General features: G+C 48.4%; 4 protein-coding genes across 4 annotated transcripts; 2 read left to right on the forward strand and 2 right to left on the reverse strand.

Moving 5' to 3' along the window:
- Window positions 1–17,575: 17,575 nt before the first annotated feature.
- Window positions 17,576–19,186, reverse strand: LOC123148884 (protein IRX15-LIKE). The gene is made up of 2 exons (XM_044568402.1): window positions 18,173–19,186; window positions 17,576–18,064 (listed from the first exon to the last, which is right to left on the reverse strand). Exons 1-2 carry the CDS (start codon window positions 18,916–18,918, stop codon window positions 17,785–17,787), a joined length of 1,026 nt encoding a protein of 341 aa, XP_044424337.1. The 5' UTR covers window positions 18,919–19,186; the 3' UTR covers window positions 17,576–17,784.
- Window positions 19,187–28,928: 9,742 nt separating this feature from the next.
- Window positions 28,929–29,982, forward strand: LOC123154132 (uncharacterized). Its single transcript, XM_044572929.1, has 2 exons — window positions 28,929–29,445; window positions 29,578–29,982. The coding sequence occupies exons 1-2, from the start codon at window positions 29,159–29,161 to the stop codon at window positions 29,732–29,734; spliced, it is 444 nt and encodes a 147-aa protein (XP_044428864.1). The 5' UTR covers window positions 28,929–29,158; the 3' UTR covers window positions 29,735–29,982.
- Window positions 29,983–62,057: 32,075 nt separating this feature from the next.
- LOC123154134 (uncharacterized) lies at window positions 62,058–63,801 on the reverse strand. The gene has a single exon (XM_044572930.1). The coding sequence runs from the start codon at window positions 63,491–63,493 to the stop codon at window positions 62,300–62,302; it is 1,194 nt and encodes a 397-aa protein (XP_044428865.1). The 5' UTR covers window positions 63,494–63,801; the 3' UTR covers window positions 62,058–62,299.
- A 2,649-nt stretch (window positions 63,802–66,450) lies between these two features.
- Window positions 66,451–69,245, forward strand: LOC123148885 (F-box protein At5g06550). The gene is made up of 2 exons (XM_044568403.1): window positions 66,451–67,825; window positions 68,731–69,245. The coding sequence occupies exons 1-2, from the start codon at window positions 66,534–66,536 to the stop codon at window positions 68,972–68,974; spliced, it is 1,536 nt and encodes a 511-aa protein (XP_044424338.1). The 5' UTR covers window positions 66,451–66,533; the 3' UTR covers window positions 68,975–69,245.
- The last annotated feature ends 2,665 nt before the right edge of the window (window positions 69,246–71,910 follow it).

Below are 71,910 nucleotides of genomic sequence, written 5' to 3' on the forward strand. Positions count from 1 at the left end.
ACCAGATGCAGGGCCTGATGATTCCGCTCCAGGTGACGCGCTTGAGCTCAAGTGGGAGTTCGACGAGGACTCTCAACGATACTATGTGTCTTTCCCTGATGATTAGTAGTGGTGCCCAGTTGGGGGTGATCGGGACCGTGTCGCATGTTGGGTTATCTTTTATTTTGGCGCCATAGTCGGGCCATGAGTGTTTGAATGATGTAATGTTATTTATGTACTTGATTGACGTGGCGAGTGTAAGCCAACTATGTTATCTCCCCTTTTATTATCTATATATTACATGGGATGTTGTGATGATTGCCTAACTTGCGACATATGCCTTCAATGTGATTATGTCTCTAAGTCGTGCCTCGACACGTGGGAGCTATAGTCGCATCGAGGGTGTTACATGCCACTTGTGACTCCTTAGCGGTACTACCACTGGGTACCACGGTACTACCACTGGGACCCTGACAAAAACTGTTGGAAATATGCCCTAGAGGCAATAATAAAAGGATTATTATTATATTTCCTTGTTCATGATAATTGTCTTTATTCATGCTATAATTGTGTTATCCGGAAATCGTAATACATGTGTGAATAATAGACACCAACATGTCCCTAGTAAGCCTCTAGTTGACTAGCTCGTTGACCAACAGATAGTCATGGTTTCCTGACTATGGACATTGGATGTTATTGATAACGAGATCACATCATTAGGAGAATGATGTGATGGACAAGACCCAATCCTAAACATAGCATAAGATCGTATAGTTCGTTTGCTAGAGTTTTCCAATGTCAAGTATCCTTTCCTTAGACTATGAGATCGTGTAACTCCCGGATACCATAGGAGTGCTTTGGGTGTTCCAAACGTCACAACGTAACTGGGTGACTATAAAGGTATACTACGGGTATCTCCGAAAGTGTCTGTTGGGTTGACACGGATCAAGACTGGGATTTGTCACTCCGTATGACGGAGAGGTATCACTGGGCCCACTCGGTAATGCATCATCATAATGAGCTCAAAGTGACCAAGTGTCTGGTCACGGGATCATGCATTACGGTACGAGTAAAGTGACTTGCCAGTAACGAGATTGAACGAGGTATTGGGATACCGACGATCGAATCTCGGGCAAGTAACATACCGATTGACAAAGGGAATTGTGTACGCGGTTGCTTGAATCCTCGACATCGTGGTTCATCCGATGAGATCATCGAGGAGCATGTGGGAGCCAATATGGGTATCCAGATCCCGCTGTTGGTTATTGACCGGAGAGCGATCTCGGTCATGTCTACATGTCTCCCGAACCCGTAGGGTCTACACACTTAAGGTTTGGTGACGCTAGGGTTGTAGGGATATGTATATGCAGTAACCCAAATGTTGTTCGGAGTCCCGGATGAGATCTCGGATGTCACGAGGAGTTCCGTAATGGTCCAGAGGTAAAGAATTATATATAGGAAGTGCTATTTCGGCTATCGGGACAAGTTTCGGGGTCACCGGTATTGTACCGGGACCACCGGAAGGGTCCCGGGGGTCCACCGGGTGGGGCCACCTGCCCCGGGGGGGCACATGGGCTGTAGGGGGTGCGCCTTGGCCTGTATGGGCCAAGGGCACCAGCCCCAAGAGGCCCATGCGCCTAGGGTTCAAGAAGGAAAGAGTCCCAAAAGGGGAAGGCACCTTGTAGGTGCCTTGAGGAGGAGGGATTCCTCCCTTGGCCGCCGCCCCCCTAGGAGATTGGATCTCCTAGGGCCGGCTGCCCCCCCTAGGCTCCCTATATATAGTGGGGAAAGGAGGGCCTCTCGATCCACGCCTTTGGTGCCTCCCTCTCCCTCTCCAACACATCCTCCTCTTCCATAGTGCTTGGCGAAGCCCTGCCGGAGTACTGCAGCTCCATCACCACCATGCCGTCGTGCTACTGCTGGAGCCATCTTCCTCAACCTCTCCTTCCCCCTTGCTGGATCAAGAAGAAGGAGACGTTACGCTGACCGTACGTGTGTTGAACGCGGAGGTGCCGTCCGTTCGGCGCTAGGATCTCTGGTGATTTGGATCACGTCGAGTACGCCTTCCTCATCCCCGTTCTTTGAACGCTTCCGCGCGTGATCTACAAAGGTATGTAGATGCAATCCAATCACTCGTTGCTAGATGAACTCCTAGATGGATCTTGGTGAAACCGTAGGAAACTTTTTGTTTTCTGCAACGTTCCCCAACAGTGGCATCATGAGCTAGGTCTATGCGTAGTTCTCTTGCACGAGTAGAACACAAATTTGTTATGGGCGTAGATGTTGTCAACTTTCTTGTCGCTACTAGTCTTATCTTGCTTCAGCGGTATTGTGGGATGAAGCGGCCCGGACCAACCTTACACGTACGCTTATGTGAGACCGGTTCCACCGACTAACATGCACTAGTTGCATAAGGTGGCTGGCGGGTGTCTGTCTCTCCCACTTTAGTTGGAGCGGATTCGATGAAAAGGGTCCTTATGAAGGGTAAATAGAAGTTGACAAATCACGTTGTGGCTTTCACGTAGGTAAGAAAACGTTCTTGCTAGAACCCTATTTCAGCCACGTAAAACTTGCAACAACAATTAGAGGACGTCTAACTTGTTTTTGCAGCAAGTGCTTTGTGATATGATATGGCCAAAGTTGTGATGAATGATGAATGATATATATGTGATGTATGAGATGTTCATGCTATTGTAATAGGAATCACGACTTGCATGTCGATGAGTATGACAACCGGCAGGAGCCATAGGAGTTGTCTTTATTTTTTTTGTATGACCTGCGTGTCATTGAGAAACGCCATGTAAATTACTTTACTTTATTGCTAAACGCGTTAGCCGTAGTAGTAGAAGTAATAGTTGGCGAGCAACTTCATGGAGACACGATGATGGAGATCATGATGATGGAGATCATGGTGTCATGCCGGTGACAAGATGATCATGGAGCCCCAAGATGGAGATCAAAGGAGCTATGTGATATTGGCCATATCATGTCACTATTATTATTTGATTGCATGTGATGTTTATCATGTTTTGCATCTTGTTTACTTAGAACGACGGTAGTAAATAAGATGATCCCTCATAATAATTTCAAGAAAGTGTTCCCCCTAACTGTGCACCGTTGCGACAGTATGTTGTTTCGAAGCACCACGTGATGATCGGGTGTTAGATTCTAACGTTCACATACAACGGGTGTAAGACAGATTTACACATGCAAACACTTAGGTTGACTTGACGAGCCTAGCATGTACAGACATGGCCTCGGAACACAGAAGACTGAAAGGTCGAGCATGAGTCGTATAGAAGATACGATCAACATGAAGATGTTCACCGATGTTGACTAGTCCGTCTCACGTGATGATCGGACACGGCCTAGTTAACTCGGATCATGTTATACTTAGATGACTGAGGGATGTCTATCTAAGTGGGAGTTCATTGATTAATTTGATTAGATGAACTTAATTATCATGAACTTAGTCTAAAAATCTTTACAATATGTCTTGTAGATCAAATGGCCAACGTAGTCCTCAACTTCAACGCGTTCCTAGAGAAAACCAAGCTGAAAGACGATGGCAGCAACTACACGGACTGGGTCCGGAACCTGAGGATCATCCTCATAGCTGCCAAGAAAGATTATGTCCTACAAGCACCGCTAGGTGACCCTCCCGTCCCACAGAACCAAGACGTTATGAACGCTTGGCAGACACGTGCTGATGATTACTCCCTCGTTCAGTGCGGCATGCTTTACAGCTTAGAACCGGGGCTCCAAAAACGTTTTGAGAGACACGGAGCATACGAGATGTTCGAAGAGCTGAAAATGGTTTTTCAAGCTCATGCCCGGGTCGAGAGATATGAAGTCTCCGACAAGTTCTTCAGCTGTAAGATGGAGGAAAATAGTTCTGTCAGTGAGCACATACTCACAATGTCTGGGTTACATAACCGCTTGACTCAGCTGGGAGTTAATCTCCCGGATGACGCGGTCATTGACAGAATCCTCCAGTCGCTTCCACCAAGCTACAAGAGCTTTGTGATGAACTTCAATATGCAGGGGATGGAAAAGACCATTCCTGAGGTATTTGCAATGCTGAAATCAGCAGAGGTAGAAGTCAAAAAGGAACATCAAGTGTTGATGGTGAATAAAACCACTAAGTTCAAGAAGGGCAAGGGTAAGAAAGCCTTCAAGAAGGACGGCAAGGGAGTTGCCGCACCCGGCAAGCAAGCTGCCGGGAAGAAGCCAAAGAATGGACCCAAGCCCGAGACTGAGTGCTTTTATTGCAAGGGAAGTGGTCACTGGAAGCGGAACTGCCCCAAATACTTAGCGGACAAGAAGGCCGGCAAAACGAAAGGTATATGTGATATACATGTAATTGATGTGTACCTTACCAGTATTCGTAGTAGCTCCTGGGTATTTGATACCGGTGCGGTTGCTCACATTTGTAACTCAAAGCAGGAGCTGCGGAATAAGCGGAGACTGGCAAAGGACGAGGTGACGATGCGCGTCGGGAATGGTTCCAAGGTCAATGTGATCGCCGTCGGCACGCTACCTCTACATTTGCCTTCGGGATTAGTTTTAAACCTTAATAATTGTTATTTAGTGCCAGCTTTGAGCATGAACATTGTATCAGGATCTCGTTTAATTCGAGATGGCTACTCATTTAAATCCGAGAATAATGGTTGTTCTATTTATATGAGAGATATGTTTTATGGTCATGCTCCGATGGTGAATGGTTTATTCTTAATGAATCTCGAGCGTAATGCTACACATGTTCATAGTGTGAGTACCAAAAGATGTAAGATTGATAATGATAGCTCCACATACTTGTGGCACTGCCGCCTTGGTCACATAGGTGTCAAACGCATGAAGAAGCTCCATGCTGATGGACTTTTAGAGTCTCTTGATTACGAATCATTTGACACGTGCGAACCATGCCTCATGGGTAAAATGACCAAGACTCCGTTCTCAGGAACAATGGAGCGAGCAACCAACTTATTGGAAATCATACATACTGATGTGTGTGGTCCAATGAGTGTTGAGGCTCGCGGTGGCTATCGTTATGTTCTCACCCTCACTGATGACTTGAGTAGATATGGGTATGTCTACTTAATGAAACACAAGTCTGAGACCTTTGAAAAGTTCAAGGAATTTCAGAGTGAGGTTGAGAATCAACGTGACAGGAAAATCAAGTTCCTGCGATCAGATCGTGGAGGAGAATACTTGAGTCATGAGTTTGGCACACACTTAAGAAAATGTGGAATAGTTTCACAGCTCACGCCGCCTGGAACACCTCAGCGTAATGGTGTGTCCGAACGTCGTAATCGCACTCTATTAGATATGGTGCGATCTATGATGTCTCTTACCGATTTACCGCTATCTTTTTGGGGCTATGCTTTAGAGACTGCCGCATTCACTTTAAATAGGGCTCCATCTATATCCGTTGAGACAACACCGTATGAATTATGGTTTGGGAAGAAACCTAAGCTGCCGTTTCTGAAAGTTTGGGGATGCTATGCTTATGTCAAGAAACTTCAACCTGAAAAGCTCGAACCCAAGTCGGAAAAATGCGTCTTCATAGGATACCCTAAAGAAACTATTGGGTATACCTTCTACCTCAGATCCGAAGGCAAGATCTTTGTTGCCAAGAATGGATCCTTTCTAGAGAAGGAGTTTCTCTTGAAAGAAGTAAGTGGGAGGAAAGTAGAACTTGATGAAGTATTACCTCTTGAACCGGAAAATGGCGCAACTCAAGAAAATGTTCCTAAGGTGCCTGCACCGACTAGAGAGGAAGTTAATGATAATGATCAAGATACTTCTGATCAAGCTCCTACTGAAATTCGTAGGTCCACAAGGACACGTTCCGCACTAGAGTGGTACGGCAACCCTGTCTTGGAAATCATGTTGTTAGACAACAGTGAACCTTTGAACTATGAAGAAGTGATGGCGGGCCCGGATTCCGACAAATGGCTAGAAGCCACGAAATCCGAGATAGGATCCATGTATGAAAACGAAGTATGGACTTTGACTGACTTGCCCGTTGAGCGGCGAGCCATAGAAAATAAATGGATCTTTAAGAAGAAGACAGACGCGGATGGTAATGTGACCATCTATAAAGCCCGGCTTGTCGCTAAGGGTTATCGACAAGTTCAAGGGGTTGACTATGATGAGACTTTCTCACCGGTAGCGAAGCTGAAGTCCGTCCAAATCATGTTAGCGATAGCCGCATTCTATGATTATGAAATATGGCAAATGGACGTCAAAACGGCATTCCTTAATGGTTTCCTTAAAGGAAGAATTGTATATGATGCAGCCGGAAGGTTTTGTCGATCCTAAGAATGCTGACAAGGTGTGCAAGCTCCAACGCTCGATTTATGGGCTGGTGCAAGCATCTCGGAGTTGGAACATTCGCTTTGATGAGATGATCAAAGCGTTTGGGTTTACGCAGACTTATGGAGAAGCCTGCGTTTACAAGAAAGTGAGTGGGAGCTCTGTAGCATTTCTCATATTATATGTAGATGACATACTTTTGATGGGAAATGATATAGAACTCTTGGACAGCATTAAGGCCTACTTGAATAAGAGTTTTTCAATGAAGGACCTTGGAGAAGCTGCATATATATTAGGCATCAAGATCTATAGAGATAGATCAAGACGCCTCATAGGTCTTTCACAAAGCACATACCTTGATAAGATATTGAAGAAATTCAATATGGATCAGTCTAAGAAGGGGTTCTTGCCTGTGTTACAAGGTGTGAAATTGAGCTCAGCTCAATGTCCGACCACGGCAGAAGATATAGAAGAGATGAGTGTCATCCCCTATGCCTCAGCCATAGGTTCTATTATGTATGCCATGCTGTGTACCAGACCTGATGTAAACCTTGCCGTAAGTTTGGTAGGAAGGTACCAAAGTAATCCCGGCAAGGAACACTGGACAGCGGTCAAGAATATCCTGAAGTACCTGAAAAGGACTAAGGAAATGTTTAACGTTTATGGAGGTGACGAAGAGCTCGTTGTAAAGGGTTACGTCGATGCTAGCTTCACAGATCTGGATGACTCTAAGTCACAAACCGGATACGTCTATATTTTGAATGGTGGGCAGTAAGCTGGTGCAGTTGCAAGCAGAGCGTCGTGGCGGGATCTACATGTGAAGCGGAGTACATGGCAGCCTCGGAGGCAGCACATGAAGCAATTTGGGTGAAGGAGTTCATCACCGACCTAGGAGTCATACCCAATGCGTCGGGGCCGATCAAGCTCTTCTGTGACAACACTAGAGCTATTGCTCTTGCCAAGGAGCCCAGGTTTCACAAGAAGACAAGGCACATCAAGCATCGCTTCAACTCCATTCGTGAAAATGTTCAAGATGGAGACATAGATATTTGTAAAGTACATACGGACCTGAATGTAGCAGATCCGTTGACTAAACCTCTCCCTAGAGCAAAACATGATCAACACCAGAATTCCATGGGTGTTCGATTATCACAATGTAACTAGATTATTGACTCTAGTGCAAGTGGGAGACTGTTGGAAATATGCCCTAGAGGCAATAATAAAAGGATTATTATTATATTTCCTTGTTCATGATAATTGTCTTTATTCATGCTATAATTGTGTTATCCGGAAATCGTAATACATGTGTGAATAATAGACACCAACATGTCCCTAGTAAGCCTCTAGTTGACTAGCTCGTTGACCAACAAATAGTCATGGTTTCCTGACTATGGACATTGGATGTTATTGATAACGAGATCACATCATTAGGAGAATGATGTGATGGACAAGACCCAATCCTAAACATAGCATAAGATCGTATAGTTCGTTTGCTAGAGTTTTCCAATGTCAAGTATCCTTTCCTTAGACTATGAGATCGTGTAACTCCCGGATACCGTAGGAGTGCTTTGGGTGTGCCAAACGTCACAACGTAACTGGCTGACTATAAAGGTATACTACGGGTATCTCCGAAAGTGTCTGTTGGGTTGACACGGATCAAGACTGGGATTTGTCACTCCGTATGACGGAGAGGTATCACTGGGCCCACTCGGTAATGCATCATCATAATGAGCTCAAAGTGACTAAGTGTCTAGTCACGGGATCATGCATTACGGTACGAGTAAAGTGACTTGCCGGTAACGAGATTGAACGAGGTATTGGGATACCGATGATCGAATCTCGGGCAAGTAACATACCGATTGACAAAGGGAATTGTGTACGGGGTTGCTTGAATCCTCGACATCGTGGTTCATCCGATGAGATCATCGAGGAGCATGTGGGAGCCAACATGGGTATCCAGATCCCGCTATTGGTTATTGACCGGAGAGCGATCTCGGTCATATCTACATGTCTCCCGAACCCGTAGGGTCTACACACTTAAGGTTCGGTGACGCTAGGGTTGTAGGGATATGTATATGCAGTAACCCGAATGTTGTTCGGAGTCCCGGATGAGATCCCGGACGTCACGAGGAGTTCCGAAATGGTCCGGAGGTAAAGAATTATATATAGGAAGTGCTATTTCGGCTATCGGGACAAGTTTCGGGGTCACCGGTATTGTACCGGGACCACCGGAAGGGTCCCGGGGGTCCACCGGGTGGGGCCACCTGCCCCGGGGGGCACATGGGCTGTAGGGGGTGCGCCTTGGCCTGTATGGGCCAAGGGCACCAGCCCCAAGAGGCCCATGCGCCTAGGGTTCAAGAAGGGAAGAGTCCCAAAAGGGGAAGGCACCTCGTAGGTGCCTTGGGAGGAGGGATTCCTCCCTTGGCCGCCGCCCCCCTAGGAGATTGGATCTCCTAGGGCCAGACCCCCCCCTAGGCTCCCTATATATAGTGGGGAAAGGAGGGCCTCTCGATCCATGCCTTTGGTGTCTCCCTCTCCCTCTCCAACACATCCTCCTCCTCCATAGTGCTTGGCGAAGCCCTGCCGGAGTACTGCAGCTCCATCACCACCACGCCGTCGTGCTGCTGCTGGAGCCATCTTCCTCAACCTCTCCTTCCCCCTTGCTGGATCAAGAAGAAGGAGACATTGCGCTGACCGTACGTGTGTTGAACGCGGAGGTGCCGTCCGTTCGGCGCTAGGATCTCCGGTGATTTGGGTCACGCCGAGTACGCCTTCCTCATCCCCGTTCTTTGAACGCTTCCGCGCGTGATCTACAAAGGTATGTAGATGCAATCCAATCACTCGTTGCTAGATGAACTCCTAGATGGATCTTGGTGAAACCATAGGAAAATTTTTGTTTTCTGCAACGTTCCCCAACAAAAACCACACTCAAGAAAACCAGAACTGCCATAACTTCTGCATATGAGCTCCGAATTGAGCAAACTCAAGCTTGCTGGAAACAAGACGACGAGTAGCATCAAAACAGTTACTGGTTATAGTAAGAAGAGGCAGGGGAGGTATTCCTAACAAAAAGAGGAGTGAAACCTCCAACCGAGAAGAAACGGCAAAACCTCCAACATCGAAAACATCATAGAAGATGCATGCGAACTCCGTTTTCGATGAACTCAAGCTTGTCATCAAGATGACCATAAGCTCTAAGACTCACAAAGAGAACCAAACAATAACCAAGAAAGATGATGCAAGGATGCAATGGTTTGAGCTCTCAACGAACGATACAATCAAGATACTCATCGAGAGCCCCCCTTGATAGTACGGCAATCGATCCTATAACCCGGTCTCCCAACTACCATCATGAGACCGGTAAAATAGAAAACCTATCAAGGGCAAACCTTTGCCTTGCACATGGTCCACTTGAGCTAGATGATGATGATCTTGACTTCCTCAAGTTGGACCACCTTTCTTGATTGTGTTGGCTCGATGAAGACTAGTTGATTGCTCCCCCATACTTCACTATGGGTGAGCCACTCTTCCGCACATCTTCACATGTCCATTGTCACCACAATGGATGGCAAGCTTCAAGCATTTGATCTCTTCATGATGCTCCACTTGAACTTGCACACCTCAACCTTTCTTGATTGTGTTGACTCGATGAAGACTAGTTGGTTGCTCCCCCATACTCCACTATGGGTGAGCCACTCTTCCGCACATCTTCACAAGTCCATTGTCACCACAAAGGACGGCAAGCTTCAAGCATTTGATCTCTTCGTGATGCTCCACTTGAACTTGCACATCGCAACCTAACCCCACAAAGAACCCTCACAAAGACCATGGGTTAGTACACAAAGCGAAATTGACAATGCTTACCCTACCATGGGATCACTTGATCCCTCTCGGTACATCTTCTACGCTTTGTGGGTTGATCAACTTGATTCACTCTTTGACTTAGTCTTGATCAACCTCTCACAAGACCAATCTTTAGGTAATTCCTTGAATAGCACCTTGGTCGACACAAACTCTCCTTGAAACCAACACATGTACTCCAAGAAAAGCCTATGGACAAAACCTTCAAATATAACTCAAGGCAACCATTAGTCCATAGAGATTGTCATCAATTACCAAAACCAAACATGGGGGCACCGCATGTTATTGGACACGTGTAACTGCCAGAGATAACAAGAAACGGATGGTAGTGGGCTTGACAACTGGACTGAAAGTATCCTCATAGTCAAGACCATGGCGTTGTTTGAAACCTTTAGCAACCAGACGTGCCTTGTAGCGCTCAATGGATCCATCAGAATGCTTCTTCACTTTAAACACCCATTTGGAGCCAATGATATTAACACCAGGAGGAGAAGGAACCAAACGCCGTGTTTTATTTTGAAGTAGAGCATGGTACTCTTGTTCCGTGGCAGTCCGCGAGTGTGGAATACTCATAGCAACTTGATAATGTCGGGGTTCAGACGTGGGATCCGAGACTGCATGAGCCATGTAGGTTGCAAGCCAGGCAACTGTGCCATCAGTATGCTTCTTGGGACAAAAAACGCCACTGCGACTGCGAGTGTGTGGTCTTAAGATCACAGGAGCCGGAGCAGGTGGTGGCATTGGTGCTTGTACAGGAGATGGAGCAGGCATGGCAACTGGAGATGAAATACTGGACGAATCACCAGAAGAAACACCAGGCAATGACCCAGGCATCACATGCGGTGACCAGGTCCCATGTGTAGACTGCTCAACTGAAGTGGACAGTCGAGGCGGTGGCGACCCAACGAGTGACGAAGGCCCGGGCGTGGGCGGTCCAGCAGGCGAAGAGGCCCGAGGTGTGGGCGTCCCAGCTGGTGAGGAGGCCCCGTGTGGGGGCGGCCCAGCTGGCGATGAGGCCCCGTGCGGGGGCGGGCCAGTCGGTGTCCCAGGCGGGGAAGGCCCGCACGACAAGGAGTGCCCAGGCTCCTGTGACATGCCAGTGCCATCATCATGGATGGGACTACGTGCATGTGTATGCATGTTGCTCATAGGACTGTTTTGAGAGTCCAAATCATCCAGAAGTTCAAGTCGAGCGCCGCGACCAGTACCTGCACCATGATTAGACAACAAAAGAGGCGAGTATGCAAAATCTTCAAATTGGTCAGAAGAAAAATTGGTGGGACGCAAGGACTGTGGTATGTCAGATGATGTGGAATGATTGGAAAACGGAAAAGAGTTCTCATCAAAGATGACGTCACGCGAGATATAGACTCTATTAGTGGGTACATGCAGACACTTATAGCCTTTGTGAAGAGAACTATAGCCAAGAAAAACACACTTCTTTGAGCGGAACTCAAGCTTACGACTATTGTATGGGCGGAGATGTGGCCAACAAGCACACCCAAACACCTTGACAAAAGTGTAGTCAGGAACTTCGTTTAGGAGGACTTCAAGAGGAGTTTTCAAATTAAGCACACGCATAGGGAGACGGTTAATAAGAAAACAGGAAGCAGAGAAGGCATCACTCCAAAAACGAAAAGGAATCAAAGCATGAGCAAGCAAGGTTAGACCAGTTTCAACAATATGACGGTGTTTGCGTTCAGCAGGACAATTTTGCTGATGTGTATGAGGGCAAGACAGACGATGAGAAATCCCAAGCTTCTGAAAAAAAGTGTTGAGAATACGATATTCACCCCCCCCCCCCCCCAGTCCGATTGAACATGTATAATTTTATGCTTGAGAAGTCGTTCGACATGTGATTGAAACTGAATGAATATATGAACACATTAGACTTGCGCTTAAGAAGATAAAACCATGTAAAGCGACTATAGGCATCAATGAAACTGACATAATAGTTATGACCACTAACAAAGGTTTGGGCAGGGCCCCATACATCCGAAAACACAATCTCTAGAGGGTTGTTGACAACTCGACTCGACGAAGAAAATGGAAGCTGATGACTCTTGCCCTGTTGACAGGCACCACACACTGCTATTTCTCTATTACTAGACACCATGGGAAGTTCATGCCGATGAAGAACATGACGCACTATTGGAGTAGCTGGATGACCAAGACGGGAATGCCACTGAGACGACGAAACACGAACCCCACTGAAGACTTGAGACATGTGTGGCAGATCCAAAGAGTAGAGACCACCACGATAGCGACCTCTAAGAAGTACGTCCCGTGTTGCTCGGTCCTTTATAAAAAAATAGAATGGGTGAAATTCAACAGAGACATTATTATCATAAGTAAGTCGAGGGACAGACAAAAGATTACGCGTGATAGTTGGAACTCGTAGAACATTAGAGAGTTGAAGTTGACGAGATGTAGATGTGGTAATAGAGGTTTGACCAATATGAGAGATATGCATACTTGACCCGTTTGTTGTATGAACCTTGTCATGGCCCTGGTAGGGCTCAGATGCACCAAGCTTGCTGAGCTCGCTCGTCAGATGGTCCGTAGCACCGGTGTCCATGTACCAGCTAGGATCAACTGGGTAGGAAGAGGTGTGCCCTTGTGTCGACATGGCTGCTTGACGCTCATTGTTACGCCCATCATTGCCAATGCCAAGAAAATCACGCTTGAAGCGTTTATGACAGCGGGAGGCGAGGTGACCAGGAATGCCGCACAACTGACAAGGAGGACGGTTGCCCTGGTTGCCACACACTGGACAGCCTGAGCGAGAGGAGCCACATTGGCCTCCTTGGCGACCACCATTGGCGCCATTGGCGGCCGGCGCCTGATGCTGTGGGGTAGTAAGAAGAGGTGGCTTGCCGGTGGTGCGGTTGTTGGGACGACCACCAGAGTTGGAGCGAGCGCCACCTCGGTACGTCACATTGACAGAGGAAGTATCATGTTTGACCTCTGCAGACCGACGAGTCTCGATGCGTTGTTCCGTTCCAAGAAGACGAGCATAGAGATCGCGAGGAGCAATCGGTGTCTCACGGCCATGGACCGCCTCAACAAGAGGGTCATAGTCACTGTCAAGACCGTTGAGCACAAACGAAGTAAACTCCTCATCGCCGAGCGGTTTTCCGATGGAGGTGAGCGTATCAGCGAGAGACTTGATTTTGTTGAAGTAGACCGAGGCCGAGAGATCCCGTTTCTTCAAGTCCTGGAGTGGACCACGAATAGCCATAGAGCGCGCCGTGGACTGAGATGCAAAACTCCCATCAAGAATGGACCACGCATCCTGAGACGTGGTGGCAAAGAGAACCATGCCGGACACAGCGTCGGTGAGAGAGGACCGGGTGGCGGAGAGGATCGCTTGATCTTGGGCGATCCAGGCTCGGTACGCCGAGTTGAGCACCGTGACATGAGTACTGGCAGTCGTAGTCTGTGAGACGAATTGCGTGGGGCACGGCAATGTCCCATCAATAAAACCCTCAAGATAATGGCTGCGAAGGAGAGGTTGGAGCTGCGCACGCCGGTAGAGGTAATTGTCAGCCGAGAGCTTGACGGTGAGAAGATGGCCGAAGTGAAACGGAGGCGGCAGAGGCGCCTCGCCTGCCGGCTGGACTGCGAGGTCGGGTAGAGCCGAGGCAGGCATGGACTGTCCGATCTGGGAGTTGGCATAGGCCCTCCCCCCGTGGTTGACGATGGCCGATGCAGCAGGTCCGTTGGAGTAGCTAGGCAGGAGCTGCCCGATCTGGGAGCTAAGCCCTTCGTGGTTGATGATGGCGGACGAGGCAGACCCAGTGGAGAGGAGTGTCGGCATGATGGTGTTGGTGTTGAAGAAAGCATGGCCCGGCAGCTGAGAGAACATCGGGCCAGCAGCAACGTTGGGAACGACGCGGATGTCCCAGCAGCAGTTGTGACGCCGGCAAGCAGCGTCGAGAGAGTTGCAGGAAGAGAAAACCCAGACGAGGAGCTTGAGGAGGGGGCGGTAGTGGAGGACATCGCGGCGGCGGTAGCGGCGGCGGCGGAAGCGTGAGTTAATCACGACCTAATCTGATACCATATTAGGTTTAGAATATTTTGGATGAAGTGTCGTACCCTCTAGGGATGGCTTTTGTATTATATTTATAAAAGAATACATGTACAATTAAAAGGCAATACAATATAAGAGACCGTGTATAACTACAATTCTAACACCATGCCTGCTCCGATGAGATGCCGGCATGGACTGGTGTGGGCGTTAGCGCCGGCTCGTTGTCGGCCGCCTCGTCCGTCGTCTCGTCGGCGTTGGTGTCCTCCGGAGAGCTAGCCAGTAGGTCAGACTGTATTCGGTTGTCTCGGCGGGCCTGACAGACGGCCGCAATGTCGGATAACTCCTGCTTCTGTTCGGTGGAGAGGTTGCCCCACTATGCTTTCGAGCTCAAGGCCATGGCGAACGTGATGCACAGAGGGGATCAGGAGTGAAGGTGTGGTGTGGATCTTGTTGGGAGCCTGTCCACGTATAAATAGTGGGTATCGGCCAGGCCAACCGTGCCACATATTAATATCAGCGAGCGGACGAACGTCGGAGTAGGTTTCTAGGAAACCGTGATTGTTTAATGCCGGCGAGCGGATGGGCGGGTGACGTTTGCATGCCAAGGGAAGGTGCGTACATAGGGATACGGCGTGGGGCGACGCTCTCACCCGGCGCGCCACTTCAACGTTGGCTCTAGTGCGAGGCCATGTCCGCTCTTGTCCGGCATCAATGCGGCGCTGGTGCTCTAGAGCGGCGCTGGCCGGCATAAATGCGTGACAATCGCTTCACAGGGGAGAGGACGCGAACGAGAGAGAGGCTTTTCTGGTGGGTCCGGGGTGTCGGACATGTTTGTGGCATTGGCCCAGCCTCCTGCAAGCCCCGCCCCCTTATTTGCATCCAGTTTACGAGAAAATAGGCATCTGAATCAGTTCTTGAATCAATGGGTGCCGCGTTGGATGATAATCACACCCGAACCTTCCAATCTGAATGATTATGGGCGTTTTGAGGGTCTGTGTTGGAGATATCCTCAGTACGGGAAAGCATCACGTGCTCCAAAGACTCATAGGTGTCCTCCCATCTTAAAAAAATGAATTTAAATTCCACAAACATGTAAAATAAAAAAATGTTGGTTTTGTCATTTTTATTACCCTATGTATGTTTCCAATTTATATTTGACATTTTAGGGATTGTAGCCACGTGTCTAATGAACATTCACCTTTTAAAAAATTTGAAACATTTCACTTAACTTTTATTTTAACATTAAACCATGTGAGTATAGCGAATACTATATATTCTCCCGTCATCACACTGGAAAAGTTGATGGCCTCCCGAATAGTGAACTTTTTCACGGATCCTTTTTCTTTTTAAGAGCTGCTCAGATGTTCAAATTAGTTGAAATTTAGTACAGACCTCACACTCTAAAACATCTTTCATGTATAAAAATAGATTTTTTTTTTGAATTTTTCTAGTATTTCTTTTGATTTTACTGTTCATGCGCATAAGCAGATGAGCTCGGGAGCCATTTAGCCGCTCTCTCGATGAATTGATTATTTCTGAAAGAGGAATTTTCTATTGTTGATTATAAATTGGATAATTAATATCCCCTTAAAATGGGATAATTAATATTATATCGAATAGGTTCTTTTTTTGGCAGGCAATACGTGTCTCATTTATATCATAAAGATCAAAATATAAATCACGTAAGGACCAACGTGACAAAACTGAAAAGATAGCAGAATATCTATGAATAGACCCGGAGAAATTTATATTCTACCGATCAAGGACTCTCTGCACGTACGTACATGTGGAAGGATTAGGGTATGTGTTGCTTAGTGGACAAATTTACCCTGCCAAATCTTACCTAATTTTTTTGTCAACAAAGGTTTGGCCAGCCCATGGTTGGCAAAACTTGGCAACGCATACGACGGCATGAACCAAACATACTTGGATGCATACACAACCGACCAAAGTCACACGGATCAAACAAATGAGCGGCTCGATCAAACCATATCATATCATACACATGGGATTCAACTCAGGATGCCGACTGCCGAACCTTGCTGGCTAGTCAGAAGAAGGAAGTTTCTGCTGAGCGGTTGCATGTCATGCATCGTTGGTGCCATGGATACACAATTGGAAACGCCAAACCTTCGTCGATCGTGCTTCGCCGATGAGACATTTTATATTGGTGAGGTTACATGGCGTGCGATTCCCGCGTGACCTGGACGTTCCCCAGGCGGCCTGACAGTGAGATGGCACCGACGGTACAGCATCCGATCCGACGTGCGTTGTTGGACCGCCGGAGCAGACGAGACCAGCAGCATACAACGATCCTCCCGTGCTCGCATCATACGTATCTGCCTTAATGCGTCCGGCCGATCTACCAAGCTCAGGTTTCCCAAACTGAAGAAGAGGACAGTGGTTAGCTACATCGCACTCGGAAGCCGACGCCCCGCTCGGTTTGGCGGGAACCTGTTCTCCTTTTCTTCGCTTCATTTCGTAACTCGTCCTAGACGTGACATCGCGCATCTGCTCTCCTGAATGGGCAATGGCGTCCAATGCTCTTTTTATTTTCTGGCGGCCAGGTTTTTATCGTGTTGAGGTGATGCATACTTGTGTGTTTTTTTCTAATGAGAAGGCGCACATATGTTTCAGGAACAAAGCAACCAACACGTAGACACAATATACATAGCTAGAATGCTGCAGATTTCCAATCGGAACCTTAAAGAGAAACAATGGTTAAGCTAGACCGGGCTGTGAACTGGGACCATCATCTGAAAGATTGTGTGCTTGGAATTTTCTGAAGATTCACAGCATGTGAACCCAAGATCGGGTGCACCACAACACCCTGTGTACAAGACGTTTGGCATCTCCGTCCATCAGCCCCGACCGAAGCAGACAGAAAACCACAGCGATTTCAGGCGATGCAGGCCCAGGATCCCTCTCTCTATCCGTGGTGCCAGCCAGCCAGCCAATACGCCCACTGCCGCCGTGCGTGCCACCGCTGCACGGCTGCCGGCCGATCACCATCCGCCCGCGTGACACACCTGCCCCCACGGGCCGGCAGCGCCTCGCGTACACTGTCCGCGTCAGCAGTTGGCTCCCCGTCACGAGTCACGACCATGTCGACGGCCGTGCTGCATCAGTAATGGCAGCACCGTGCCACCGGTCGCCACTCCCATCTCCGTGCTGCCGACTAGACCGGGCCGCCATGCGATCAATGCAATGCAATCCAAGACACCACTGCCCATCACATTTTGGGGGCAAAAATATACAGTAGTGCCCTCCGGTGTTAATCATTCCGGTTCACTTCTTGTCTTGTGCACAGGCGACGTGAAAAACCGACGACGCGGAATAAATTCATAATAGAATATAAACTGAGAAAAGGAGCAACGGAGGCCATGGCGTGAGCTGTGACCACAGCAATTCATTCCTCTCATCACCGATTTTTACAGCTTGGTCGAGCTTTCACAGGCGCCCTTTTTTCACCACATGCCGACATCATCACTGGCTATCAGACGACGGTAAAAAAGACACCACTAGGAGAGAGAGAAGGGATGAGTTACCGGAGTAAAAAAAAAAGAGAAAAGGAAAACAAATCTCTCTCTAATCTACTGCGCGGCGGTGTCGGTGGCGGCGGCGGCGCGGCCGCAGAAGGCGTCCCGGCGGACGGCGCGGCCGCCGCGGATGACGAAGTGGGCGAGCGACCGCGTGCTGCTCGCCGGCACGCGGTTCTCCTCGCACAGGAACTCCCTGGAGCACGCCCGCTCCACCTCCCGCTCGTAGTCGTGCACCAGCACGTCCGTCGCCGCGCCCTCCTCCTTCCGCGCCCGCGCCAGCACGCCCGCCGTGAATATCGCCGACATCCGCCCCGGCGACGACGCCGTGTACCTGCCACCATCATTCAAAACCCGACGAGATTCAGTCAGGGCCCTGCTTCCTCCGCTCGAGCGAGAAATCTGATCCCCAAAAAACGAAAATTGGATCTTGGATGCCTACCCGCGCGGGCCGTCGACGAGGATGACGTCCCAGGCGACGTCGTAGAGCTGGTTGGGGAGGTCGTTGATGGCGAGGCGGCAGTCGGAGAAGAGGAGGTTCTGGACGGGGCGGCACTCGGCGGCGCGGGCGGCGCGGGCGGCCTCGAGGAGGTCCGGGAACTCGCGGACGGTGGTGGTGTAGGCCACGTCGTAGGCCTCCAGCCCCGGGTGCCGCCCCTCCAGGTGGGACACGTACCACTGGTTCTCGTCCAGGAACACGGTGCGCCCGCCGTGGTTGAGCGCGCGCCACAGCGGCGTCTCCCCGCCCAGCCCGAACACCAGCAGGTTGCAGGGGGCCCGCCGCTTCAGCGCCGCCGCGATGGCGCGCACGTCCGCCGCCGGCATGCTCCCGGACGTGTTGCCGCCCACCGCCGCGTACTGCACCAGCGCGTCGAACACGTACGCCGGCAGCCCCGGCCCCGCCGCCTCATCCCCCTTCGCAGCCGCGGCCCTCCGCGCGCCCGCCGACACTGCGAGCCTGGCCCCCGAAGCCGACCCCGTGGCCCTCCGCCTGGCGCCGACGGCCGAGGACGCGTCGCGCGCGGCGGAGAGCAGCGAGGCGAGGGACACGCACGCGAAGCAGGCCAGGAAGACGACGAGCCACAGCCGACGCCGCCCCATCCACGGCGACCCCGACCCGCCGCCGGACGGCTTGTTGGACGAGGAGTGCACCAGCAGCACCTTCGGCCCGCCCCCCAGCCCCTTCATCCCCCGCCTGCCCCCCTCCCCGCCAACCAGCCGCCCGACCAAGAAACGCGGCGGCGATACGGATTGGACTGAAGAACGGCAATCTGAGGCGGCCGCCCGGATCGATCTGCTCCGGGTGACAGCGAGTGGGCTGGGATAGTTATGGGGAGGGAGGGGGCGGTGGCGGTGTGGGTGGGGGTGGAGGTGGAGGGGAAGCAATGCCGGTGGAGGAGGGAGGGGAGGGGATGGGTCTGCTCGGCCGGCCGCGGGTGGGCTGGGTCGGGTTGGTAGGTTGAAGGGGAAATCGATCCCGCCGGGGGGTGCGGTGGGTCTCGGGTCTGTTTCGTGTGTGTTTCTGGCAGTCCGGCCCCAAGGTCTCCACGGAGTCAAAGATTTGTAGTAACCCAAGTACTGTAGCGGGCGGCAGCAAAAATGAGTAGTCTTTCGGGTAACAATTTGGCATAAGTTGACCTGGGCTTTGTACACTGCAAGGTGTTGAGGCCCTCTTTGATTCTCAGGATTTTCAAATCGTAGGAATAGGAAAAGTATAGGGTTGGAGTGACATGCACACATGAATCCTACAGAATTAGCATGAAGTGTTTGATGACACAAAAAAGCAAAGGAATTGTAAAAAGAGGTTGGAGTGGATGTTAGATTTCCTATAAAATGTAGTACAAAAGATTCTATAGAAAAAATTCCTATGAGATCCAATCCTATAAATCAAAGGACCAACATAGGAAAAATTCTTAATGATTTCAATCCTCCAGAAATCCTATAGAATTCCTTTGAATCAAAGGAGCCCTTAAATGGGTGTTTGGTAAAATATATTTTTAAACATCGGTGCTTACCTCTATAAAAGAAGTGCCCAAGTAAATGTTTACCTCTACAAATAAGCACCAGCGCTAGTATTTTTTTATGCACCTCTTCTAAGCACCTTGCATTCGACAAGGCCTTCGAGCTTTATTGATTTTTGCATGTGTGGGATAGTGGTTGTTGTTGTTTGTTGGGTGAAGAGTCATCGGCAGGAAGAACCGAGCGGCTGGGCTAGACGATGTTAATCCAACAATTCGGTCAAATCGGCTAACACCAAGTCATTTTTGTAGATACTAGATGGTCTTACGATTATGCTCAAAGTTTTGATATCACCGTTTACACATGAGGAAACACGAGTCAATCAAAGTCATGGAATAGTATACAACAAAGATGAAGAAGGTGTAGCGATTGCCGATGATGGGGTGCTATAGCGGCGAAGATAAGGATGCAAAACATGAGATGGACCGTCGCAACGAATTAACACTGTTATTCGAAATGCATGCTCGCCGAGGCAAGCGCATGAGCTCTGTCATTTTATAAAATAACAAAAGAGTTGTCCGGTCAATTGGGGACACAATACATACGTACCCGTGCACAACAAAACAAAATAACATCAGAGCATGTACAATACTCGTGCCTTCGGGGACCAAGCGAGGTCTTTTGTGCAGGGGAATGCTGGTACAATAAGCTTTGTCCGGCTCCTGCTAGGAAGGGGCGACACCTCGCTCAAGTGCCTGTACTCACTCATCGTCAGGTGGTCTATAGATCTTGATGTAATGCTTAGTATTATTTTTGATGTTCGTAGTATTGCCAGTGAAGAAGCGTGGCACTTGCTTTTTCTTAGACGTACACCTTGCTCTTATAACACGTACACATAAGTACAATAGGAATTACGTGGTGCCATATTTAGTATCTCCTCGGCGCCGAGGGCACGTCGAGATGGCAACGTTTTTTTTTTTGAGCATCAGTACAGACACAAGCGCTCATATACATGTGCATACACTCATCCCTATAAACACACATATGCACACCCTATCCCTATGAGCACCTCCGAGAGACTGAGCCGGCATATCATCTTGAGATTTATAAAGTCATTGTAGGCGTCTCGTCGTTGATGGAAACGTCTCCTCCCACTGAAAGCGCATCGCCGGAAATCCTGAAATAAATTCAGAAATAATACGAGCACCAAAATTTGAACCCTGATGATTTAGGATAACACTGTCCATCTAACCATCTCAATCATAGGTTGATTCGCGAGATGACAACGTTTTGGCCCGTGGACGCGACCGGCGTTAATCAAGCTAGGACTTTGTGGGACTTTGTTGGGGTCTCGACTTTGGGTCCCGTCACCGTATAGTGCAACTTTTTGCTCCGTGGAAAATCACTCCCGTTCTGGGTGGCTCGTTGCGGCTTGGACGGGGCGGAAAGCTGATGTGATCGGCGCAGCGAAAACCCGTCGCTTTCTGCCTTCACTTGGGTTGCACAAAACCCAGGGCACCACCACGACAAGGATTTGGACGCTACACGCGCGGTCCAGGTCTACGTCGACTGACCGACGTATACGTAATCTGAAGCAACACCGCGCCGTATTTCATACGGCCAATACGGCCTCCTCTACATTTCGAGACGCGCAGGACCGAAGAGGAGCCACCCAAAACTGTCTCAGAAGCCGGCAATACATAGAGGAGCACGGCCATGGGTCATGTGGGCGGTCGCGTTGCTGCCGACGGGAAGGACGAACCGCCCTGTTGGGGAGTCGTCAGCAAAGAAAAGCTGTGCCATGCGCCCATCGGTACTGTACTACGAGTGAGCATTCAGCAATGAAGTTAGGGTGATGCGATGCCTTCAGTGTTTGGTGCCGCCTCCCAAAACATGCCCAAGAAGCTATCGGCGGCAGGTGGCATTGAATGGATGAATGCGGAGACATTATCAGGGGGAGCGGCATGCATAAGCTTAGAATTAAAGCCACGGGACGCCTGACACGCCCGCGCCACCGTCCGGCCGGCCGGCGCCGCGTCGCCTTCAAGTGCTCCGCGGTCAGACGATCGATCGACGCCGGCACGCACGGCACGGACAGATGGGCGTACATGCGGATGTGCGATGTGGCTGCCAGGCCTCATGACGCTACATGCGGGTTCCTGAGCCATTTGGCATTACTAGTGCGAATTCTGCTCTACATCTACATGTTGCGTCGGTTTCGTCCTTTGGACCCGGCTCCCCCGTGGGTGTGCCGGCATTGTGCCAAACGCTTTTATATTCTTCCCAGGGAAGGGGGGAGGAGGAGGGCTTGTGTGGTTAGGAGTACAGTCTTTCATGTGGCTGATTAAGAATGATGATTCTCAGGGCCGTCAACGTCTCCGGTGACGGAGCCATGATGGAAACGAGCCCCGGGCCAAGACTAGACGCCTGTATAATATCCCCAAGAGTACCACCGAGCTAATTTGAACTGCAATGTCTGACCTTCCTTTTATGTGAACTAAGCAACGTGTGGGTTCCCTAATCCTTAGCTCCCTCCCGTCTAAATGTAAATTTCTAGCTCCCGCAGTTTCCGTCAGGTATTTCAGATAAACAGGCAAGTGGGCAACTCTCTTCTTCTTAATTAATCGATGATGTCTACATATAGAAAAAATCTAACTCCCTGCACAAACGCGTCCAAGAAAAAGCCAAACACCAACCCAAAGACAAAGAAGAACCTAACCTAGCTACCGGCGACTCCAACATTCCATGAGCGCGTACAATACTATGACAATCTGTGCAATTCAGATCCCACTTTTCACTCATAATCAATTTTCAAGGCTTCAGGTGGAAGTATGAAGCCGATTCAGTGAATTCCAAGCGTCCAAAGTTGTGGGCTTTTCGGGACAATTTTTTTTAACCATACGAAGCAGTGGGTGCCCCCCCCCCCCCCCCCCTCCGCCTCATTGAACCAAGCAGATGTTGTCTAGCTCCGCCATTGATACCAAGAGCAAACATCTGGGTCTTGAGGCTAGCTTGAAGCCTTCAAATCCCACGAAGAGTAGCACTAGCAACATACTAAAAGTTGGATTGACAGTCATCTACGATGGTCTAGTCACAATTCCGGCTTCTACACTGTAAATGTTGTTCATAATGTTGGAAAAATAACAATTGATAGCTCTTCGACAGAGATAATTTTAATATAACTTTGTTATAAATATTTGGTTTATTTAGTACTGAAAATACCGCATGGCCTTTGTTCTATGGTTCTGGGTTGAAAAAAACTTTCCATGTAACTTGGGATGTGTTTTAAGCACCCCCCCCCCCCCCCCGCCGCCGCCTCCTCCTTGATTTTCATTGACTCCTCTTAATAGTAGTGCTTTCATATGACTCAAAACATAAGTAAACGAGTGTATGACATTAAACACGTTATCTTTGTAAAATATATTGCTCGCCTCTCTCCACTAGTTGGGACTTTCGGAGCAACTGGCTGATGCACGGATTCAATATGATATCCGAGCCATGAGGTCTTGAGTTCACGACCCTGCCAACACAGTATTAAAAAAGTATTATGCGGCCTACATCGATCACGCAAGTACTAAAATGACCTAGATGTGAGGGGGGGGGGGTGTTGAAATATATTGCCCGCCTCTCTCCATCAGTTCAAACTTTTGAAACAACTGGCTGGTGCATGAATTCAATAGTCTTGCTTTACCCTTTTTTTGCTTAAGAGGTCTTCAACCACACTCCTTCCATTGTACAAGACTGAAAACATGTCCATACACACTAGTAGAAATATTCGTTCCCTAATCACTTGTCATTAATATTAAAATACACTCTAGGAATATGAATATTGTTTCAATGCCTATATTCTTTTATTCACATTTCACATAACTTCAGTGGGTTTTATAGGAAGGACATCAATGCTTGACCAACATCAAATACAAGGTCATTCCACAAATGCCACATTCGCCGGTTGTTCCAACTGCACCATGAGGAGTAGCTAGTCTGGCCATGTTGGCACAAAGCAATTTTCCGTCGATACTTTTCAATCCAACTGAAGAGGTGCTCAGAAGTCTCTTGCCTTAATTTGTACATTCAACAACGTTGTGGAATCCATCCCCTTTCCTTGCCCGCATATGGAACACTTGGCGTTTATGATCGAACCTCACGCTTATGTTGCAGTTTGGTGCTTCTTATACAATTTTTCCCAACAAATACTCCCTCCGTTCCTAAATATTTATCTTTCTAGACATTTCAAATGACTACTACATACGGATGTATGTAGACATATTTTAGAGTGTAGATTCACTTATTTTGCTCCGTATGTAGTCATTTATTGAAATGCCTAGAAAGACAAGTATTTATGAACAGATGGAGTATATGTATATTTCGTTGCAAAAGTTGAGCACACAGATTTAAACTAGATAGACTTTTTATTATCTCCCCTTGTTGTTAGTCACATGGCGACTAGGGTACACTAGTAGAGATTTGTACATATAACTCAATCTGATACCAAAACCACAATGAGAGTTGAAGAGCAAATCATAAGGGAGAGCCATAGGGATGGGGTGGGGGTAGATACAGTAACTCTTTTTTTATGCATGCCATAAATTGTCATATTTTTATTATGAAAACCACAAAAGCAAGTTTGTGCCCAATATGTTACAACCCTGTATTTTTTGTATCTTTTATGAACACACAATTGTGATTTTTTGCTAATGCAGACACGAGATTAATTGTATCCAAGTCCTAATTTTTACTTTGTCAATGGGGCTGAGGTTCAATGCTGCATCTCTACCCTCGAAAAAAGATAATGTTGCCCCTCAAAAAGAGTTTACAGTTTTTGAAGCAAAAGTAGTTTATAAAACAAAGTAGTTAATGGTAGGTGAAGTCAAATCTCTACAAAGATTTATAACTAAGAAAAAACTAAAACTGTTGGATCTGGCAGAACCGGCGGTGCGTTTGTGGGTTGAGCCTGGCCCCATGCAGGATATGGTAAAACTTTCTATCCGTAAGAGCATCTCCAACAGAAGCGCTATATGAGCGCCGCGCGGTATAAAAACTGCTTTTAGCGCGCGCGGACCCGGTTTGGAATCTCCAGCAGCCGCACAAAAAGTGCGCGCGCTATAACTAATGCAGCGCGCGCATCAAAAAGGCATCGCGCGCAGCATATTTAGTGTGCCCGGTCGCGTGCGCTGCAAACTCTGGGCTGCTGCAGATGGGACCGCTTGATTGGGTCGTTGTACTCGCGCGCAGCATATTTTGCAGCGCTTGTTGGAGCAAACGTCTTCTAGCGCCCTAAAAAAATCTACTTGCGCGCTGTAAACCCGTTTTTTGGCGCCGCACATTGGGCGGCTGTTGGAGATGCTCTAAGACCAATCATGAATCAAGAGAATTTAGCGCCCTACCTGATACAGGCACTTTTCTTTAAAAATTCGCAATCTTTTCCAAAACATGCGTACCAAATTGCATTTGCTCATCCTAGACCCCAGAATGAAACAACTGTAGCACTATGATATTATCACTAGCCTTGCGGTAAAGGCTAAAGCCCGACAAGAAGCACCTAAAGGATAGGTATCTCCCACTGTGAGTTTAGTTTAAGCCATCTAGAATGCAGATCAAGGAAAGCAAGCGTACTATACGCATCAACAGCACTGATTAATCTGGAGCGGCGTAAAATACTGCTCGCCCAGAATCTTTGCACCGGGGATCGATCGACAGCAACGCAGCACGTGGACCATCAAAGCAGCACGGTGCGCCTTGGTGTTAACATTGACGGGAGTATTCTTATGGCGGCTTCCCAAGAATGTTTGCCGCCGTGCAAAGATGATGCTACCGGTGCTTAGTGTAGATTAACATAAGAAGATGCTACTTGGTGTACTAGTATGTAGGAGTACTAGGCTGCGTGGTGGTGGTGTCTGATGATAGACCATCATAGTCAATGGGTTTCAGAAGCGATGCAACGGCGTGGTGGGAACTGCAAAGGCTCGAGCCCTTTGCGGATCTGCTCTTGAATGGTGTTGTCGGTCACTGGTGGAGTGACAGTGTGGTGGCTTATCAGATCTTGAATACTGTTATCCTGTTGACCTCGTTGTTTATCTCGCAATGGAATCTTGTTGTGCGTAAATTGTTTGTGCGGCTCAGTGCTCTTGGCTGACACCACTGACTTTCAGTTTGCACCTCAAAGAGTGGATCGAGCAGTATTTCCTTTTTAGACCGAGGCAAAAGGCTTTGCCTCATCCGATAATTAAGGAGTTTAGGGTACGCAATACCGGTTTCATAACATAGCCCGTCAAAGGAAAACCACATACAGAATTACTCTCCGGGTACGGTCTTGCTCAAGCGCGTAGCTCCCGCGGTGACCCATAGCTTGGCCTCATCTTCAATAAGTTTTAGGATGTGGAAAGACGCTGTTGATTTTTTTCTTCTTCTGAAAACTCTAGCGTCTCTTTCGTTTCAGATGGTCAAACAGACAAGCATGATAAGAGAAGCCATCACCTTTTGATTTGTGGTATTTAGCCGGAACATGCCGGTCCGTTCATCTCAACTTGTCGAGTAAATAGCATAAAACTACTAGTTTACAGGTTAGGGTTCCAAAAAACTACCACTTTTTAAATTTTCTCAGAAAGCTACCAAACGCGCGGTCCGCTGTTTCAAAAAATCCAAACCCGCGGTGACTAGCGATTTAACCGTTTTTCTGACGGCCTGGGCCCATCTGTCAGCCCACGTGGCCACGCGCGCTCACGGCGCGGCAGTTGACGGCCGTTAGCCGACCGGCCTGGTTAGAACTGGGGTAAATATACCCGCTCGGTCGGTCGGGATCACACGCTCGCTCACTCTCTCGTGCTCGCTCACTCCCCTACTCCCAGTCCCCTGCTCCAGTACGAGCTCGCCGCCGCGCGCCGTCTTCGAGGCCGGTGGCCGTCGACCTCCTTGCCGCAATGCCTTCCTGGAACGACGAGGAAACCGGCTCGGAGGAGGAGTGCGAGGTTGTCAGCATGGACATGGGACTTATGGTAAGTTCTTTGCCACCTAGGGTTAGGTTAGGGTTAGGTGCTAGTAGCTTAGGCTTCAGCCATGGATGTTGCTTAGTGTAGTGTTGTTGTTGTGTGTGTGATACTGTTCTTGATTAGTGAGGGTGGGGTTTGATTGTAGGATTGAGGTAACCTAGGGTTCATCTCTGTACAGTGTTAGGGTTCATGCTGATTTGGGGATTTAATGAACAGTGCAAGTTGATTCTGGTATTGAGTGCAGATTGAAACCAGTGTTTGTTGGTTATTATGATTGTAGGAGGAACCAGACATCACCGTGGAGCCCCTTTTCTGTGGCCAACTTGAGCTTGCTCATCCCAAATGCATTCTGCACCAACTGAGGCCTATTAAGCGTGTTGCTTTTGAAGGGCATGTAACAGGGAGGCGTTTCTATGGCTGCCCAGTCTAGGTTAGATGCCAATTAAGTTTTCTGCTATGGATGTTCAGTGATGTTTGATATGATGCAGCAGTTTGTTTGATATGACAGACACATATGTATTTTTGTCACTTTGGAAACTTAATCATGGCATTGTAATAACTTATCATATCTCATTTATTTATTAATAGTTAGAAAATCTTAAGTTTATCAAGTTAATCATGGAATTGAAATAAGGTACTAGTCCTTTTGTAATAACTTATCACATTTACAAATGCATGAAAATGGTGTGAATTGTGGTGTTGTAGAGTGAGTTGATGGGCCTTGGCCAACTGTTCTTCAGAGATGTTTATGCAAGCTATGAGAGATGTTCCATGAGCAGAACTTTGGAAGGGTACATGACAAGGAAAAGTTTGAGAAGGAGTTGGCCAGGCTTAAGAGTGAGCATGAAAGGGAGTTGGCCAAGCTTAGGACTGAAAATGACAAGCTTTGCATTGAGTACACCAAGCTTGTTTATGATGTATCCAAGATATTTGATTGGCATGATGGTAGGATGGACAAGCAGGTGTACCAGAAACAAGTGGAGGAGGAAGAACTTGAGAAGAAGAAAAAGGAGCTAGAGGAGAAAGCCATGTTGGAGGTGCAGATGGTGGCCGCCTGCTGGATCAGCGTGGATGCGCTTCGCCACTGCCCTGGCCGCGCGGACTTCCGGATCTGAGCTCGCCGGATCCACAGGAGCCGCGGGCGGTGATGGCTGCTGCGACTGCTGCGCCGGGAAGCTCGAGCTGCCTAGCCATTTGTCCACCTCTGACTGTCCACCGCCCTCCTGGCCGGTGCCGCCTTGGCTTAATAGCTCGCCGACGACGACATTTGGATGCGCCGCCGCCATCGCCCACCTAGGTCACTGCGGGGGAGAGGAGGGGGAGTGAGAGAGTGTGTGGCCCGACCGTCTATTTTGGTTCCGACCGGACCGCGTCGGCTAACGACCGTTAACTGCTGCGCCGTGAGCGTGCGTGGCCACGTGGGCTGACAGATGGGCCCAATCCGTCAGAAAAACGGTTAAATCGCTAGTCACCACGGGTTTGGGTTTTTTGAAACAGCGGACCGCATGTTTGGTAGCTTTTTGAGAAAAATTAAAAAGTGGTAGTTTTTTGAAACCTTAACCTGTAAACTAGTAGTTTTATATTATTTACTCCAACTTGTCAAGTGCTTGAGGCCCGAGCCAATCTTTGACCATCCTCCGAATTCACGGCGTGAACCGGCATTTACGGAACAGGTGAGTCTCATTGGCCTCTTGCACGTGGTGCAAGAGCCACAATTCTCCCATCTATTTTTTGCTGCAGTCTATCCGCCGTCCAGATACGTATTATTTGTGCGGCTCACTGCTCTTGGTTGACACTACTCGCTTTCAGTTTGGGCCTCAGAGAGTGGACAGGAGCAGCAGTACGCACCAGCTCAGGCTCAGCTCCAACGGCGAAAGGCACAACAATCGGAGAGGCTGAACAGTCGGAAAAAAAGGAGCGTTCAGTTCAGCAGAACCATCATATGTAAGACGTGGCACCATATAAAAATGTGGCTGTACGTAGATCTAGCAGAGTCATTTGGTTGGCTGGATGAACTGCTTGCTGAGGCGGAAGAATTGCTCGTCGTGCAGTGCTCGCGTACGTACGTGCCTACGGGAGCAACAGGCCAACAGTTAACGCTGTGTGCTGACGATGGGGTCAGCGAACAGATGAAACCTCTGAACCTATTCCCCCTTTCTCTCTGAACCTGAACTCCGGCCGGTTGCTTTCTGTCTCTTCACAAACCTAAGATCGGATCGTAGCACTCTTGCCGCTATCGTTCGGCACGCGCCCTGCATGCCGAACGCAGGTGCAGTCTGGTTCGGTCTCCGAGTTGGTGCGGCCGTCGGTGGCGGACTCGGAAACACGGCCCGCCCTACCGGAGACGGAGTCGGAGTGTCGGACACCCCCATACAGCCGGCCGGGTATAAGTCCATGTACATGACCCAGCCTCCCCTCCATCGACAACAAGGATCGCTCGACAAAATCGCACACGCACGCACAGGAAGGTAGGGAGAGCGATGGCGACGGCGACGGCGCTTCGACACGCGGCGACGAGGCTGGGCGGCGGCGCATGGGCGAAGCTACTGCCAAGGAGGCTCGTCCACGGCGGCGCAAGACCCGCCGCGGCGGACGGCAAGGCCCGCGCCCTGAACCTGATCAAGCAGAAGAGGGAGGAGCTGTTCGACCTGATCGCCGACACGGAGCGGCGGTACGACACGCGGCTCACCAAGGAGGGGTTCCAGAACGCCCGGATGCTCCAGCAGCTCGCCGTGCAGATCGAGCCCAGGCCCAACGACCCGCTCTGGTACGTCACGCGCCCCTCGACCAAAGCATGGATACCCTCGATCGCCGGCTGATCTCCTTCCCTTCTTTGTGACGGCTGGAGGAAGAAGAAGATGAATTTCTTTTGGATTTGCTGATATGAATTTCGTTGCAGGCGCTCGAAGCGGTTTTCGAAGCTGACCAACGATTTCCTGGGGTGGGCGGGGGCTTGCGTGGCGGGCTACATGCTCACGAAGGAATGGCTTCGTTCCGATAAGGAGGCGGCGCAGGAGAAGATGGCAGATTCCGCATGTGTAGTTAGCAATAACTGAAGCATTGCTTGATCATAGTACTTCCCCAATGTGGACTAACAGCGCCCAATCTATGCTCGTAGAATTCAGTAAATGTCGACCGTCGTTTCATCTTGGACGGTTCGTTCAGAGATGCAGTAAAGGAACGCATAACTCTATTTCAGTTTGCATGTGCTAGAGAGATTTAGTTGATAGGTTCATTTTCTTGCGTGTTTGGTTGATGCAAAACAGAACTTGCAGTTTTTAACTGCGTGGGATTCTGTACTCTGTTATGGTTGATCGAAATTGTATTGCCTTTTGTTCTAACTTCTAATTAATACACATTAAAGCTGCTAGCTTTACCCAAGTTGTCAAACAAAAACATCAGCCAAATAAGCCAACAAGTTAATATTTATTTATGCAATAAGGCGCTTGTGCCATGAATTCTGGCTTTTATACCTGCGCCGAATAGGCTATTATGTAATCAAAACGATCTTGTTGGTCATTTTTTTTTGAGAAGCAAGAGTAGGAAACTACTCTGCAGGGAAGACAAATTCAGCTATCATCAACCGCTGTAGCTCTTCTGGCACGTCGGAGACTATCTCCTGATCAACTCCGTTTCTGGCCGCCGCCGCAAGCTTATGGGCAAGAGCATTGCTTGCTCTTCCCACATGGTTCACACTGGAGCTTGCAAACATTGCAAGAGCTTGCTTAATGTCCTTAATCAGAGCGAAACACTGGGACCGATCCCCTCCCCCCCCCCCCCCCCCCGGCTTCCAGCTCTTGTACGATTGCCTGACAGTCCAGTTCCAAGATCAATGGACCTCTATAGTATTCTGCTAGCGAACGCAGTCCAGCAAGAGCAGCTTTTGCCTCGGCCTCCTCGACAGTTCGGCTGGGGGTCAGATTTCTGCTGATTGACACGACCACATGTCCAGCCCTATCCCTTGCGACTGCACCTGCAGCAGAGACACCAGATTCAGACTGGAAGGCAACATCTGTATTTAGCTTCACAACATCTCCTACTGGAACCGACCACTTCGAGCATTGTGTCGTATGACATGAGGGGCTACTCCCTGCATTCTTGCTGAACCCATCCCCTGCCATCGCCACCTTTTGTAGATCTTCGGCATACTTCCTCAGAAAAATCACAGAACTCATGACTGACTCCCTGCCATTGTGTCTTAGCGTATCCTCTCTCAAGTGCCAACATCTCCAAAACAGCAGCAACCGTTTTGCTCGCATATCCTCTGGTTCCGTGTCCAAGAGCACTTGCAACCAATCATTCCCGGTGTTCCTAAAGAATTTCTCTGCAGGTAAGGGCCACTCTTTCCTCATAGCATCACGAAGAGCCCTGCTCTTTGTGCAAGTGATCACGGCGTGAAATTCATCTTCCTCTCCATTGCCGCGGATACTGCAGGTAGGTTCTAGCTCTAATGTTCTCTTAAACTTGTTTCTCTTTGTGGCCAGGGTATTTATGGCGACTCTCCATCCAAAAATCCTCACCTTCTCGGGCACCTTAGCTTTCCAAATGAGATCACAAATGTTACGATCCCCAGCCTCTCCGTTCGAACACGAGGGATTTGTTTGGACACTTTGACTAGAGAAGGCTACAAGCTTGTACGCACTCCTGACCGAAAAGATACCATTCTTCTCAAAATGCCATGCAATGCAATCTTTTGTATCTGTGTTCGGAATGGGATTTTGCATATTTCCTCCGCATCAAAACTGTGAAAAATTTGGCGGATCAGGTTCACATTCAATTCCTTCCTCTCTGTGTCCATAAGTTGGTTAACCCGACGCAGCCTAGACCTTTTAATAAACGCAGCCGATTTGAGACCTTCTTTCCTTGGTATCCATTAGTCCCGCTTGATCTAAATACTCTTTCCATCCCCCACTCTCCAGATTAAACCTTTTTTCAGCAACTCCAAACCGAATTCTATGGCTCTCCATACCGGAGACGCATCCGAGGCAAAAACAGTATCCAGAAGCTCACCATTGGGGCAATATTTAGATTTCAAAACTCTCGTGCAAAGGCCATCTGGATTCTGAATTAGCCACCAGCCCTGTTTGGCTAGGAATGCCTGGTTAAATAGGTGCATGTCTCTGAATCCAATGCCCCCATCACGCTTGGGCTTAATCATGCGCTCCCATGCCATCCAGTGTACCTTTCTCTGTCCTTCTTCGTCCTCCCACCAAAAGTCTCTAATCATTCTCTCATACTTTTCACAGAAGCCCTTTGAGAACATAAACACACTCATTGCGAAGGTAGGAAGTGCTTGGACTACGGATTTGACGTGAACCTCCTTGGCCGCATAAGACATGAATCTTTCTGAATAATCGTTGCAACGCTTTCTCAATCTATCCATGATGGGCTGGAACTGTTCATCCTTCATCCTCCCTTCCGGGGTAGGAAAACCTAGGTATTTGCTCTCAAATACATCTGATTGTACACCGAGTACAACCTTAATCCCTTCTCTGACTTCAGCAGGGCATTTCTCACTAAATAGGAGCGAGCATTTGCTTGCACTTAGCAGTTGACCCGTGCACTTTTGGAATAAGTCTAGAACCTTCTTAATTGTCTCGGCTTGCTCAATGGAGGCCTTGAAGAAGAGCAGGATGTCATCTGCGAAGAGAAGGTTAGATACACCTGGGCTATTGCGGACAATCTTGATGGGGTTTAAGCTGCCAGCCGTGATCTCTCGGTTTATGAGGTTTACCAGTCCCTCGGCCACAAAAAGAAAAAGGTAAGGACTAAGGGGATCTCCTTGCCGTAGTCCTCCGGATGGATCAAAGGGTTCTAGCAGTTCGCCGTTGCATCTAACTAAGTATCTTACCGATCGAACACACTGCATCACCCAGCTTGTCCATTTACTGCAGAAACCAGTCTTCAGTAGCACTCCTTCAAGAAAACCCCAATCCACTCTATCATATGCTTTGGCCAAATCCAGTTTGTATGCACAGTAGGTGTCTCTTGCTTTTCTGCTGTGCTGAATCTTGTGGAAGCACTCAAAAGCAATGATGGCGTTGTCAGTGATGAGTCTGCCCGGAATGAACGCACTTTGAGTCTCTGAAATGATTTCGTCCAGCATAGGCCCTAGTCGATTCACCAGGCACTTCGAAACCACCTTATAGATGACATTACATAAACTGATCGGTTGGTAGTCTTTCAAGGTCTGGGGGTTCTTTCCTTTTGGAATGAGCACAATAACCGTGTCATTTGTACCCTCGAGTAGCACACCGCGCTCAAAGAAATCTAACACCCCTCTTGTCACATCATCCTTGAGCACTGCCCAATTTCTTTGATAAAATCGGGCTAGAAATCCATCTGGGCCCGGTGCCTTAAGGGGTCCAATTTGAAACAATATGTCGCTGATTTCCGTAGCAGAGAAGGGTTTTGTTAGCGTCTCGTTCATGTCCTGTGTCACCTTTGCCGCAAAGAGTTCCAATAATTTGTGTGGATTCACCCCCACCTCCTTCTTGTATAGTTCTCTGAAAAAAGACCTGGACATATCTTCCAAACCGGCCTTATCCTCCACCCAAACACCACTAGAATCTTTCAGTTTTATAATGTCATTTGTTTTCTTCCTCCAGGTCGCTTTCCTCTGAAACCACTTAGTATTTCGATCTCCTTCCCTAATAAAAGTTACTCTTGATCTCTGTCTCCACATGATTTCCTCTCATAGTAGAAGTTCATCCAGCTCTTTTGATAGTTTATTTACCTCATATTGCTGCTCGTGGGAGTTAGGGAGGCTCCATAATACACTTAACTTTCTCCTGATCTCTGCTGTTTGTTTGATTACCGAGCCAAAATCCTTCTGTGCCCAGTTCCTCAAATCCTTCTGCATAGCCACTAGCTTTTCCCCAACCCGCTTCAAATTCCTAGTAGGGCCCCCTCTCCTCCACGAGTCCTCTATCGCAGGTTGGAGTGTGTTCACACATTCCCACATCTGTTCATATCTAAACTTTTTTGCACCACTACCTGCTTTCGGTCTCCACTCCCGTCTCTGTCCAAGCCATAGGAGAATGGGCAAATGATCTGAACGTGACGAACAAATGTGCTCCACTGTGGCGTTCCTGAAGTGATCAGACCAGTCCGGAGATGCAACCGCTCGATCCAGACGAGCCCGTACACTGTTTCTTCCATCTTGTTTATTATTAAAGGTCCAAACTGGACCTTTGAATCCCAGATCAAACAAATTACAGTCAGCGAGAGCCGCACAGAAATTTTCCATGTATCTCTCTGATCTTTTTGAGGCCGAGATGTGTTCAGATTGCCACATGGTTTCGTTAAAATCACCGATCATGAGCCACGACAAATTAGCTGTGTCCTTTATCCTCCGTAACAATGTCCACATGTGGTGTCATTCGTGGGCCTTCGGTTTCCCGTACACAAAAGTTGCACGCCATTAAAATCCAAGAGGGCTCAACCGAATCAACACATCGATGTATCTCGCCCCCACGACAATCTTCTTTATTTCAATATTTTCATCATAAAATAGGGCAATGCCGACACCTTTCCCAATGCCGGGTTGCGCGATACAGTGACGAATGCCTAGCCTCCACTTTAAGTTTTTGACATACTTATTGTTTTGCTGAGTTTCGGAGAGGAAGACGAGCTTGGGCTTGTATGTGTGCACGAGACACACGAGCTCTTGAACTGTGCGAGGTTGCCCGAGGCCTCGACAGTTCCAACTTAGGAGCGTCATGGCTCCTGGCGGCCGCCTTCCTCGGCGTCCGCCAGTTGTGGTCATCTCTTTTTTCAATGCAAGTTTGCACACTCTACGTGGTCAGTCATCCAAATAGAGTCCAATTTGTATTCGTCCACAAGTGTTGCCAATATTTTTGGTCATTGGTTGGACGGCATTTCAAATAGGTTCAAAAAGATAATTCGGGTGGGAGCATATGCCTTATTATGGGCACTCTGGCTATGTAGGAATGATTTTGTTTTCGAGGGCAAAAACACCTCTCCTTTGCAGGTTATTTTCCGATGTACACACTCGCTTCGTACGTGGTCTACACTACACCGAACGGAGTATCAACCGCTATTCAAGACGGTGTGTACGTGGTTGGAGCGGGTGGCCAGGGAGGTCTTCACTCAGCATGGGTGGCAGCATAATCTACGGATAGCCGCACCAACTCCTTCGACATAGGCGGACAGTCGGTCCTATATGATCCTACTGTTGCTGATATGTCGCTTTTTTATGTTCTTTCAATTTGTTTTTGTTTGGCTATGTGCATTTTAGTTATGCAAAGGCCGGGTGATGCTCATTATATTTTGTATCCGCTTGATGCTACATTTTGAGTCAATAAAAATGCCCTTTATCGGAAAAAATTGTAAAACGAGAGGCTGGAAGCGCATGCCGGGGCAGGGGCGCATTGCGTGTTTATATAGGCCAGACATGCGGCTAAGATTACAAAGGAGGTTAGGGATAGGTTAGGTGTGGATTGATCTCCAAGCTAAGCTAACTACCAAGATCTAATCACAACAACCTAACCTATCCTAACTACAACACGCACGCCGCATATCTAGCCGGCACGGTTTACAACATACCGTGGCAAGGCATACAATGATGTTTAACACTCCCCCTCAATCACAACTATCTAAGTTGAGATTGCGTCGAAAGACCTCCAGCTGCCGCAGCGATAATGGTTTAGTAAAGCCATCTGCTACTTGATCACCAGTAGGTACAAATTGAATATTCAAAAGCTTGTCAGCCACTCTTTCACGAACAAAATGATAATCAATCTCAATGTGCTTTGTTCTAGCATGAAAGACAGGATTGGCAGAGAGATAAGTAGCTCCAAGATTGTCACACCACAGTGAGGCAGCAGGCAAATGACGAATACCCAATTCTGTCAGCATATTTTGAACCCAAATAATCTCAGCAGTGGCATTTTCTAAGGCCTTGTACTCAGCTTCTGTGCTTGACCTGGACACAGTGGCTTGCTTACGTGCACTCCAAGAAATCAGATTGCCACCAAAGAATACTACAAAACCTCTAGTGGACCGCCGATCATTAGGACAACCTGCCCAGTCTGCATCTGAAAATGCACTAACAAGTGTAGAGTCTGACTTGGCAAGTTTGAGACCATGGCTCTTGGTTGCCTGAAGGTACCGAAGAATTCTTTTTACTGTTGTCCAATGAGTGCTAGTGGGTGCATGGAGAAACTGGCATACTTTGTTGACTGAAAAACATATATCTGGCCTGGTTAAAGTCAAATATTGCAAAGCTCCTACCACACTTCTGTACCTGGTGGAGTCCTCGGCTCCAAGTACCTCTCCATCATAAAGAGACAACTTCTCTGAAGTGGACAACGGGGTTGGAGAGGGTTTGCAACCTTTCATGCCTACTCGCTCAAGGATATCTTGTACATATTTTTCTTGGGACAGAAAGATTCCACGAGCCACATGCTTCACCTCGATGCCAAGAAAAAATGAAGAGTACCCAAATACTTGAGAGCAAAATCCATGCGCAGATCCTGAAGAAGAGAATCAACTACCCTAACGGAGGAGCTGGTGATAATAATATCATCAACATAAATAAGCATAAAAATGGTCACTCCATGCCGATGATAAAAAATCAGTGAGTTATCCCCCTTGGAAGCAGCAAAACCAAGAGACTGTAACTTGGAGTACGGGCGATAATACCAGGCTCTGGGTGCTTGTTTCAAACCATAGATTACTTTGTCAAGCTTGCAGACATGTCGTGGTAAAGCTAAATTTTCATACCCAGGAGGCTGCCTCATAAACACCTCTTCTTCCAGAACACCATGCAAAAACGCGTTCTTTACATCTAGTTGTCGCATGCACCAGTTTCTAGATATTGCAACTGAAAGAATCAACCTAATGGTAGTAGCTTTTACCACAGGGCTAAAAGTATCCTCGTAATCAATCCCGTACCTTTGCTTAAAGCCTTTTGCCATAAGGCGTGCCTTGTACCTGTCAATCGTGCCATCAGACTTGCGTTTTACCTTGTACACCCACTTGCAATCGATCACATTTCTCCCTCTGACCGGTGGAACCAAGTGCCATGTCTTGTTTGCTATGAGGGCTAAAAATTCTTCGTCCATAGCCTGCTTCCACTTGGAGTCAGCAAGAGCATCATGCAGATTCTTGGGTTCACCTGTGGCACAAAAAGAACCCCAACGAACACAACCATCTTTATATACCTTAGGCTTGGTAATACCACTTTGTGACCGGGTATGTGATCGGGCAGGAGGCGGCTGAGGTGGTTGAGCTTGCTGAAGTTGTAGACGATTTTGCATGGAGGAGACCACGGAGTCAGATGCAGAAAATCCCGAAGCGCCCTCTTGCGGCGACCCAGGCTGATCCGGTGCGGCAGCCGATGGCGAACTGCCACTTGGCAGTTCTGGAGCGGCCACATCCCTCAAGGAAGATCGCGCCGTGTCAGAGTCCGTGCGCCTCGCCTCGTGAGGGCCAGGTGGACCGCACCCAGCCGGGTTGACCGACCCACCAGGAGACCGCACGCCCTCCCAGGCCGGGGACAGCGCGGTAGTGCGCCTGGCGGGCCCACTAGAGGAGAGCGGGACAGGGCGCCCGCCTGGCCGCCTGTCTGTCGGCGCGGATCCCGGCGAGGATTCGCCTGATGCTGCTGCAGGCATGGATCCCGCTGCCGATTCGCCTGGCGCGGCTGCAGCAGTGGATCCCGAGGCCGCCGGGTCTTCTATGGTTGTATCAGAATCCCCAGGGTGCTGCATAAAATCATAAGAATTTTCACCAAAGTCTTCAATATTTTGCTGCCCTGTTTCCTGCACACTTTCAGCTGGGTCATTAGCATTGGACAAGGACATATTATCAGCAGTAAAATCAGCTCCCCTTGAGTAAAAGAAGGAGACGGCAAGAGGTGAGAGGGCAGGAGAAGCAATTCTTTGCGAAGTTGAGCGCCGACATTTGAATGGAGACTTGCGAAAGGAAAAACTTGCTCATTAAAAATGACATCACGGGACACATACACACGACCAGAAGAGATATCGAGGCATTTGTAACCTTTATGAAGGGTATTGTACCCTAGGAAGGCGCATTTCTTGGACCTAAATTCAAGCTTGTGCTTGTTAAAAGGGCGCAAGTTTGGCCAGACGGCACACCCAAAAATGCGGAGAAAAGAGTAGTTGGGCTTGGTGCCAAAGAGTCGTTCTAGAGGTGTTTGGTTCTTGATAACTCTGCCGGGGATACGGTTAATAAGATAGACCGCAGTGAGAAACGCTTCGTCCCAAAATTTAAGTGGCATAAATGCATGAGCAAGTAAAGTGAGACCAACTTCTACGATGTGCCTATGTTTTCTTTCTGCGGAGCCATTCTGCTGATGAGCATGCGGACAAGAAACGTGGTGTGTGATACCAATATGCTAAAAAAATGAGCTCAACCGTTGGTACTCCCCACCCCAATCGGTTTGCATGGCAATGATTTTACGATCAAAGAGACGTTCAACATGAGCTTGGAAAAGGCGAAATTTCTCGAAGACATCAGATTTATTTTTGAGAAAATATATCTAGCTAAACTTGCTAAAATCATCGATAAAACTGACATAGTATTTCTGCCTTCCTACAGAGACGGGTCCAGGGCCCCAAACATCTGAAAAAATCAGCTCTAAAGGAGTTGTGGATTCACTAGTTGAACGAGAATAAGGTAACTGATGGCTCTTGGCCATCTGACATGCATCACATGAAGGAAATATGCCCTAGAGGCAATAATAAAGTTATTATTTATTTCCTTATATCATGATAAATGTTTATTATTCATGCTAGAATTGTATTAACCGGAAACATAATACATGTGTGAATACATAGACAAACAGAGTGTCACTAGTATGCCTCTACTAGACTAGCTCGTTAATCAAAGATGGTTATGTTTCCTAACCATGAACAAAGAGTTGTTGTTTGATTAACGGGATCACATCATTAGGTGAATGATCTGATTGACATGACCCATTCCATTAGCTTAGCACCCGATCATTTAGTATGTTGTTATTGCTTTCTTCATGACTTATACATGTTCCTATGACTATGAGATTATGCAACTCCCGTTTGCCGGAGGAACACTTTGTGTGCTACCAAACGTCACAACGTAAATGGGTGATTATAAAGGTGCTCTACAGGTGTCTCCAAAGGTACATGTTGGGTTGGCGTATTTTGAGATTAGGATTTGTCACTCCAATTGTCGGAGAGGTATCTCTGGGCCCTCTCGGTAATGCACATCACATAAGCCTTGCAAGCATTGAAACTAATGAGTTAGTTGTGAGATGATGTATTACGGAATGAGTAAAGAGACTTGCCGGTAACGAGATTGAACTAGGTATTGAGATACCGACGATCGAATCTCGGGCAAGTAACATACCGATGACAAAGGGAACAAGGTATGTTGTTATGTGGTCTGACCGATAAAAGATCTTCGTAGAATATGTAGGAGCCAATATGAGCATCCAGGTTCCGCTATTGGTTATTGACCGGAGACGTGTCTCGGTCATGTCTACATTGTTCTCGAACCCATAGGGTCCGCACGCTTAAGGTTTCGATGACAGTTATATTACGAGTTTATGAGTTTTGATGTACCGAAGTTTGTTCGGAGTCCTGGATGTGATCACGGACATGACGAGGAGTCTCGAAATGGTCGAGACATAAATATTGATATATTGGAAGCCTATATTTGGATATCGGAAGTGTTCCGGGTGAAATCGGGATTTTACCGGAGTACCGGGAGGTTACCGGAACCCCCCGGGAGGTATATGGGCCTTAGTGGGCTTTAGTGGAAGAGAGGAGAGGTGGCCAGAGCTGGGCCGTGCGCCCCTCCCCCCTAGTCCGAATAGGACAAGGAGAGGGGGCCGGCGCCCCCCTTCCTTCTCTCTCTCCTCTTTTCCCCCTCCCGAATCCTATTCCAACTAGGAAAGGGGGGAATCCTACTCCCGGAGGGAGTAGGACTCCTCCTGGCGCGCCCTTGTTGGGGAACGTTGCAGAAAATTAAAATTTTTCCTACGGTTTCACCAAGATCCATCTATGAGTTCATCTAAGCAACGAGTCAAGGGAGAGAGTTTGCATCTACATACCACTTGTAGATCGCGTGCGGAAGCTTGCAAGGTGATGATGTAGTCGTACTCGACGTGATTCGAATCACCGATGACCAAGTGCTGAACGGACAGCACCTCCGCGTTCAACACACGTACGGGGCGGGAGACGTCTCCTCCTTCTTGATCCAGCAAGGGGAAAGAAGAGGTTGAGGAAGACAGCTCCACCGACAGCACGACGGCGTGGTGATGGTGGAGAGGCAGTACTCCGACAGGGCTTCGCCAAGCACACAACGGAGGAGGAGAGGTGTTGGGGAGGGGAGGGCTGCGCCTTGGAGGGTGGTGCGGCTGCCCTCCCCTCACCCCTCTATTTATAGGGGGAAGGGAGAAGGGGGCCGGCCCCCTAGAACCCATCTAGGGGGGGGGGGTGCGGCGGCCTAGGGGAGAGGGGAGAGGGTGGCTTGCCCCCCAAGTCAAGGGGGGCGCCCCCTCTAGGGTTCCCCCTCAACCCTAGGTGCATGGGCCCAAGGGAGGGGGGTGCGGCCAGCCCACCAGGGGCTGGCTCCCTGCCCCACGCAGCCCATGTGCCCCCCCGGGAGGGGTGGCCCCTCCCGGTGGACCCCCGGAACCCTTCCGGTGGCCCCGGTACAATACCGGTATGACCCCGAAACTTCCCGGTGTCCGTTTGACAACTTCCCATATATAAATCTTTACCTCCGGACCATTCCGGATCTCCTCATGACGTCCAGGATCCCATCCGGGACTCCGAACAACATTCGGTAGTCACATACTAGTCTTCCTAATAACCCTAGCGTCACCGAACCTTAAGTGTGTAGACCCTACGGGTTCGGGAGACATGCAGACATGACCGAGACGCTCTCAGTCAATAACCAACAGCGGGATCTGGATACCCATGATGGCTCCCACATGCTCCTCGATGATGTCATCGGATGAACCACTATGTCGAGGATTCGATCAAACCCTGTATGCAATTCCCTTTGTCAATCGGTACGTTACTTGCCCGAGACTCGATCGTCGGTATCCCAATACCTTGTCCAGTCTCGTTACTGGCAAGTCACTTTACTCGTACCGTAATGCATGATCCCGTGTCCAACACCTTGGTCACATTGAGCTCATAATGATGATGCATTACTGAGTGGGCCCAGAGATACCTCTCCGTCATACGGAGTGACAAATCCCAGTCTCGATCCGTGTCAACCCAATAGCTACTTTCGGAGATACCTGTAATGCACCTTTATAGTCACCCAGTTACGTTGTGACGTTTGATACACCCAAGGCACTCTTACGGTATCCGGGAGTTACACGATCTCATGGTCTAAGGAAGAGATACTTGACATTGGCAAAGCTCTATGTGACGCCCGGGTAATCATGCTACAGTAATTCCACGCTAATGATGCCACGTCACCTCGGTTACTGTTATTAATCTCGCGATGGTTCAAAAACGGTTCGAATTCAAATTTAAAATCAAGTCAAACGATTAAAGTTTTCAAAAGTCAAAACTAAAATGTTATTAATGTGACAAATAAATCATGGATATTATTGGTGGAGTAACAACAGTCATTATAAAATATTTAAATACCCTTAAGTGATTAAAACAACATCAAAACAATTAGTTATACTCCTAATATATTTTACCAAATACTAAACTATTTTTATTCTGAGGTAAAACTTCTTAGATCAGTGGATTAATTTGACACACTATTTTTGGAGCTGTTTTCATATTTTACTAAACCAAAAATATAGTGCAACTAAAATAAAAGAGAAATGGGTTAAAGGTAAAGCAAAAAATAATAATAACAAAAGAAGGAGGAAACCCCCCTGGCCAACTGGGCCGAACGGCCCAACTGGCCGCCGAACCAGGCTACCCGACCGGCCCACCCTACCCCTGCTTAACCCCCCACTCCCACCGAACCCTAGCCCATATCCCCCACTCTCCCCCCCGCTCGGTCCACTCCCTCCCGATCCGATCTGGATCGGGATCCCGTTGACGCCGCCGCCGACCCCCGCGGCCACTACGCCGGAGCTGCCACCGTCGCCCTCCGCCTCGACCCTCCCCCCCTCGCCGGGCCACTTCATCCTCGCCTTCCCCTCGCCCCTCTCCCCCTGCGTGCCCATCGCCGCCTGGACCGCGCCGGCGCCAGGAGCTCCCCCACCGGCCTGCTTCCCCGTCGCAAGTCGTCTCCGTCCTTCCCCCCCGACAACCGCTGCCCTAGACCCTACGTCTCCGGTGAGGCTACGGCCTCCGCGCCCCTCCTCTCTCTCCCCTCGCTCGCCCACCGCGTCGTCCGCGCTCCGGCATGCCCGCGCCTCGCCGGCGCCCGCGCGCGCCCGCGCGGCCACAGCCGCAGTCCCGCCACTGCCCACTGCCCGCGCCCACGACCGCACACACGCGCCCCGCCTCTGTCCCCGTTGGCCGCGACCACGCTCGCCGGTGCCCGCTCTCGCGCGCTCCGTCCCAGGACTCCTCTCCGCTGCGGTGGCCGTCGGCGCTGCTGCCCCCACCTACCGCGGCCGTCGCCGCCGGCTGTGGCCCGCGCTGCTCGCGCCAACTCCGGCCCCGAACCGGCCTCGCCTTGCTATCGGGCAGGGGTGCGGCTTCGCCCGCACCAGCCTGCCTGTATGCCCGTTAGGGGCCTTGGCCTATGACAGGGGGCCCCACGCCCAGAACGGTTTTATAAAAAAAAGAATTAAAAAAAATATATATATTAAATAAATAAATAATAATTAAATTAATTAATTAATTAAGGAATTAATTAAGTTAATTAATCATAATTAGATTAACCTAATTAACTAATTAGTTTAATTAAACAGTAGTTAGATTAGTTAAACAGTGATTAGCCTAAACAGTCTATGACCAGTGGGTCCCACCCGTCAGATTGACCAGTCAACACCCCTGTTGACTGCTGACGCCATGCTGACGTCATGCTGACGTCAGCATACACTATTCTGGATAATGTTAGAGTTAAATAATTAAATAAATTCCAGAAAATTCATAAAATCTTTAGAAAATCATATCTTTTAATCCGTAACTCGGATTAAAATATTTTCAACACGAAAGTTGCTTAGAACGACGAGACGATTCTGGATACGCAACCCGTTCGTCCACCACACACCCCTAACATATCAAACACGCAACTTTCCCCCTCCGGTTCATCTGTCCGAAAACACGAAACACCGGGAATACTTTCCCGGATGTTTTCCCCCCTTCACCGGTATCACCTACTACCGCGTTAGGGCACACCGAACACCGCGTATTGCCTTGATATATTTTGTGGTGCGTTGTTTGCTTTGTATTCATTATTTCTTCCCCCTCTTCTCTCCGGTAGACTACGAGACCGACGCTGCTGCTGACCAGTTCGACTACGGAGTTGACGACCCCTCTCTCTTGCCAGAGTAACCAGGCAAGCCCCCCCCTTGGTCACCAGATATCGCCTATTCTCCTCTATACTGCTTGCATTAGAGTAGTGTAGCATGTTACTGCTTTCGTTAATCCTATTCTGATGCATAGCCTGACATTGTCGCTACATCTGTTGATACCTTACCTGCAATCCTAAATGCTTAGTATAGGATGCTAGTTTATCATCATTGGCCCTACATTCTTGTCAGTCTGCCTTGCTATACTATCGGGCCGTGATCACTTGGGAGGTGATCACGGGTATATACTATACATTCATACATACTATACAGATGGTGACTAAAGTCGGGTCAGCTCATTGAGTACCCGCAAGTGATTCTGACGAGGGGGCTGAAAGGACAGGTGGCTCCATCCCGGTAGAGGTGGGCCTGGGTTCTCGACGGCCCTCGACTGTTACTTTGTGGCGGAGCGACAGGGCAGGTTGAGACCACCTAGGAGACAGGTGGGCCTAGCCCTGTTCGGCGTTCGCGGATACTTAACACGCTTAACGAGATCTTGGTATTTGATCTGAGTCGGCTACGAGCCTATACGCACTAACCATCTACGTGGGAGTAGTTATGGGTATCCCGACGTCGTGGTATCAGCCGAAGCACTTCAGACGTCAGCGACGGAGCGGCGCGCGCCGAATTGGACTGGAACGCCACTAGGCTAGGTCTGCTTTCGGCCGCCCACGCAACGTGCAGGTGTGCTCAGGGCGATGGGCCCAGACCCCTGCGCGCTTAGGTTTAGACCGGCGTGCTGACCTCTCTGTTTTGCCTAGGTGGGGCTGCGACGTGTTGATCTTCCGAGGCCGGGCATGACCCAGGAAAGTGTGTCCGGCCAAATGGGATCGAGCGTGTTGGGGAATGTGGTGCACCCCTGCAGGGAAGTTAATCTATTCGAATAGCCGTGATCTTCGGTAACAGGACGACTTGGAGTTGTACCTTGACCTTATGACAACTAGAACCGGATACTTAATAAAACACACCCTTCCAAGTTCCACAGACAACCCGGTGATCGCTTTTCCGCAGGGCGACGAGGAGAGGATCGCCGGGTAGGATTATGCTATGCGATGCTACTGGAGATGCTACTTGGAGACGCTACTTGGAGATGCTACTTGGAGGACTTCAATCTACTCTCTTCTACATACTGCAAGACGGAGGCTGCCAGAAGCGTAATCTTCGATAGGACTAGCTATCCCCCTCTTATTCTGGCATTCTGCAGTTCAGTCCACTGATATGGCCTCCTTACACATATACCCATGCATTTGTAGTGTAGTTCCTTGCTTACGAGTACTTTGGATGAGTACTCACGGTTGCTTTCTTCCCCCTTTCCCCTTTTCCTTTCTTTCTGGTTGTCGCAACCAGATGCTGGAGTCCAGGAGCCAGACGCCACCTTCGACGACGACTCCTACTATGCTGAAGGTGCCTACTACTACGTGCAGCCCGATGACGACGACCAGGAGTAGTTAGGAGGATCCCAGGCAGGAGGCCTGCGCCTCTTTCGATCTGTATCCCAGTTTGTGCTAGCCTTCTTAAGGCAAACTTGTTTAACTTATGTCTGTACTCAGATATTGTTGCTTCCGCTGACTCGTCTATGATCGAGCACTTGTATTCGAGCCTTCGAGGCCCCTGGCTTGTATTATGATGCTTGTATGACTTATTTATGTTTTTAGAGTTGTGTTGTGATATCTTCCCGTGAGTCCCTGATCTTGATCGTACACGTTTGCGTGCATGATTAGTGTACGATTGAATCGGGGGCGTCACACTCTAGCAAAACGAACTACACGATCTTTTATGTTATGCTTAGGATTGGGTCTTGTCCATCACATCATTCTCCTAATGATGTGATCCCGTTATCAACGACATCCAATGTCCATAGTCAGGAAACCATGACTATCTGTTGATCACAACGAGCTGGTCAACTAGAGGCTCACCAGGGACATATTGTGGTCTAAGTATTCACACGTGTATTATGATTTCCGGATAATACAGTTATAGCATGAATAAAAGACATTTATCATGAACATTGAAATATAATAATACTTTTATTATTGCCTCTAGGGCATATTTCCAACAGTCTCCCACTTGCACTAGAGTCACCAATCTAGTTACATTGTGATGAATCGAACACCCATAGAGTTCTGGTGTTGATCATGTTTTGCACGCGAGAGAGGTTTAGTCAGTGGATCTGCGACATTCAGATCCGTGTGCACTTTGCAAATCTCTATGTCTCCATCTTGAACATTTTCACGGATGGAGTTGAAACGACGCTTGATGTGCCTGGTCTTCTTGTGAAACCTGGGCTCCTTGGCGAGGGCAATAGCTCCAGTGTTGTCACAGAAGAGTTTGATCGGCCCCGACGCATTGGGTATGACTCCTAGGTCGGTGATGAACTCCTTCACCCAAATCGCTTCATGCGCTGCCTCCGATGCTGCCATGTACTCCGCTTCACACGTAGATCCCGCCACGACGCTCTGCTTGCAGCTGCACCAGCTTACTGCTCCACCATTCAACATATACACGTATCCGGTTTGTGACTTAGAGTCATCCAGATCTGAGTCGAAGCTAGCGTCGACGTAACCCTTTACGACAAGCTCTTCGTCTCTTCCATAAACGAGAAACATGTCCTTCGTCCTTTTCAGGTACTTCAGGATATTCTTGACCGCTGTCCAGTGTTCCTTGCCAGGATTACTTTGGTATCTTGCTACCAAACTTACGGCAAGGTTTACATCGGGTCTGGTACACAGCATGGCATACATAATAGATCCTATGGCTGAAGCATAGGGGATGACACTCATCTCTTCTTTATCTTTTGCCGTGGTCGGTGACTGAGCCGAGCTCAATCTCACACCTTGTAACATAGGCAAGAACCCCTTCTTGGACTGATCCATTTTGAACCTCTTCAAAATCTTATCAAGGTATGTGCTTTGTGAAAGACCTATGAGGCGTCTCGATCTATCTCTATAGATCTTGATGCCTAATATATAAGCAGCTTCTCCAAGGTCCTTCATTGAAAAACACTTATTCAAGTAGGCCTTAATGCTGTCCAGAAATTCTATATTATTTCCCATCAAGAGTATGTCATCTACATATAATATGAGAAATGCTACAGAGCTCCCACTCACTTTCTTGTAAACGCAGGCTTCTCCATAAGTCTGCATAAACCCAAACGCTTTGATCATCTCATCAAAGCGAATGTTCCAACTCCGAGATGCTTGCACCAGTCCATAAATGGATCGCTGGAGCTTGCATACTTTGTTAGCGTTCCGAGGATCGACAAAACCTTCCGGCTGCATCATATACAGTTCTTCCTTAAGATGTCCGTTAAGGAATGCCGTTTTGACGTCCATTTGCCATATCTCATAATCATAGTATGCGGCAATTGCTAACATGATTCGGACGGACTTCAGCTTCGCTACGGGAGAGAAAGTCTCGTCGTAGTCAATCCCTTGAACTTGTCGATAACCCTTAGCGACAAGTCGAGCCTTATAGATGGTAACATTACCATCCGCGTCCGTCTTCTTCTTAAAGATCCATTTGTTTTCTATCGCTCGCCGATCATCGGGCAAGTCTGTCAAAGTCCATACTTTGTTTTCATACATGGATTCTATCTCGGATTTCATGGCTTCAAGCCATTTGTTGGAATCCGGGCCCGCCATCGCTTCTTCATAGTTCGAAGGTTCATTGTTGTCTAACAACATGATTTCCAGGACAGGGTTGCCGTACCACTCTGGTGCGGAACGTGTCCTTGTGGACCTACGAAGTTCAGCAGTAACTTGATCCGAAGTACCTTGATCATCATCATTGTTTTCCTCTTCAGTTGGTGTGGGCATCACAGGAACGGTTTCCTGCGCTGCGCCACTTTCCCGCTCAAGAGGTAGTACTTCATCGAGTTCTACTTTCCTCCCACTTACTTCTTTCGAGAGAAACTCTTTTTCCAGAAAGCATCCGTTCTTGGCAACAAAGATCTTGCCTTCGGATCTTAAGTAGAAGGTATACCCTACAGTTTCCTTAGGGTATCCTATGAATACGCATTTTTCCGACTTGGGTTCGAGCTTTTCAGGTTGAAGTTTCTTGACATAAGCATCGCATCCCCAAACTTTTAGAAACGACAGCTTAGGTTTCTTTCCAAACCATAATTCATACGGTGTCGTCTCAACGGATTTAGACGGTGCCCTATTTAAAGTGAATGTAGCTGTCTCTAGAGCGTATCCCCAAAATGATAGCGGTAAATCGGTAAGAGACATCATAGACCGCACCATATCCAATAGGGTGCGATTACGACGTTCGGACACACCGTTTCGCTGAGGTGTTCCAGGCGGCGTGAGTTGTGAAACGATTCCACATTTCCTTAAGTGTGTACCAAATTCGTGACTTAAGTATTCTCCTCCACGATCTGATCGTAAGAATTTTATCTTTCGGTCACGTTGATTCTCTACCTCATTCTGAAATTCCTTGAACTTTTCAAAGGTCTCAGACTTGTGTTTCATTAAGTAGACATACCCATATCTACTCAAGTCATCAGTGAGAGTGAGAACATAACGATATCCTCCGCGAGCCTCAACGCTCATTGGACCGCACACATCGGTATGTATGATTTCCAACAAGTTGGTTGCTCGCTCCATTGTTCCGGAGAACGGAGTCTTGGTCATTTTGCCCAAAAGGCATGGTTCGCACGTGTCAAACGATTCATAATCAAGAGACTCTAAAAGTCCATCGGCATGGAGCTTCTTCATGCGCTTGACACCAATGTGACCAAGGCGGCAGTGCCACAAGTATGTGGGACTATCGTTATCAACTTTAAATCTTTTGGCATCTACACTATGAACATGTGTAATATTACGCTCGAGATTCATTAAGAATAAACCATTGACCATCGGAGCATGACCATAAAACATATCTCTCATATAAATCGAACAACCATTATTCTCAGACTTAAATGAGTAGCCATCTCGTATTAAACGAGATCCAGATACAATGTTCATGCTCAAACTTGGCACTAAATAACAATTATTAAGGTTCAAAACTAATCCCGTAGGTAAATGTAGAGGCAGCGTGCCGACGGCGATCACATCGACTCTGGAACCATTCCCGACGCGCATCGTCACCTCGTCCTTCGCCAGTCTCCGTTTATTCCGCAGCTCCTGCTGTGAGTTACAAATATGAGCAACGGCACCGGTATCAAATACCCAGGAGTTACTACGAGTACTGGTAAGGTACACATCAATCACATGTATATCAAATATACCTTTGGTGTTGCCGGCCTTCTTATCCGCTAAGTATTTGGGGCAGTTCCGCTTCCAGTGACCCTTCCCCTTGCAATAAAAGCACTCAGTCTCAGGCTTAGGTCCATTCTTTGACTTCTTCCCGGTAACTGGCTTACCAGGCGCGGCAACATCTTTGCCGTCCTTCTTGAAGTTCTTCTTACCCTTGCCCTTCTTGAACTTAGTGGTCTTATTGACCATCAACACTTGATGTTCTTTCTTGATTTCAGCCTCTGCTGACTTCAGCATCGAGAACACTTCAGGAATGGTCTTTTCCATCCCCTGCATGTTGTAGTTCATCACAAAGCTCTTGTAGCTTGGTGGGAGCGACTGGAGGATTCTGTCAATGACCGCCTCATCTGGGAGGTTAATGTTCAGCTGGGTCATACGGTTGTGCAACCCAGACATCTTCAGGATGTGCTCACTGACAGAACTGTTTTCCTCCATCTTACAACTGTAGAACTTGTCGGAGACATCATATCTCTCGACCCGGGCATGAGCTTGAAAAACTAGTTTCAGCTCTTCGAACATCTCATATGCTCCGTGGTGCTCAAAACGCTTTTGGAGCCCCGGTTCTAAGCTGTAAAGCATGCCGCACTGAACGAGGGAGTAATCATCAGCACGAGACTGCCAAGCATTCATAATGTCTTGGTTCTCTGGGACGGGAGCGTCACCTAGCGGTCCTTCTAGGACATATTGTTTCCTGGCAGCTATGAGGATGATCCTCAGGTTCCGGACCCAGTCCGTATAGTTGCTGCCATCATCTTTCAGCTTGGTTTTCTCTAGGAACGCGTTGAAGTTCATGTTGACATTAGCGTTGGCCATTGATCTACAAGACATATTTGCAAAGGTTTTAGACTAAGTTCATGATAATAAAGTTCTAATCAAATTATGAACTCCCACTTAGATTAGACATCCCTCTAGTCATCTAAGTGTTACACGATCCGAGTCGACTAGCCCGTGTCCGATCATCACGTGAGACGGACTAGTCATCGTCGGTGAACATTCTCATGTTGATCGTATCTTCCATACGATTCGTGTTCGACCTTTCGGTCTCCGTGTTCCGAGGCCATGTCTGCACATGCTAGGCTCGTCAAGTTAACCCTAAGTGTTTTCGCTGTGTAAAACTGTCTTACACCCGTTGTATGTGAACGTAAGAATCCATCACACCCGATCATCACGTGGTGCTTAGAAGCGACGAACTGTAGCAACGGTGCACAGTTAGGGGAGAACACTTCTTGAAATTTTTGTAAGGGATCATCTTATTTACTACCGTCGTCCTAAGTAAACAAGATGCATAAACATAATAAACATCACATGCAATTATATAGTTGTGACATGATATGGCCAATATCATATAGCTCCATTGATCTTCATCTTCGGGGCTCCATGATCATCTTGTCACCGGCTTGACACCATGATCTCCATCATCATGATCTCCATCATCGTGTCTTCATGAAGTTGTCACGCCAACGACTACTTCTACTTCTATGACTAACGTTTAGCAATAAAGTAAAGTAGTTTACATGACGTTATTCAATGACACGCAGGTCATACAAAAAATAAAGACAACTCCTATGGCTCCTGCCGGTTGTCATACTCATCGACATGCAAGTCGTGAATCCTATTACAAAGAACATGATCTCATACATCACAATTCATCATTCATCACAACTTCTGGCCATATCACATCACATGATCAATCGCTGCAAAAACAAGTTAGACGTCCTCTAATTTGTTGTTGCATCTTTTACGTGGCTGCAATTGGGTTCTAGCAAGAACGTTTTCTTACCTACGAATCACCACAACGTGATTTTGTCAACTTCTATTTACCCTTCATAAGGGCCCTGTTCATCGATTCCGCTCCAACTAAAGTGGGAGAGACAGACACCCGCCAGCCACCTTATGCAACTAGTGCATGTCAGTCGGTGGAACCGGTCTCACGTAAGCGTACGTGTAAGGTTGGTCCGGGCCGCTTCATCCCACAATACCGTTGAGCAAGAAAAGACTAGTAGAGGCAAGTAAGATGACAAAATCCACGCCCACAACAAAATTGTGTTCTACTCGTGCAAAGAGAACTACGCATAGACCTAGCTCATGATGCCACTGTTGGGGAACGTTGCAGAAAATTAAAATTTTTCCTACGGTTTCACCAAGATCCATCTATGAGTTCATCTAAGCAACGAGTCAAGGGAGAGAGTTTGCATCTACATACCACTTGTAGATCGCGTGCGGAAGCTTGCAAGGTGATGATGTAGTCGTACTCGACGTGATTCGAATCACCGATGACCAAGTGCTGAACGGACAGCACCTCCGCGTTCAACACACGTACGGGACGGGAGACGTCTCCTCCTTCTTGATCCAGCAAGGGGGAAGGAGAGGTTGAGGAAGACAGCTCCACCGGCAGCACGACGGCGTGGTGATGGTGGAGAGGCAGTACTCCGACAGGGCTTCGCCAAGCACACAACGGAGGAGGAGAGGTGTTGGGGAGGGGAGGGCTGCGCCTTGGAGGGTGGTGCGGCTGCCCTCCCCTCACCCCTCTATTTATAGGGGGAAGGGAGAAGGGGGCCGGCCCCCTAGAACCCATCTAGGGGGGGTGCGGCGGCCTAGGGGAGAGGGGAGAGGGTGGCTTGCCCCCCAAGTCAAGGGGGGCGCCCCCTCTAGGGTTCCCCCTCAACCCTAGGCGCATGGGCCCAAGGGAGGGGGGTGCGGCCAGCCCACCAGGGGCTGGCTCCCTGCCCCACGCAGCCCATGTGGCCCCCCGGGAGGGGTGGCCCCTCCCGGTGGACCCCCGGAACCCTTCCGGTGGCCCCGGTACAATACCGGTATGACCCCGAAACTTCCCGGTGTCCGTTTGACAACTTCCCATATATAAATCTTTACCTCCGGACCATTCCGGATCTCCTCGTGACGTCCAGGATCCCATCCGGGACTCCGAACAACATTCGGTAGTCACATACTAGTCTTCCTAATAACCCTAGCGTCACCGAACCTTAAGTGTGTAGACCCTACGGGTTCGGGAGACATGCAGACATGACCGAGACGCTCTCAGTCAATAACCAACAGCGGGATCTGGATACCCATGATGGCTCCCACATGCTCCTCGATGTTGTCATCGGATGAACCACTATGTCGAGGATTCGATCAAACCCTGTATGCAATTCCCTTTGTCAATCGGTACATTACTTGCCCGAGACTCGATCGTCGGTATCCCAATACCTTGTTCAGTCTCGTTACCGGCAAGTCACTTTACTCGTACCGTAATGCATGATCCCGTGTCCAACACCTTGGTCACATTGAGCTCATAATGATGATGCATTATCGAGTGGGCCCAGAGATACCTCTCCGTCATACGGAGTGACAAATCCCAGTCTCGATCCGTGTCAACCCAACAGCTACTTTCGGAGATACCTGTAATGCACCTTTATAGTCACCCAGTTACGTTGTGACGTTTGATACACCCAAGGCACTCTTACGGTATCTGGGAGTTACACGATCTCATGGTCTAAGGAAGAGATACTTGACATTGGCAAAGCTCTAGCAAAACGAACTACACGATCTTTTATGCTATGCTTAGGATTGGGTCTTGTCCATCACATCATTCTCCTAATGATGTGATCCCGTTATCAACGACATCCAATGTCCATAGTCAGGAAACCATGACTATCTGTTGATCACAACGAGCTGGTCAACTAGAGGCTCACCAGGGACATATTGTGGTCTAAGTATTCACACGTGTATTACGATTTCCAGATAATACAGTTATAGCATGAATAAAAGACATTTATCATGAACATTGAAATATAATAATACTTTTATTATTGCCTCTAGGGCATATTTCCAACAGCCCTATCCTGGCCGGCCGCACCCCCCCTTGATCCTTTATATACGGAGGCAGAGGACACCCCTAGACACACAAGTTGATCCACGTGATCATATTCTTAGCCGTGTGCGGCGCCCCCTTCCACCATAGTCCTTGATAATATTGCAGCGGTGCTTAGGCGAAGCCCTGTGACGGTAGTACATCAAGATTGTCACCACGCCGTCGTGCTGACGGAACTCTTCCCCGACACTTTGCTGGATCGGAGTCCGGGGATCGTCATCGAGCTGAACGTGTGCTAGAACTCGGAGGTGTCGTAGTTTCGGTGCTTGATCGGTCGGGCCGTGAAGACGTATGACTACATCAACCATGTTGTGCTAACGCTTCCGTTGTCGATCTACAAGGGTACGTAGATCACACTCTCCCCTCTCGTTGCTATGCATCACCATGATCTTGCGTGTGCGTAGGAATTTTTTTGAAATTACTACGAAACCCAACAGTGGCATCTGAGCCTAGGTTTTATGTGTTGATGTTATATGCACAAGTAGAACACAAGTGAGTTGTGGGCGATATAAGTCATACTGCTTACCAGCATGTCATACTTTGGTTCGGCGGTATTGTTGGACGAAGCGGCCCGGACCAACATTACGCGTACGCTTACGCGAGACCGGTTCTCCCGACGTGCTTTGCACAAAGGTGGCTAGCGGGTGACAGTTTCTCCAACTTTAGTTGAACCAAGTGTGGCTATGCCCGGTCCTTGCGAAGGTTAAAACAGCACCAACTTGACAAACTATCGTTGTGGTTTTGATGCATATGTAAGATTGGTTCTTGCTTAAGCCCGTAGCAGCCACGTAAAACATGCAACAACAAAGTAGAGGACGTCTAACTTGTTTTTGCAGGGCATGTTGTGATGTGATATGGTCAAGACATGATGCTAAATTTTATTGTATGAGATGATCATGTTTTGTAACCGAGTTATCGGCAACTGGCAGGAGCCATATGGTTGTCGCTTTATTGTATGCAATGCAATCGCGCTGTAATGCTTTACTTTATCACTAAGCGGTAGCGATAGTCGTGGAAGCATAAGATTGGCGAGACGACAACGATGCTACGATGGAGATCAAGGTGTCGCGCCGGTGACGATGGTGATCACGACGGTGCTTCAAAGACGGAGATCACAAGCACAAGATGATGATGGCCATATCATATCACTTATATTGATTGCATGTGATGTTTATCTTTTATGCATCTTATCTTGCTTTGATTGACGGTAGCATTATAAGATGATCTCTCACTAATTATCAAGAAGTGTTCTCCCTGAGTATGCACCGTTGCGAAAGTTCTTCGTGCTGAGACACCACGTGATGATCGGGTGTGATAGGCTCTACGTTCAAATACAACGGGTGCAAAACAGTTGCACACGCGGAATACTCAAGTTATACTTGACGAGCCAAGCATATACAGATATGGCCTCGGAACACGGAGACCGAAAGGTCGAGCGTGAATCATATAGCAGATATGATCAACATAGCGATGTTCACCAATGAAACTACTCCATCTCACATGATGATCGGACATGGTTTAGTTGATTTGGATCACGTAATCACTTAGAGGATTAGAGGGATGTCTATCCAAGTGGGAGTTCTTAAGTAATATGATTAATTGAACCTAAATTTATCATGAACTTAGTACCTGATAGTATCTTGGTTATTTATGTTTGATTGTAGACAGATGGCCCGTGCTATTGTTCCGTTGAATTTTAATGCGTTCCTTGAGAAAACAAAGTTGAAAGATGATGGTAGCAATTACACGGACTGGGTCCGTAACTTGAGGATTATCCTCATTGCTGCACAGAAGAATTACGTCCTGGAAGCACCGCTGGGTGCCAGGCCTGCTGCTGGAGCAACACCAGATGTTATGAACGTCTGGCAGAGCAAAGCTGGTGACTACTCAATAGTTCAGTGTGCCATGCTTTACGGCTTAGAATCGGGACTTCAACGACGTTTTGAACGTCATGGAGCATATGAGATGTTCCAGGAGTTGAAGTTAATATTTCAAGCAAATGCCCGGATTGAGAGATATGAAGTCTCCAATAAGTTCTATAGCTGCAAGATGGAGGAGAACAGTTCTGTCAGTGAGCATATACTCAAAATGTCTGGGTATAATAATCACTTGATTCAATTGGGAGTTAATCTTCCAGATGATTGCGTCATTGACAGAATTTTCCAATCACTGCCACCAAGCTACAAGAGCTTCGTGATGAACTATAATATGCAAGGGATGAATAAGACTATTCCCGAGCTCTTCGCAATGCTGAAAGCTGCAGAGGTAGAAATCAAGAAGGAGCATCAAGTGTTGATGGTCAACAAGACCACTAGTTTCAAGAAAAAGGGCAAAAGGGAAGAAGAAGGGGAACTTCAAAAAGAACAGTAAGTAAGTTGCTGCTCAAGAGAAGAAACCCAAACATGTACCTAAGCCTGAAACTGAGTGCTTCTACTGCAAGCAGACTGGTCACTGGAAGCGGAACTGCCTCAAGTATTTGGCGGATAAGAAGGATGGCAAGGTGAACAAAGGTATATGTGATATACATGTTATTGATGTGTACCTTACTAATGCTCGCAGTAGCACCTGGGTATTTGATACTGGCTCTGTTGCTAACATTTGCAACTCGAAACAGGGACTATGGATTAAGCGAAGATTGGCTAAGGATGAGGTGACGATGCGTGTGGGAAACGGTTCCAAAGTCGATGTGATCGCAGTAGGCACGCTACCTCTACATCCACCTTCGGGATTAATATTAGACCTAAATAATTGTTATTTGGTGCCAGCGTTAAGCATGAACATTATATCTGGATCTTGTTTGATGCGAGACGGTTATTCATTTAAATCAGAGAATAATGGTTGTTCTATTTACATGAGTAATATCTTTTATGGTCATGCACCCTTAAAGAGTAGTCTATTCTTATTAAATCTCGATAGTAGTGACACACATATTCATAGTGTTGAAACCAAAAGATGCAGAGTTGATAATGATAGTGCAACTTATTTGTGGCACTGCCGTTTAGGTCATATCGGTATAAAGCGCATGAAGAAACTCCATACTGATGGGCTTTTGGAACCACTTGATTATGAATCACTTGGTACTTGCGAACCGTGCCTTATGGGTAAGATGACAAAAACACCGTTCTCCGGTACTATGGAGAGAGCAACAGATTTGTTAGAAATCATACATACAGATGTATGTGGTCCGATGAATGTTGAGGCTCGTGGCGGATATCGTTATTTTCTCACCTTCACAGATGACTTAAGCAGATATGGGTATATCTACTTAATGAAACACAAGTCTGAAACATTTGAAAAGTTCAAAGAATTTCAGAGTGAAGTTGAAAATCATCGTAAAAAGAAAATAAAATTCCTACGATCTGATCATGGAGGAGAATATTTGAGTTACGAGTTTGGTGTACATTTGAAACAATGTGGAATAGTTTCACAACTCACTCCACCTGGAACACCACAGCGTAACAGTGTGTCCGAATGTCGTAATCGTACTTTACTAGATATGGTATGATCTATGATGTCTCTTACTGATTTACCGCTATCATTTTGGGGATACGCTCTAGAGACAGCTGCATTCACATTAAATAGGGCACCATCAAAATCCGTTGAGACGATGCCTTATGAACTGTGGTTTGGCAAGAAACCAAAGTTGTCGTTTCTGAAAGTTTGGGGCTGCGATGCTTATGTGAAAAAGCTTCAACCTAATAAGCTCGAACCCAAATCAGAGAAATGTGTCTTCATAGGATATCCAAAGGAAACTATTGGATACACCTTCTATCATAGATCCGAAGGCAAGACTTTTGTTGCTAAATTCGGAAACTTTCTGGAGAAGGAGTTTCTCTCGAAAGAAGTGAGTGGGAGGAAAGTAGAACTTGACGAGGTAACTGTACCTACTCCTTTATTGGAAAGTAGTACATCACAGAAACATGTTTCTGTGACACCTACACCAATTAGTGAGGAAGCTAATGATAATATCATGAAACTTCAGAACAAGATACTACTGAACCTCGTAGATCAATCAGAGTGAGATCCGCGCCAGAGTGGTACGGTAATACTGTTCTGGAAGTCATGCTACTAGATCATGATGAACCTACGAACTATGAAGAAGTGATGGTGAGCCCAGATTCCGCAAAATGGCTTGAACCATGAAATCTGAGATGGGATCCATGTATGAGAACAAAGTATGGACTTTGGTTGACTTGCCCAATGATAGGCAAGCAATTGAGAATAAATGGATCTTCAAGAAGAAGACTAACGCTGACGGTAATATTACTGTCTACAAAGCTCGACTTGTCGCAAAAGGTTTTCGGCAAGTTCAAGGGGTTGACTACGATGAGACCTTCTCACCCATAGCGATGCTTAAGTCTGTCCGAATCATGTTAGCAATTGCCGCATTTTATGATTATGAAATTTGGCAGATGGATGTCAAAACTGCATTCCTGAATGGATTTCTGGAAGAAGAGTTGTATATGATGCAACCAGAAGGTTTTGTCGATCCAAAGGGAGCTAACAAAGTGTGCAAGCTCCAGCGATCCATTTATGGACTGGTGCAAGCCTCTCGGAGTTGGAATAAATGCTTTGATAGTGTGATCAAGGCATTTGGTTTTATACAGACTTTTGGAGAAGCCTGTATTTAGAAGAAAGTGAGTGGGAGCTCTGTAGCATTTCTGATATTATATGTGGATGACATATTACTAATTTGAAATGATATAGAATTTCTGGATAGCATAAAGGGATACTTGAATAAGAGTTTTTCAATGAAAGACCTCGGTGAAGCTGCTTACATATTAGGCATAAAGATCTATAGAGATAGATCAAGATGCTTAATTGGACTTTCACAAAGCACATACCTTGACAAAATTTTGAAGAAGTTCAAAATGGATCAAGCAAAGAAAGGGTTCTTGCCTGTGTTACAAGGTGTGAAGTTGAGTCAGACTCAATGCCCGACCACTGCAGAAGATAGAGAGAAAATGAAAGATGTTCCCTATGCTTCAGCCATAGGCTCTATCATGTATGCAATGCTGTGTACCAGACCTGATGTGTGCCTTGCTATAAGTCTAGCAGGGAGGTACCAAAGTAATCCAGGAGTGGATCACTGGACAGCGGTCAAGAACATCCTGAAATACCTAAAAAGGACTAAGGATATGTTTCTCGTTTATGGAGGTGACAAAGAGCTAATCGTAAATGGTTACGTCGATGCAAGCTTTGACACTGATTCGGACGATTCTAAATCGCAAACCGGATACGTGTGTACATTAAACGGTGGAGCTGTCAGTTGGTGCGGTTCTAAACAAAGCATCGTGGCGGGATCTACGTGTGAAGCGGAATACATAGCTGCTTCGGAAGCAGCAAATGAAGGAGTCTGGATGAAGGAGTTCATATCCGATCTAGGTGTCATACCTAGTGCATCGGGTCCAATGAAAATCTTTTGTGACAATACTGGTGCAATTGCCTTGGCAAAGGAATCCAGATTTCACAAAAGAACCAAGCACATCAAGAGAGGCTTCAATTCCATCCGGGATCTAGTCCATGTGGGAGACATAGAGATTAGCAAGATACATATGGATCTGAATGTAGCAGACCCATTGACTAAGCCTCTTCCACGGGCAAAACATGATCAACACCAAGGCTCCATGGGTGTTAGAATCATTACTGTGTAATCTAGATTATTGACTCTAGTGCAAGTGGGAGATTGAAGGAAATATGCCCTAGAGGCAATAATAAAGTTATTATTTATTTCCTTATATCATGATAAATGTTTATTATTCATGCTAGAATTGTATTAACCGGAAACATAATACATGTGTGAATACATAGACAATCAGAGTGTCACTAGTATGCCTCTACTAGACTAGCTCGTTAATCAAAGATGGTTATGTTTCCTAACCATGAACAAAGAGTTGTTGTTTGATTAAGGGGATCACATCATTAGGTGAATGATCTGATTGACATGACCCATTCCATTAGCTTAGCACCCGATCGTTTAGTATGTTGCTATTGCTTTCTTCATGACTTATACATGTTCCTATGACTATGAGATTATGCAACTCCCGTTTGCCAGAGGAACACTTTGTGTGCTACCAAACGTCACAACGTAAATGGGTTATTATAAAGGTGCTCTACAGGTGTCTCCAAAGGTACATGTTGGGTTGGCGTATTTCGAGATTAGGATTTGTCACTCCGATTGTCGGAGAGGTATCTCTGGGCCCTCTCGGTAATGCACATCACATAAGCCTTGCAAGCATTGCAACTAATGAGTTAGTTGTGAGATGATGTATTACAGAACGAGTGAAGAGACTTGCCGGTAACGAGATTGAACTAGGTATTGAGATACCGACGATCGAATCTCGGGCAAGTAACATACTGATGACAAAGGGAACAACGTATGTTGTTATGTGGTGTGACCGATAAAAGATCTTCATAGAATATGTAGGAGCCAATATGAGCATCCAGGTTCCGCTATTGGTTATTGACCAGAGACGTGTCTCGGTCATGTCTACATTGTTCTCGAACCCGTAGGGTCCGCACGCTTAAGGTTTTGATGACAGTTATATTATGAGTTTATGAGTTTTGATGTACCGAAGTTTGTTCGGAGTCCAGGATGTGATCACGGACATGACAAGGAGTCTCGAAATGGTCGAGACATAAAGATTGATATATTGGAAGCCTATATTTGGATATCGGAAGTGTTCCGGGTGAAATCGGGATTTTACCGGAGTACCGGGAGGTTACCGGAACCCCCCGGGAGGTATATGGGCCTTAGTGGGCTTTAGTGGAAGAGAGGAGAGGTGGCCAGAGCTGGGCCGTGCACCCCTCCCCCCTAGTCCGAATAGGACAAGGAGAGGGGGCCGGCGCCCCCCTTCCTTCTCTCTCTCCTCTTTTCCCCCTCCTGAATCCTATTCCAACTAGGAAAGGGGGGGAATCCTACTCCCGGAGGGAGTAGGACTCCTCCTGGCGCGCCCTATCCTGGCTGGCCGCACCCCCCTTGATCCTTTATATACGGAGGCAGAGGACACCCCTAGACACACAAGTTGATCCACGTGATCATATTCTTAGCCGTGTGCGGTGCCCCCTTCCACCATAGTCCTTGATAATATTGCAGCGGTGCTTAGGCGAAGCCCTGCAACGGTAGTACATCAAGATCGTCACCACGCCGTCGTGCTGACGGAACTCTTCCCCGACACTTTGCTGGATCGGAGTCCGGGGATCGTCATCGAGCTGAACGTGTGCTAGAACTCGGAGGTGCCGTAGTTTCGGTGCTTGATCGGTCGGGCCATGAAGACGTACGACTACATCAACCACGTTGGGCTAACGCTTCCGTTGTCGATCTACAAGGGTACGTAGATCACACTCTCCCCTCTCGTTGCTATGCATCACCATGATCTTGCATGTGCGTAGGAAATTTTTTGTAAATTACTACGAAACCCAACATCACACACCAGAAGGTGGTCTTGTTTATTCGAGACAGGAAGATGGAAATCACGTAGAATATTTTGAACGACCGGAAGGGCAGTGTGCCCTAGGCGCTTGTGCCACCGAGAGGTGGAAGTCTTGATGGCAGCAAGAACTTGGCGTGGAGGTGCACTTTGCCGTCCAGTCACGGGGAACAAGCCCCATCTACTCTTGTTTTGCAGAATTGTTCTCCGGGTAGCCTGATCCTTAACAAGAAAGAATTCAGGATGAAGCTCAATGAATACATCATTATCTCGCATAAGATTATAGGCAGAAAGAAGGCTTTGGTCGGCACTAGGGGCATGAAGGATGTTGTTGAGATGTAAGGAACCAGAGGGAGTAGATAATATTGAATGACCAATATGCGCTATGTCCATACCTTGCCCACTTGCCGTGTGAATTTGGTCGGTGCCAGTGTAGCGATCACGGACGGCTAGCTTCTCCAACTCGCCGGTGACGTGATCTGTGGCGCCGGTGTCGAGATACCAATTGGTATCCATGCCGTAGGAGTGGGCAGAGTTGGCGGAGCGTGGGTTGCCACCACTACCGCCGCCACCACCGCGCCCACCACCGCCGCGTCCGCCACCACCGCTGCCTGCAGGGTTACGTACATTTTTGTTGAAGCCTTTATCGAACCTCTTCTTGCAGCGCCACGCACCGTGGCCTTCCTCCTTGCCGATTTGACAGCGTTCGCGGTCACCACGGTCACCGCGGTCACCGTTCTGCTGACGCGACGCACCACCGCCACCACCATTGCCTGAGTTGTCGGAGTAGTTGCCCCCGCCGTAGCCACCGCGTCCACCACCCTGACCACCGCGTCCGCCGCCGTAGCCGCCATGACCACCCTTCGCAGCGAGGTTGGCAGAGTGATGAGCGGGGAAGGCGGCGTGCTGGGCAGTGATCCGGGCCTCCCCAGAGAGCAGCAGCGAGAAGAGCTCGCTGAGACCGATCGGCCGATCGGTGGCAGCGCGCGTGGAGATGGAGGTGACGAACCCGTTGTAGTCGGGCTCGTGCATGAGGCCCTCGAGGATATGCGAGACGATATCATCCTCCTCGAGGGGCTTTCCTGCAGCAGCAAGTTCATCTGCTAACCCCTTCATCTTCGTGAAGTAAGCAGATGCGGAGAGATCGCCCTTGCGGGCGTTGCCGATCGCCGAGCGAAGCTGAATTTGACGTGCTCGGGACTGCGCGGAGAAGCTCTCGACCAGGGCTTGCCAGACGCCCGCGGCCGTGGTGTGATTGTACACCTGCATCAGAACTTCACGGGATAGAGATGCGAGCAAAAAAGTTAGGACCCGTTGATCTTGAGTAACCCAGATTGCATGCTCTGGATTGGGCAGCTCGGTGATCTTATTCTTCCCATTGGTCTCCTTCTCGGTGACGATGACAGCAACGGGTTCCTTGATCGAGCCGTCAAGGTAGCCCATCATCGCCGCAGCCCTGACGTGCGGAAGAACTTGGACCTTCCACACCGGGAAGTTGTCACGGGTGAGTTTCTCCGTGATGGTGTGGCCGAGGGAGGCGAGCGAGGGCATGGCCATGGCGTGGGAGGAGGAAGAAGATGACATGATCTAGATGTGTGGAAGAACTAGGCTTTGTATACCATGTAAAACGAGAGGCTGAAAGCGCATGCCGGGGCAGGGGCGCATTGCGTGTTTATATAGGCCAAACATGCGGCTAAGATTACAAAGGAGGTTAGGGGTAGGTTAGGTGTGGATTGATCTCGAAGCTAAGCTAACTACCAAGATCTAATCACAACAATCTAACCTATCCTAACTACAACACGCACGCCACATATCTAGCCGGCACGGTTTACAACATAACGTGGCAAGGCATACAATGATGTTTAACAAAAATGTAATCAAAACTATATTGTGTTTTCTCTTATTTATTTAAATACTTGCTCTGATCTAAATTTTGAACTAAAACCACAACACTTATTTCTGATCGGAGGGAGTAGCAATTTTGCCTTCCTACCTAAGGTTATGTACAACTCTAGTTATTTGGTTTGGAATGGTTTCTTTGCCGAGTTTCATTTGAAGACAGGGCTGGTCAGGCACATATTTCCCCCTAAATTCATTAGTAAGCATGCATCTATTGGAATACCTAGTCTAGGAGAACTGAAGAGTTAACAGCCGAAATAATTTGGTTGATTAACGAAGGAACAGCTTGTAGTGCACTATATATTTTTTCTAAGACGCGGATCAGTTAGGATCGGCCTTTTTCCCCTTTCCTCTAAAAATCTAATTTGGGTCCTAACTAACTGGATTGTATATAGCTTAGAGGACAAACAGTGGCAGTGCAATTGTGCATATCAATCTCAGATAAAGGAATGAATGGAAAATGTGATTCAAATCAAAGAGCACAATTGTACAGTTCGCGTTACCATGCTAAACTTCTAGGGTTCAAAGAGCGAGTAGAAGCAGAGCACCACTTACAAGATGACCTTCCCATGGTTCGAAGCCACAGAGTATCACTTGGTTTTGTTTTTAATCAAAGCCACGGATTGATTGATTAACCACAAATACATTTTGCTTCCCAGTGTCCATCCTACCACAAATGAAAAAGATGAGCACTATCGTCTACAATGACTGACAAGATGTTTTTCGAAGTGACACCAGATCCGACCAGTGCTGCACAAGGAGAGACAGTCGACAAGATTATGCGGCTGCAGCGCCGAGTGGGAGCTCAGGCTATCGCTGCTAATGGCGCTTCTGTCTGCAAGACGGTAGCCCTCAGTTCGGTTCCTCTCTGCAATGTCGAAGCTCAGGTAGACGGTGTCGCCTCTAATGGCGCCAGAAGGGAAGGCCTTGATAGGCACCGAGAGAGAGCAGTACATGCCGATGAACAAGGCATGTCCCCCGCCGCCGAAGCTGTTGGCTCGGCACAAAGTCCCGGCGCCCAGATCCAGTCGATACACGTCGTACCTCCTCTTGGCCGCGTTATTGTTGTCATGGTGTCGCGAGAACCTACGGTGCACCAGCGTCAGCTCTCCGGCACTGTCCATCAGGTGCAGAGTGTCTGCCATCGGGGAAACCGGCATAGGCAGCTTGGCAGCCAGCTCCAGGCGTGGCGGCTGATCCTCCAGCACCATGACGCCGTCAATGGTGGCACAGTAGAACCGTCCTGCGATCATCGAGGAAGCCGTTCGCAGCAGATTGTGGAAGTTCAACACCGTCCAGTGGTCATCGCCGGGCTTTGCCATGCCGAGCATGTTGAGCCTGTTGAAGGAGAGCACCACCGTGGAATCATCGCTGAGAACGCCGGAGCCCCAGGCCGGAAAGTGGGTGTCGAAAGCGGCGGTGAAAAGGAGGCCGTCGTTCCCCTGATGGGACACCAGCGCGGTGAGCGGCGGGAGCTGGGTGAGATGGCGCGTCAGCGGGTTGAGCAGGTGCACCTTGGTGCTCCGCGGCCAGTCGAGCACGACGAGCAGGCCCTCGGCGGTGAGGGCGAGCACCTCCTGGTTGTGGAGCTCCGGGAGGTGCACCTGGATGCACTCGCCGGTGGAGGAGTTGAGGAAGCGGCGGCGGTTGGGGGCGTCGATTCGCTCCCGGGGTTCCCGGAGCATGAGCCACCGCCGGGGGTGGAACCGGCGGTCGAGGCCGCCGTGCGCGCGCGGGTCCGCGCAGCACCGCCGCCACGGGCCGCACGCGGCGCGGAAGCGGAGGTAGTCGGCGACGTCGTGGGCGAGGACGCGGTCGGCGATCGTCCCCGCCAGCCCGTCCCCGAGACCAGCCCAGTCCCTCAGCCTATTTTCAGAGGGAGGCATGGAGACGGCGCGGCTCGTGGGTGCTCGCTTTGCTTCGACCCCAAATTAGCGCGCCGGGAGGGAAGAAGATCCGACCGCGCACCGCCGCCGCCGTCGTCGCCGGAAGAGGTGCGGGGAGGGAGGGCGGCTGGTCCAGATCCGACAGCCGCCGTGGCCGTGGCCGCGGTGAGCAGCACCCCGGCGGCGTGCGAGGAAAGAAGAAAAAGAGGAACGCCCAGTGCGGCAGCGTGTGGCCACTGGCCAGCGACTGGAGTAAAGAGTACTGTATGAAGGTCCTACATGAAGAGTCGCCTTTAAGATTTGGAAGATTGATATACAGACGGTTGAAAAGTCATACAAATCATCAGGAGGGCATATGCTCTAGTTTAGGGCCTCTTTGATTCGGAAGATTTTCAAAACACAGGGATAGAAGAAAAAATATAAGGGGAGATCCGCCGCCTCGCGAGCCGTCTGATTTGACACAACTCTAGCGCCGAGTGCCCGAGTCTTTCTTCACTTTTGCAACATACATTGTGCTGCAGTTTTTTTTTTTTGCAACAAAGGTCGTACTGCAGAAAATATTTGAAAAAAAAGGGTGTGTTGTAAATTTTATTTTGCAACACAAGTTATGTAGCAGATGTTTTTTTGCAACAGAGCTTATGTTTCCGAAAAACTGCATCGTCGAGTTGCCACCGCAACATCCCTATATTTTGGAAACATGAATGATGTTGCAAAATCTTGAGTTACGGTGCGTGGGATTAGACTGACACTTGGTTGGCTCTTGATGCAGCGGACATGGAGTGTAGAATCGGCCGGATGAATGTAATCCTTTTCCAAAAAAAAAAGAAGTAGAGATTAGAGTTGCATGCCATTTTCTTCCCTTTTAATGGGAGAACCTTCTAATATATTCATCAACTGTTAAGATAATACAAAGAACATCATACATAAAAATTACATTCAGATCCGTTGTCGAAGTAATGGGCCACGGGTAGGCTAACCCGAGGCCCAAAACCTTTCAAAACATCGGGGCTGACTACGCCCCTTGAGACGCCAGATGAAGAGCCGCCTTCTGGAGGACGGCTGAAGGAACAGTCGGCTGCCCGCATGCAGTCGAGTCCTAGAGGCGAGGTCAAGACCGGCCGACTCCCGCCTGGCGGCTTCCAGAGAAGCCGGCCACGGGGAGTCAGACCACGGCACCAACAAGGCCCATGCCCTCATCAGGGGGGGTGGGACGGGGAGTGGCAACAGTGAAGCCCACTCCCTCCCCTTTTTCAGGAGATGGCTAGGCCACAATGCGCTGTACCAACGGAGATCTCCGTCTGGCGCGGCACTGTTGCCATGCCATCCCTGACATCAGCAACAGTGGGTGGAGTCCTGTGCCCACAACGGCCTGTCAGTACGGTCCATGGACGACGGGCCCTACCGGTCAGCGAGAGTCCAGAAGACGGCAAGAGCGCCACCAGACGGACCTGTAGGGAGACGGTCACCGGGAGTCGGCCTGCCCCTCCCACGGGTTCCCCGCACCATTAACCAGACGAGACAGGGAGTTGCTACAGTGATCACCCGCCAGACGGTGGGGCTGTAGCCACTACCCCATGACCAAGCCTGCGTTAGAAGCACGGCTACAGTAATCAGCAGCCGGCAAGACCCGCAAGCGGCGGGTACGGCCTGTCAGCTCCGTATCAGACTAGTCGGCGGGCCCCAGCAGTCGGCGGAAGGGCCGGCAGGCGAAGAGACTGACGGCTGGGCTCTGCGCCCAGTCAGTTTACCGTTATACCCCTGGGGTAGGCCTATATAAACCCTCGAGGGCACCCATGCAAAGGGTTCCGACCCATTAGAACTAGACCAGATCATAGAAGGAGGAGAGAGCTAGCCCTGCCTTCTCCTACCTTCGGCATACAGCTCGAGGAGCGCCCTTGTATTCACTTTGCCTTAGTGATCATGCGGAGACCCCGTAGAGCAGGACTAGGGGTGTTATCTTCTAGGAGAGTCCCGAACCTGGGTAACGTACGCCGGCGTTCGTGTCTACGCCTTATCCCGCTTCCGGGCACCGGCGACGTTCTACTCACCCGCACCATGATAAGACATCCATTGGCATATGTCGCACCCAAGCCCCGACATCCGTAGACCACCTAGCGACGACTACAAGCACTGGAGCGAGCCGAAGATGAGCCGAACACAGATGAACGAAGATCGGATCCACGAAAACAAAACGTCGGCCGAATCCTACAAGATCCGCCAGAGACAAATCTTCACACGTCCCCAATGACACTGGAAGCACCGCCTTGACAGAGACTGGTCCGAGAGAACCATATTCTATCGTCAGATAGCCGCCGTCGCGTCACCTCTTTGGGAAGGACACAAACCCTAACAAACTAAAAAAAGCCCTCCCACCGGCAAGGGTCAGGATCCACCGCATCTCCAGGCCCTAAGGTGAGACGAGGTAGATCTGCGGCAGCGGCGTTGGCAGGAGGCACAAGAAACCTTGTCCATCGGGTGTCCTCCTTAGGAACGTAGGGGTACGAGCAGGCGTTCCCGACGTATTCAGCTATCCACACATGCCATTTTATTGTATCGTGAGGATGTTTAACTATGCATAATGCACTGGAGAAATACATGGTTGTTCATAGAGGTTGGATGGATGAAAAACTACCAATGAAATCTAGTGCAAATGAATGTAATGAAAAATTCATATGGTTGTTGTCTTACGAATCAAACAACCCATGTAAAAAAAAATCCGTAAGGATCAAAATCCTTTCAAATTTCTTAGCAAATTCTTTCAATCAAAGAATCCTTTAATAGTACTTTCTTCGTTCCAAAATAAATGCTTAGTATTTAATCAGTGACCATAATTGCGACACGGTGTCGGAAACCAGCATTTTCATATGAACAACCCTCACGAACCAACTCGATCACAGGCGTCCGTTTATGACCGAGCTGCGACCCTAGCCGTGCGATTGCCCATCTGCTTCGCAAAGGGCACTCCAAAACCTTAACCCCCGACCACTCTTCTACCTTTCCTCCCCTCCCGCCGCCGCCGCCGCCGCCCGTACGAGCGAGCATGCCCAGCGCGTTCCACTCCCTCCGCCCCTCGCTCATCAAGCGGAAGCACAAGCACAAATCCACGCGCCGCGGCGGGAAGCGCCCCAAGAAGACCGGCGAGTCGACGAGCCCCGCCGCCGGAGGCGAAGACGCCTCCTTTGACCTGAAGGGCTCCGCCTCCGCGTCCACCGCGGCTGGGCGCGGCGGAGGAGGCAGCCTCGTCCAGCCGCTCGGGAACCTCCTCCTCGCGGCCGCCGGGCGCACCAACCTCCGGGACGCGAGCCTCGGCGGGCTTCGCCAGCTCCCCGACGACCTCCTCCTCGACGTCCTCGGCCTCCTGCCCGCCCGCGACCTCGCCGCGCTCTCCGCGGCCTCCAAGGCGCTCTACGTCATCTCCTCCCACGATCCGCTCTGGCGGGCCATCGTCCTGGACGAGCTCGGCGGCGACTTCGCCTTCGCCGGCTCCTGGCGCGCCACCTACATCGCCGCCGTGTCTGGCCGCCCCCATCGCCCCCCGCGGGCCCTTGAGATCAGCGGCTTCTACTCGGACTACCTCTTCCAGAGCTGGCTGTGCGCCAACATGGAGATGCGGGCCGAGTGGCTCGAGCGAGACACCATTGACCGCCGCCGCGGCTTATCGGTGGAGAAATTCATCGCAGAGCACGAGGAGCCGAACTGGCCGGTGCTGCTTGAGGGGTGCCTTGATTCCTGGCCGGCGCTGCAGAAATGGACGAGGGAGTATCTGCTGGAAGTCTCAGCCGGCAAGGAGTTCGCCGTCGGTCCGGTGAGCATGCCACTGGACAGGTACTTCCAGTACACCGACAATGCGGAGGAGGAGAGGCCATTGTACCTCTTCGACGCGAAATTCGCCGACAAGGTTCCGGAGATGGGGAGGGACTATGAGGTGCCGGCGTACTTCCAGGAGGACCTGTTCAAGGTGCTCGGGGAGGAGAGGCCGGATTACAGGTGGGTCATCATCGGTCCGGCTGGATCAGGGTCATCGTTCCATGTAGATCCTAACTCGACATCGGCGTGGAATGCTGTGATCAAAGGGGCCAAGAAGTGGGTGATGTTCCCGCCGGAGGTGCCGCCACCAGGGGTGCACCCAAGTTCGGATGGGGCAGAGGTCACTAGCCCTGTGTCTATCATGGAGTGGTTCATGAACTTCTACGGAGCCTGTAGGACCTGGGAGAAGAGGCCGATTGAGTGTGTGTGCCGGGCTGGGGAGATTGTGTTTGTGCCTAATGGGTGGTGGCACCTGGTTATCAATCTTGAGGAGTCCATTGCCATCACTCAGAACTATGTGAGCAGGTTAGATTTCAGATTCCATACAGTTTCTCTGTTTTTCCACTTCATATATGTGTTAGTACCTATTATGCTTACTAAGCAACCATCAGGAAGCATAAATACAGGAGCTTCTACAATATGTATCATTTATCTAGGGCGAACGACTGTACTATTTTGTACCTTTTGTATGGACACATTCCCAAAACTATTATCTCCATGCCACTTGAACAATTAAGCGTACACAGCCTGAATTGCAAGAATTTCCAATAAAAAAATCAATTCAAAACCAAGGTTCTGAGCTTCTAACTCTATATTTGTTGCTTAAATAAAGTATGTATACTACATTTTGTTGACAGAAATTTGGGTAGTATTCCTCAAATTAGTTCTATGCATATCACTTCAGCACTGTGAGATAGAGGTGGTCTTGCCATTGTGTCAGTTACGAATTATGATCAAGTATAAAAAAATACTTGGTCTTCCAAAAGAGTATCTTTGGTTTAAGAACCATGTTTCCTAGTTTATACTCCCTCTGTTTCGAATTATAAGATGTTTTGGATATTTCAATATGGACTAGATACGGACTAAAATGAGTGAATCTACACACTGAAAAATGTCTAGATACATTCAATTTAGAAGAAAGCTAAAACATCTTATACTTCGGAACGGAGGGAGTACATGACACCTTCTTCATGATCACATAATTTTGATTAAAATATTAGCCTTTAAATCAACGAAGATTAAGATGAATCCTGGCTTTAGCTCCATATCTCTGTTTCTGGGGCAGTTACATGGTTGAATAGATATGCAAAATTCTTTAACTGGATGATTTTAGCATAGTGTAACTTTTTTTATGAGTGAACATGCTATTTTCATGAAAAATATATATCTTAATAAAACGGTTTCTCTTTCCTTCCTTATGAAATATCCAGGAGGAACCTGTTGAATGTTATTGACTTTCTCAAGAGGCCCAATGCAAGCGAGCTTGTGTCAGGGACCAAGGACAGGGTGAACCTGCACGACAAGTTCCGGAAGGCCATTGACACAGCTTACCCTGGGACGATTAGTCAGCTTGAAGTTGAAGCTCAGCAGAAGGCTGCTGCTCGGAAGAAGAAAGTCGCATTCTGGGATTCTGCTGTTGACGCTAACACTGGAGGATTCAAGTTCTCCTTTTGATTTTCTTGCAGCAGCTAGGTCTGTGGACTTAACATTTTATCTTCTCCTGTTTACATGAGCAATCACATTCGATTTGCTTTGAGAACCTGGGTTCATGGGCCTTCGCATTCATCTGCTTGCAGTCAAGCAGATTATTTTGATTGTACAAGGCTATGAGCATCCTAGAACTTGGAAGTTGGTCCCGGTTGTTATTGTAAGGTTTGTACCATGTATTACATCATGCAAATTTTGATCTTTGATCTTCAAAAAGTTGGGCTGAAAATTGTTTGCATATTGCCAAGTTGACAGTGCACTAAGGTTATAGCACATTCATGCTCAAGTATGCGTCGGTACTTATGTTCATGCATTGTAGATCACTCGTACCGAACATTACGGATCACTCGTACCTTGATATCTCTGCGAACATCAATGTAATAGTAGCACTTGGCATTGTAATTCCTCCAGAATGGACTTGCGCTCTTAACATCATTGCACTTATGTTCATCCTAAGCTTTGGAAGAGCTTGGTCTCAGATATCATTGTTCCCATTGTTGTTGCGAGGCTGTACCATGTACTGTAATTTACATCATGCAAAATTCCTCTTAACTTTATTGTGCCCTTCTGAATAAGAAGATGTGGTTCGTATCTTCTGGTTCTCTGCGAAGCGTGCGAGTGGCACCCCCAATGCCCTGCCTCTTTTAGGAGTCTGGTTCTCTGCGAAGCGTGCGAGTGGCACCCCCAATGCCCTGCCTCTTTTAGGAGGTACTCCCTCCGTAAACTAATATAAGAGCGTTTAGATCACTACTTTAGTGATCTAAACGCTCTTATATTAGTTTACGGAGGGAGTAAATACATAGTGCTCGTACTTGCACGCATGTTCAGTTTGGTGCTGTGTAAAATACAGAGAACTGGTTTCAAAACTTGGCTTTCATTTGTTTCCAAAAAAGAACTTGGCTTTCGCATACCATACAGTGCCTTGATAGAGTTAACAGCGCTGACGTGGCACGTGACATGGGGCCCATTTGCAGCGGAGTAGAAATAAATATTGACAGTTTTTCTTTTTGACAAAAAAAAATGTTGGCACGACGGCGAGGGCAGGACCGACGAGCCGAGCATGAACTATGCTACCTCAACAACGAATACTCCAACGCCGCCAAGATCGACGAGGCACGACGGCGAGGGCAGGCATGGCCGCCGCAAAGGCCATGCTACTTGCGGCGCGTGTAACGATAAGGACACGCGCTGCCGCCGTCCACACACACACACACCACCACCACCACCACCACTACCACCATCATCATGCATGGAGAATGCGAAACAAAGACGACAAAGACGACCACACAACTCAATCAGAGGTATCCTGCGGAGCAACCCACGGGTCATTAATCGTGAGCCTTTCGAGGCACAGTCAGCCTGGCTGGGCTAGTAGGCCACAGAGCGCCTTTTTTTAATGAGATCTTGTAATTTTATTTCTCCAATGAGATTAATGAAATACCTGTTTCCGTACCTTTTTTCTTTGTGTATTTTCATACACTGTTACGCCTGCATACTTTTTTTTCTTTCCCCGACGCATGAGAGAAATACACTCCCTCTTCCCTTCACCCGGGAGTTCTAGATATTTTTCTTATGTCAAACAACCATCTTCGGCTGATTTTGTACATACTATCCTTTAGAGTCTGGGAAGGTTTATGGAACCACATACATAAATAAAATGCAATTTTATCTTACCTTCTAAAATTTATTTTTATGTTAACCTATGTTTTAAAAACTATTTTATAAAATGTTAGTAAATTTGTATAAACATAAAAAACAGCAGGGAATATTCGGAATCAATTTATTTTAACTATTCCACCGAAGGGTCTCATATTTTGAGACGGAGGCAGTATTTCCATGGGTAATTTTTTTCCAATAAAGACTTTAGCAGAATGGCTGTAATTCAGTTCGTTCTCTCCCTATTATTTTTTCTAGTTTTTATTTTCATATACTGGGCTCGAATATTATCATTTTATTGCGGGAAAAAGGGCTTGAATATCCATAGCACGGTATCACGCACACGCAGTGGGATCCAACGCATCTGATTCTGATGGGTGCTGCTTCGGGAATGATCATTATCACCCGGTCACTGTCACGCCTTAGTTAAATCGCTCTGGCGTCGCATATGAGCGTTCAGCCAGACCAGAGGTTAGCCACCAAGGCCATGGGAATTTGGCCTTGCCATTAGGAGAAGGGCAGGTGGCCTGCAGCTCAGGGCACATCTCTGACCAAGTTGACTTGATCAAGTTGACTTACCCTCAAACCCAATCCTTATAACGGAATCTTTGTCCTTATTTTTCAACCCTTAAAAATGTTAAAAATGGCCAATTGTCAACCCTTAAAACTAGTTTTAGATTTAAGGGGTTTGAGGGTTCTACTAGACATGCTCTTAGTCAGCTTGAAGTTGAAGCTCAGCAGAAGGCTGCTGCTCGGAAGAAGAAAGTCGCATTCTAGGATTCTTCTGTCGGGAGGGCCTGGAACTAGCTCTTTTCCGTACGGACGCGCCTATTAAAGTCGAGCTTGATTGTGCGGAGGCGGTGACAATGATCATAACTTGTGAGCTGGACCGGTCGGCTCATCGCACCGTCATTGAGGAAATCAGGAGACTGGCATCGATGGAGGGGAGGGAGGTCTCTTTTAGTCTTTGTTGTTGTTCGCAGAACAAAGTTAGTCATGAGCTTGCCAAGCATGGCAGGAGCACCCCTCGCACCGCTGTTTGGTTGCATTCGGGGTTAGACTTTATTGTAAACTTGACTCTGGCTGAAAAGCCTCCATGAGTAATGAGAATCCCCTTTTCATCCTAAAAAAAGAAAATTTGGGTGGTATCTCCATAGATTGATATCTTGATTTTTTTCCTTTTTTGAGGGGGATACCTTGATTTCTTGTCTGAGTGGAACGATGCCACCTGCTGCAAATTCTTGCAC

Source organism: Triticum aestivum, chromosome 7A, assembly GCF_018294505.1.
Source record: "Triticum aestivum cultivar Chinese Spring chromosome 7A, IWGSC CS RefSeq v2.1, whole genome shotgun sequence".
NCBI lineage: Eukaryota > Viridiplantae > Streptophyta > Magnoliopsida > Poales > Poaceae > Triticum > Triticum aestivum.

Coding starts and splice junctions, on each gene's coding strand:
- LOC123148884 (XM_044568402.1), bottom strand. CDS start 18,918: ATGAAGGGGCTGGGGGGCGGGCCGAAGGTGCTGCTGGTGCACTCCTCG. Junction 18,065..18,172: donor CTCGTCGACGGCCCGCGCGG/GTAGGCATCCAA, acceptor TGATGGTGGCAG/GTACACGGCGTCGTCGCCGG.
- LOC123154132 (XM_044572929.1), top strand. CDS start 29,159: ATGGCGACGGCGACGGCGCTTCGACACGCGGCGACGAGGCTGGGCGGC. Junction 29,446..29,577: donor AGGCCCAACGACCCGCTCTG/GTACGTCACGCG, acceptor ATTTCGTTGCAG/GCGCTCGAAGCGGTTTTCGA.
- LOC123154134 (XM_044572930.1), bottom strand. CDS start 63,493: ATGCCTCCCTCTGAAAATAGGCTGAGGGACTGGGCTGGTCTCGGGGAC.
- LOC123148885 (XM_044568403.1), top strand. CDS start 66,534: ATGCCCAGCGCGTTCCACTCCCTCCGCCCCTCGCTCATCAAGCGGAAG. Junction 67,826..68,730: donor ACTCAGAACTATGTGAGCAG/GTTAGATTTCAG, acceptor TGAAATATCCAG/GAGGAACCTGTTGAATGTTA.